The sequence below is a fragment of the Pelobates fuscus genome, chromosome 7, assembly GCF_036172605.1.
Source record: "Pelobates fuscus isolate aPelFus1 chromosome 7, aPelFus1.pri, whole genome shotgun sequence".
NCBI lineage: Eukaryota > Metazoa > Chordata > Amphibia > Anura > Pelobatidae > Pelobates > Pelobates fuscus.
In genome coordinates this window covers 110,083,672-110,155,760 of record NC_086323.1, presented here as the reverse complement: position 1 = coordinate 110,155,760, position 72,089 = coordinate 110,083,672, and the positions used below count along the sequence as shown (strand labels likewise).

The window sequence follows — 72,089 nt, the reverse complement described above, 5'->3', positions numbered from 1 at the left end:
TCCATTGGAACGAGTGACTCTATATTGGTTTGGTTTTAGGGGCGCTAGTTGGCAGAGTTTATGCAGTTTCTTGTTTCAAAAAGTGGTTGGTGGGTCGGTCCCGGATGTGGTGTTGGTCCACGGAGGGGGGAACGACTTAGGTGGGATTCCCCAAAGGGAGTTGGTGAGGAGGATAAAAAGGGATGTGGATCGGCTGAGGGAGCTGGTTCCTGGCGTGGTGGTGGTGTGGTCCGAGATGGTTCCGCGCTTTGCGTGGCGGCACGCCAGGGATCCGGCTGCAATAGCTCGATCAAGGGGTAAGGTTAATAAGATTATGGCAGTGTTTATTAGACGTTCTGGGGGCGTAGTGGTGCGTCACAGAGAGTTGGAGGGCATGTTACCTGGGTATTTTAGGAGGGACGGTGTACACCTGTCAGACGTGGGGAATGATCTGTTGAACCTAGGCTTTCACGAAGGTATAGAACAGGCCCTGTTTAGGTGTGGTGGGGGTCGCACATGCGCTTAAGGAGGTCAAGCTATGTGCTGTGGCGGAACAGGGCGTAGTGAAAATTGGAATTTGGCGTGGAGTTTGAACTGGACAGGCCGAGGTGTAGGCCTGATGGAATTAAGGACTGGTTGGTTCTAGCTCTTCGGTGGCGACGAACCTGGGGGTGTAGGGGTGTCTGAGGTACACCCCTACAGTTAACAGTATGATGTGGGGCCTCTTTGGTAGGCCATGTTTCAAGTGAATTGTTATTTGGTTATTTATTGTTCAATTGGTAGGGTCATTGTCAGGGGGACTGTGTGGGGGGTATAGTAACTTAATGTATAGTTGGACAATGACCCTAAATTATGTTAATTATGTTAATTTATGATAATATAAGGAATAATTTAATTAATAATTTAATTAATAAAAGCTGTGGACTTTATACTCCAACAGAATTAACTGTGTCCGTGTCTTATTTAGTATAAGGTTATAGTACTTGACGAATAACGTCGGTGCAAAGGTTTATATAAGTTTTTAGCACATGCCGAATAACGTCTGTGCAAATGTCATGAAGCCCATGGAACAACGCAGTGGGAGGAGTGGGCCTTGACAGAGCCAGGGAGTGGGCAGGTGCTAGTGTTTGGGGGTTGGGTTAGGGTAATGGTGCTTGGGGGTGGAGACAGGGAATATAAAGAGCAGCCATTTTAGAATAGGGGCCATTTTAACCAGAGCCTCTCTTACCTGTAAATTGTCCCACCCACCCTCCCTAATTTTAGCAGTTCCGTTTAGTCACAGCGGCAGAACAGGGCGTAGTGAAAATTGGAATTTGGCGTGGAGTTTGAACTGGACAGGCCGAGGTGTAGGCCTGATGGAATTAAGGACTGGTTGGTTCTAGCTCTTCGGTGGCGACGAACCTGGGGGTGTAGGGGTGTCTGAGGTACACCCCTACAGTTAACAGTATGATGTGGGGCCTCTTTGGTAGGCCGTGTTTCAAGTGAATTGTTATTTGGTTATTTATTGTTCAATTGGTAGGGTCATTGTCAGGGGGACTGTGTGGGGGGTATAGTAACTTAATGTATAGTTGGACAATGACCCTAAATTATGTTAATTATGTTAATTTATGATAATTTAAGGAATAATTTAATTAATAATTTAATTAATAAAAGCTGTGGACTTTATACTCCAACAGAATTAACTGTGTCCGTGTCTTATTTAGTATAAGGTTATAGTACTTGACGAATAACGTCGGTGCAAAGGTTTATATAAGTTTTTAGCACATGCCGAATAACGTCTGTGCAAATGTCATGTAATTGTAACCAGACATCTGGACGTACAGGAACAGAGAGGTGGAGGCATATGTGCTGACACCGTTTGCAGCGAGGCTGGTCCCGGTTTCTTTATTCTTCCCACCAGTGGGAAAACTGGTCCCGTTTTCTTTATTCCTTTAACTTCGTGTTGATTAGTTTTTGTTGGAGGCTTGGTGGTTTTCTGAAGGCCAAAATGGGTGTTTCAGAGAAAATGTTTTTCAGAGTTTCATCTTTGTTAACATTGGTTGTAGGTCTTTTTACGTATTTCCTCAAGAGCTGGGTTGTAGGTGACCATAAGTGGTACTCATGTAGATATTTTTTTGTTTCTGCACTGTAGCAGGCATATGCATGGAGTTTTTACAGCAGAGTTGATTTGTTTGGTAATAGTCTTTGGTTTATAGCCTTTCTGTCTCATAGATTGGGAGAGTACATTTAGATGGGAATAACGGTCATTAGGATCAGAGCATATGCGATAGTACCTAGTGGCTTGGCTGTAGATGATGCCCTGTATAGTATGGGAGAGGTGGAAGCTGGAGCTGTGAAAGTAACTCTACACAGTATTCATGCTGGCTGCAGGCAAGTGTCATACCATTCAAAAACGGTTTCATATTTAATTGTGGAGCAACACATTATAGTTGTTATGGTGCTTATAGACAACCATTAACCTGTAGTAGTAATTATTTACTTTCAAAACTATTTAATATAATTACTATTCCGCCAAATATGGCTTCTATAGTATGCTGATATTGATTACTGCTAATACTTATCTGAGTTTGAGGGGAAAAATCAGGTGTAAAGGATCAGTTGAAATAATACCATCTCAATAAATAGTTCAACATTTTGTTGTGTTTTAATACAAATTAGGAGAAAATGTAGCCCGTAAATGTATTGTGCCAGGAGAAATTAGAATTGGAAGGAGCACAGACAGTAAATGTGACAAAACCTCTATTCATTTGAAAAAAAATTTAATTAGAGATTTTCAACTCCATTATGTGTAGCAGGAAACAGGTAAGTAAACAGAAAATTATTTATGGACAGCTTTTTATTCTATAATTGACTTTGTTGCATATCATCATTCAAGTTAAGTAAATGAATGAAGTGCAGATAATAAACTTTAATGCATAAATGTGTATGAAATGGATTATAAAAAAAGAATATCACAAACATTATCAAAATAAAATATCATTGTCTTGAAAGATGAGGATAAGCGTTTAAAAATGTACAGCTCTGGAAAAAAGTTAATAGACCACTGCAAAATTATTAGTTCTTCTGGTTTTACTGTTCATCTTATGTGTTTGAGTAAAATGAGCATTTTTGTTTTATTTTATAAACTGCAGAGAATATTTCTCCCATATTCCAAATACAAACATTTTGAGCATTTCTTTGCAGAAATTGACAACTGGTCAAAATAATACAAAGAGATGCAGTGTTTTCAGACATCCAATAATTCAAAGAAAACAAGTCTATATACATGTTCTAAGCACAGTACAGGAGTTTTAACTTGGGAATAGTTTAGAAAGCAATATTTGGTGGAATAACCCTGATTTTCAGTAATGTTTTTTTGTACGTCTTGGCATGTGGCGTGGAAAGATCCACACCTTATGTCCTGACAGAATCCAAATTAGGTTATTCGAGCGCTCAGAGAGACAAAAAATTTACATACACAGCTTGTATGTGAATCAATACGTCTCTGATTTAATGCCAGAACGAAGTAAGCTTATATGCAAAAAGTTATGTGACGTGTGCGACAGGAAAAGGGTGGTTATACAATAGTTACTTCTAGAATTAACTGTGTAGGTGCAAGAAGAAAAATATAAGTTTAAAAGGTCACATATCTATAGAGTTGGGCAGCTGTGTCCTTTTATGATAGGATAGGGAAGACAAAGAGAGGTGAAGTGAATACCATTGTTTATATTATTACAATGGCACCTAGCAAGGGGTTGGAAGAAATAAAAAATGGGCAAGCAAAAAGATCTGAGTAACTTTGGCAAAAGCCAAATAGTGATGGCTAGATGAGTGGGTCAAAGCATCTCCAAAATGGCAAGTCTTGTTGTGTGTTTTCATTATGCAGTGGTTTGTACCTGCCAAATGCGGTGCAAGGAAGGACAACCAGTGAACCGGCATCAGGGTCATGGGTGCCCAAGGCTCATTGTTTCACGTGGGGAGCGAAGGCTAGACCATCTGGTCCGATCACACAGAAAAGCTACTGTAGCCAATTGCTTAAAATTGTAATGCTGACAATAATAGAAAAGAACACACAGTGCATTGCAGTTTGCTGCATATGGGGCTACGGAGCTGCAGACCGGTCATAGTGATGACCGCTATCCACAGCTGAAAGTGCCTTCAATGTGATGTGAGCATCAGAACTGGACCATGGAGCAATGGAAGAAGCTTGCCTGGTCTGATGAACCATGTTTTCTTTTAGATAAGGTGGATGGCCAGCTGCATGTGTGTCATACCTGGGGAAGAGATGGTAGCAGTATGCACTGTGGGAAGAAGGAAGCCCAGCGGAGGCAGTGTAATGCTCTGGGCAGTGTTCTGCTGGGAAACCCTGGGTCTTAGCATTCATGTGGATGTTAATTGGGCCCCTATATCTACCTAGAGATTGTGGCAGACCACAGACTCCCCTTCATGGCAATGGTGTTCCCTGATGGCAGTGGCCTCTTTCAGCAGAATAATTCACCATGTCACACTACAAATATAGTTCAGAAATGGTTTAATGAACATGTTGCCTTGGCCTCCAAATTCCTCAGGTTTCAATCAGATAGAGCATCTGTGGGATGTGCTAGAAACAACAAATCCAATCCATGGAGGCTCCACCTCACAACTTAAAGGACTTAAAGTATCTGCTGCTAATGTCTTGGCCACAGATACCACTGGACATTTTCAAAGGTCTTGTGGAGTCCATGCCTCCATGCATCAGAGCTGTTGTGGCAGCACGAGGGAGACCTACACGATAATAGACAGATGGTTTTAATGTTATGGTTCATTGATATATAGATATTATTATTTTATTATTTATATAGCGCCAGCAAAATTCATAGCGCTGTACAATGGGTATGTAAGATTAAGCAGCACTGTTGGATTTCTCAAAGTTTTTTAATGCTTTATTTGCCACAAAAGTCAATGTTTTAGTTACTACTTTGGAACTGATATCCTGATGAAAGTTCTCCAAACTAGGAACTGAAACATTGACTTTAAGAAGATTGAGAGTATTTATTTCGAATCTTTGCATATGGATATGTCAATACTAAGAACTGGGCAATATATTCATGTTAGATCATGAGTGCAGAGCAATTTTATAATATGTATAGAAATATAGCAATTTATAGTATGAAGAATTTTTTTTCATTGTAACATAGCTGGAAAGAGACATGCATCCATCAAGTTTCTCACATTTGTTTTTGCTGTTGATCCAAAAGAAGGCAAAAAAACTGTCTGCAGTGCTTCCAATTTTGCAACAAATTAGAAAAAAAATCCTTTTTACCCCAGAATGGCAGTCGGATATCTGCTTAGATTTAGAAGCCCACTAATTCAACATTATATCCCTGTATATTATATTTTTGCAAGGATTCATCTAATTGCTATTTAAACATATGTATGGACTCTGATGAAACCTCGTCTTCAGGCAGATAATTCTACATACTTATTGTTCTTACTGTAAAAAACAAACCCTTTCCTTTGCCTTAGACTAAATCTCCTTTTTTCCTGTCTAAATGTGTGACATCATGTCCTTTGTATAGTCCTGTTTATGAATAGATTTCCAGACAATGGTTTGTATTAGCCCTGAATATATTTGTATAATGCTATCATATCCCCTCTGAGATTTTGTTAATTTTTCTTCATAACTAAAATTCTCCATTCCTTTTATTAATTTTGTAGCCTGCCACTGGACATTTTCTAGTGCCATAATATCGTTTAGTAGAACAGGTGCCCAAAATTGCACAGCATATTCAATATGTGGTCTTATATTTTCATCCTGAGAATTAATGCCCCTATTTATACATGACAATACCTTACTGGCCTTAGCAACTGTCGATTGACATTGCACACTGTTAATTAGCTTGTGGTCTATAACAATTCCAAAATCCTTCTCATGTGTTGTTATTCCTAATTCGTTACCATTTAGTTGCTTTTGCATTCTTTGCCCTAAAGTGTATAACTTTTTATTTTTCTACATTAAATCTACATCTGCCATTTGAGTGCCCAATCCCCCAATCTATCTAGATTCCTCTGCAGCAAAGTAATATATTGCTCACATTGTAGTACTACTCGGAGTTTTGTGTCATCTGCAAACACTGAAACATGACTTTCAATGCCTATTTCAGGAATTATTTATAAATATGTTAAATAGAAGTGGTCCCAGAATAAAACCCTGATGGACAGCACTTACCACGTTTGCCCAGATTGAAAATTTAACATTAATGACAACTCTCTGCACCCTATCTTTATGCCAATTTTCTACCCAAGAAAAAACATTTATTTTAAATCTAGACCAATTTATTTTAGTTTGAACACTAACCTATTGTGTGGAACCGTACCAAACGCCTTGGCAAAATTAAAGTAGATCACATCCATGGCAACACCCTGATCTATACTTCTACTTACTTCTTCGTAGAATGCAATTAGGTTAGTTTGACATGACCTATGTTTCATAAAACCCTGGTGATTATTGTTAATTAATTAATTCCTTAAAAGTATGCCTTAATAACCCTGCAAATCATTTTCCAGCTACAGAAGTTAATCTCATAGATATATCATTTCAATGCAAAGATTGTGTACCCTTTCTGAATTTCGAAGCCATATCTGCCTTCCTCCAATTCTCCAGTACAGTTCATGAAAGACAAAGAATCATGAGAGATCAAAACAGAAGTTTACTTATTTCCACACTTAGCTGTTTAAGAACTCGTGGGTGAATACCATCAGGCCCTGGAGCTTTGTTTACATTAACTTTTTCTCTAGTTGCTGCAGCACCTTGTCTTCCAATCACAGTTTTTCTGCAAGGTTTTTGCAGCACTTATTTGCATATCTCTTAGGATCCTCCTTAAAATATACAAAGGAAGGGGCGTGGCCACAGACCGTATGGAAGCAGTCGCATAGTGCAAGAGCTCCGCCGACTTGTGGGCCCTACAGCAAGTTAATCAGCGCAGATCGCAAACACAAACAGCCCAATTTACCACCCGAGACCCCCTGAAGATCATGGCGACTAAATCGGGCAAAAAAATTAAACAAAGAACTATAGATGTACATTTAAGCGCACAACAGATAGCGGGTATACCAGACCAAGATGGCGCCGACAACCCGCGATCTCCCGCATCTGAAAATGAAGTCGGAGACAGCCAGAGCGGATTGCACAGCTTCACTATACTCCCTGCCACAGATGCCTCGGTAAGCAGCATGTTAAATGACTTAAAATCTGCACTACGCACAGACTTCCAAAAAATAGCGGCAGACATAAGAGCTGATATACAGGCCCTAGGAGACAGAACCTCCCACCTTGAAGAGAGGACAGAGGGTATCCTGGAGGCTCACAACGACCTGGCAGATGCACATGCAGCATTAGAAGACAAGGTCAAATATCTGGAAGGGAAGATAGCTGACAATGAAGATAGGGACCGGAGGAACAACATTAGACTTCGAGGAATACCCGAAACTATAGGGCCACGTGATCTAGCCCAATTCGCACAAAAAATGATTTAAAGCCCTACTTCCAACACTGGTAGCAGAAGACCTTCGCTTGGACAGAATTCACAGGCTGCCCAAACCCAGACACCTGCCGGCAGCCACACCTAGAGATGTCATCACCAGAATCCATTATTTTACAGTTAAAGACCAAATAATGCAGGCATCCAGATCCGAAGTTACCCTCCCGGGTGTATATGCAGACATAAAGCTTTTTATTGATCTGTCAGCTGCCACCATGTACAAGAGACGATCATTTGCACCCATTACAACAGCTCTGTGTAACGCCAACATCTTATATAAATGGGGCTTCCCAGCCAAACTGATAATCAACAAAAATGGAGTAAACCGAGCGATCCTTTCACCAAAGGATGGACTAAAAATGCTGAGTGACTGGAACATACCCGTTCCGAAAAATGTCATGCACAGACCAGGCACACCACCGCCACGGAAAATGGCAAAAGAATGGCAACAAGTGTCGTGGAACACGGTGCCCCCGCGGTCCCGCAGAAACTCCCGCACCTGAAGTCCTGCTACGTCCACACCGGGACACGTAACATGTTCATCCACTACTTGTTTTATTGTTACACTCTGTTAAATGTCTTCTATTACCGCATTATTATGATATATGCCTATGCCAAATGCGACTACAGCCAGAGGTCCACAGTCGATAGCGAGTTACTGTTACATCTATTTACTTTAAACCTTGTAAACTGACTATTGTCATCTGATATAAGTCAGAAAGTGCCACTAACCCCCACACGGCTTACAAGTTAAGCCTACGAATACCCGTTTGCAAACTACTGTATTCAGCCCTAGAGGCTAACAGACAAGTGTACATAGCTCATCCCACCCTACCCCTCCCCAACTACCGACACCTGAAGTCAAGGTAACAATTAGAAACGAACGTACCTTTAGCTAGCCACAACCTATACCAATCCCCAACACCCTCTCAACCACTTAGCAGCTAGAATGATGTTAAAAATCTTCTCTCTCAACACCAAGGGATTGAACTCCCCTAATAAACGCAGGCTAGCTCTACAAGAGGCCAAGAGGCAGGGAGCGCAGGTGGCATATTTCCAGGAAACCCACTTTAAGTGGGGATCCAAACCCAAATTCAACTCTCCTTGGTTTCCTGTTGATTACCATACCTGTTATCGTAAAAAGAAGAGAGGAGTGTCAATCCTAATAAACAAAAATTTCGCTTTTGAATTAATCCGAAAGATTGGCGATAGGAAGGGCAGATATCTCATTCTACAATGTCGTTTAAATAATCAACCATATACGCTGATGAATGTTTATAGCCCTAATGAGAACCAAACTATGTTCATTGCTAATGTCTTTTCTCTCTTATCAAAGTATAGCTTTGGGGAGGTAATCATTGGAGGCGACACTAACTTCCACCTAGACGTTTCTATGGACTCATCAGCTGCGGAAACGGTAACCTCTACAACTTTAAAAAAAAGATACACACAGACAAACAACATTTGCCAAACACTAAGAACACATAACTTTGTAGACCCGTGGAGGATATCGCACCCAACAGAAATTGATTACACCTGCTATTCTGCAGCACACAATAGCTACTCCAGGATCGATAGGTTCCTAATTAAATCCACATCTCTAGAAAGAGTGGTGCACACAGACATTGGAGTTATATCCTGGTCTGACCACGCCCCTATCACATTGACAATGACTGAACAATTTCCCTCAAATGGTCACACCTCCTGGAGACTAAACGGACCCCTACTTAATGACCCAGAGGTGATTTCCCAAATCACATCGGATCTACAACACTACTTTGTAGAAAACACTCAATACGACACTTCACCAGCTTACGTCTGGCTAGCTCATAAAGCAGTGATCAGAGGGAATTTCATAAAACATGCAAGTCTAGACAAAAAAAAGCGCCAAGCACAATACCTACAAATAATCGCAGACATAACCTCATTCACTCATGAAAATAAACTCTCACCTTCACCTACTACACGAACCGCTCTACTTCAAGCACAAGCAAAACTAAGAGATTTCGAACTAGCTAAAACAACATATCTACTACAAAAAGCCAAACACAAATTCTTCGCCTATGGTAATAAAGCAGGTGCGAAATTGGCATCGCAACTTAAACAAAGATCGTCCGCCTCCAGGATTGCCTTCCTAAACGACTCCCAAGGTAAAAAAAATCATAGACCCTAAAAACATAGTAAATACATTTGCAGAATACTACCAGAAACTGTATAACCTTAGTGAAGAGGGAGAGGTAAAACTTCCTACCCATGAGGACATAAACAATTACTTAGCAGATGTCAACCTGCCGACCCTATCACCAGATAGAACACAACAACTTAGGCAACCGATATCTCATGAAGAGATAGCAAAAGCCATAGCAGACCTCCCCTCAAACAAATCCCCTGGACCTGATGGCCTGCCTAATAGGTATTACAAAGAGTTCGCCAAGCTACTGATACCCCACCTCCTAAACTTGTACCAACAAAGTTTCGAGAAAGGAACACTACCAACAGAAATGCTTTTAGCACATATCTCCACCTTACCCAAGCCTGGCAAACCCCCAACAACATGCAAAAATTTCAGACCAATTTCACTTCTGAATAGCGATGCCAAACTTAAAATGTAAAATAATTAGCAACCGACTTGCTCCCATGTTGGCCGATTTGGTACATAATGACCAATCCGGGTTCGTCAGGGGCCGTCAGGGCTCAGATAACACCAGAAAAGTCCTTGACATACTGGCCTCGATGGAAGGCGATTCGGTTGAAGGCCTTCTTCTTGCACTCGATGCGGAGAAGGCCTTCAACAGACTAAACTGGTCGTATATGCAACAAGTACTCATAAAATTTGGTCTACACCCAGAGTTTATCACGGGTATTATGGCACTATATGCGGCACCGGCGGCCAAAGTTTCTCACGGAGGGTTCCTCTCCAATTCATTCCCTATAACGAACGGGACTCGGCAGGGCTGCCCCCTTTCCCCTTTGCTGTATATCCTATCACTTGAACCCCTCGCACAGAAAATACGCACGCATCCGGATATACAAGGCATTACAACCATGGGAAAGGAATACAAGTTAGCGTTATTCACCGATGATATTTTAGTGACACTAGGAAACCCGCAAGAATCGGTATCACACCTTATGGGGACACTATCAAAGTTTGGCGACATATCGTATTACCGCCTAAACCAGGACAAAACGCAAGCCTTGCCAATTAACCTCCCTCAGAATGCTAAAACCTCCCTGAAACAAACATACGCCTTTGATTGGAGGGCATCGTTCCTAACATACCTAGGTGTTAAAATCGCACCCTCACTAGCTGAAGTAGCAAAACTCAATCACTACACCCTTCCGCAACAATGCACGAAAGAGAGCCATAAGTGGTCACAGACAAAGATCTCGTGGATGGGGAAAATTAATGCATTTAAAATGATGATGTTACCAAAATTACTGTATGTTTTTACAATGCTTCCCATTCAGATACCAGAAACACTCATAAAATCCCTACAAAATATATGCAGCAAGTTTATTTGGGGTAATCAAAGACCACGCATATCGCGCACAGTGTTACAGCAACACACGAAACAGGGAGGTGTTGGGTTACCAAACATAGGCCTCTATTACAGAGCCTCACTCTTAACAGCAGGGATATTGATGCACGCCCCAGAAGGGATTATCCAATGGGTTGACTTGGAGAAAGCTCAGTTTCGAGAAAACACGGCAATAGACTACATGTGGACCCCCAAAAAATTCAGGCCACCCATAACTGGGGTACTCCCCACTACAAAACTTATGCTCCATATTTGGACAACATTCTTGGAGTCCCTAGGACACAAACACACGTTCCATACCAAAGCCCCAATAACAGCCTTAAAGGCTATATCACCAGACATGCACATCCAGACCTGGCTACAGGCCGGAATTACACACATTCACCAACTACTCCAACCCCAAGGTGTCCTGCCATTCCCTGATCTACAAAAGATATGGAACTTACCTACCAACGCCATATTCACGTATCTACAAATAATGGGCATCCTCACTTCACATGTAAAACGACAAAACTCCAACCCCAACCCAATATCCCTCCCGGCAAACGCAATCATAGAGCGTTGTTGGGGTAATCCCATGAAACCCAAGGCTATATCTCCCTTTGCTATAAAGCGTGGGAAGACACCCTCGCCCCGGTTGCACCACACTGCAAAACACTATGGGAAACTGACTGCTCCATACAACTCACAGATGAGGATTGGATTCACGCACTCAATGACCTATCCAAATGGACACGTTGTTATACACACATAGAATCACACAAGAAACTACTATACAGGTGGTACTTGACTCCACACAAGCTCCACAAAATATACCCGAACACATCCCCACTCTGTTGGAGATGCAACGCAGCAGAAGGAACATTAATACATATATGGTGGAGATGTCCTACCATCCAACCCTTATGGAGGGAAGTACAACACACGCTCCACGCCCTACAGGTGCCTGACATCTCAAAAAACCCAGAGGCTTATCTACTCCTACGATTCCCACAGCTATTTGACAAAGCACACAAACAACTAAGCGTGATCACTATACTAGCAGCCCGCAACCTACTAGCTCTCAATTGGAAATCCAATCTATGCCCAACGAGACCCCAACTGTGGGACAAACTACAACAATTCTACACTTTTGAACGTATGGCCTTATCCAACAATAAAGAGACACAACTATTCCACACAACCTGGTCGCAGTGGGTAAGGTTGAATTCCAATAAACAATAAACCTATGTCCCCGCTAGAGCCATACTCCAGTACCTACATGCCCTTCCCATGCCCATACAAGCTGCCTTACCACATAGAACGAGTAAAGCATTATAGTGGACATGTACCTCCCACACACAACTAAAAAATCCGAGACCTTCGTCTCCTAAACCGAAAACAGAGAAGATTGCTATCCATCGAAAAGTACTCCCACATCCCCCCCCCCCCTTTATTCTTCATCTTCTTTTCTTTTTCTTAACCGATGAGACACCATGGAATGCATTACTGAAGTATATCTCACGGCAGGTCCTGTTACAGATATTATACTATATTGATATTATATTGATATTTTGCAGCATTCTATAGAATGTATTAAACTGTCGGAGACGAATGTTACCGTATGTGTATCACATGTCATGTTACCTTGCTGAACTGCCCATATTGTTGTTTCCCCTTTCTTATGTTAAAATTAATTCTCTTGTCAATGTTAAGATGTTATTGAAAACTCATGACCAATAAAAACTATATTGGAAAAAAAAATATACAAAGGAAAAATAGTTATTCCAAATGTCTGCCTTTTCCTGGTCTTCATTAACTATCACTCCTCTTTCTGTTTTTAGTGTACCTACACTTAAATATTTTTGTTTTAAAGAATTGATGTACCTAAAAACATGTTTTGGGGTTGGTTTTGTTCTCTTTGGCTATCACTTCTCTAGTTTAGCCACTCTAAATGCCTTTTTTGCACCCATTATTGACTTCCTTATATCTCATATAGGATGTCTCTAACCTGTCCTCTTTAATTGCCCCTTTCTTATTTTCAATCTCTTGGTTTACTTTAACAGTAAACCACATTTGTTTTTATTTGTTTCTTTTAAATATATACCGAATGGTACATACTGAGAAATCTACCTTTCTAATATTTGTTTAAAGATATTCTATTTATCTTCTGTGTTTTTTTCACTAAAAAACACCCCCCTCCCCCAGCCCCACCACCTGTCTATTTCACCTCCCAGCCCCTCCATGTGTTTCATTTCCCCCAGCCCCTACTGTACCTCCTTGTAGCGTGGTCAAGCAGCAGACCGCGGTAGAGGAGCTCTTGTTACCCTACCCGGTCTGACAGAAAGTAGTTTGGTGCTCACTAAGAGTGGCACTTCCTGTCACACTGGGCAGAGGAACAGAAGCTTCTTAGTGTTTGATTGCCAGGCAGCAGGTATCATAGTAGGAAGCAAACAGGATATAGACACGAGAACAACTACATTAAAAGATAAAATTGAGATTGAATCCCACAATGCATTAATTAAATTAAAGCAAACGTCTTACCATCAAGGTAATAAATCAGGGAAATTACTATCAAGTAAGTTAAAAACTATTTAAATAAACAAAAGAATAAAGAAGAAGATCATAGAGGGAAACTATATTCACCTCTCCCCTAAAGATATAGGCAAGGCCTTCGCAGATTATTATGAATCACTGTTACATTAGATGAAATTAAAACATCAATCCAGAATCTGCAGATGGGCAAAACACCCGGTCGAGATGGTCATTCAACAATCTTTTTCAAAATTTTTATAGCACAAATTTTTCCCGCCTTAAAAAAATTGTTAACAGAAGTACAAGAGCGAAAAACATTTCCAGAAGAAATGTTAAGAGCATCAATCTCCCCCATCTTAAAACCTGGTAAAGATTCTAACTTTGTTTCTAATTATCGCCCAATCTCTTTGATAAACACAGATGTTAAAAAAAAATTCAAAAACCTTGGCAGAGAGATTAAAGCTAATGATCCCGGACCTGATAGTTCAAGATGAAGTGGGATTTATCCACAATAGGTATGGAAGCGATAATATTAGGATTCTGATAAATATGATTTCTAACATTAATAATAACGATATTCCATCTGCCTTTATCACTTTAGATGCTGCTAAAGCATTTTAACAGGTTAATTGGAATTTTTTTATCACAAGTTCTGGAAAGATTTGGAGTGACTGGTCCGTTTAGAGACTTAATTATCAGCCAAGATTACAGGATATGGAGGAACGTCAGATTGGTTCAAAATAAAAAATGGAACCCGTCAGGGTTGTCCGTTATCCCCACTACTGTATATTATTTCTATCGAACTGTTAGCAGCACTTATTAGAGATTCAAACTAAATTTTAGGAATCCCCATGATGGAGAGGAAAAGTAAACTTTTACTATACGCAGATGACATAATACTCAATCTTAGGGATTTAAAAACACTTTAGACACAACAGGGTGATCACTAAATCGTGGACTTGTATTGCCGGTATTTTTAATAGACTGGTATTGGCTGTGCAGCTAAAATACCGGTTTGGTGGCAACTCTAAGTCTCACCCCTTAGTTAATGACAAAATAAATGCATGTTTTTTTTTAAAAAAATTATTTATTTTTATGCTTTTGGTAGTGTTAGAAGAAAAGCGATGTTTGGTGTAAATAGTTCATTATACTCAGTAACTGACATAACTCATCCTTATTTTGTGACATTATTCCCATCTATCTAATTAACATGTTGTGCTTAAAATGTATTTTCTCCAAACCCAATCCTGGTAAATGTATGCACAACTTTCTTCTTGATCAAAGCATATTAGTGCTTTAAAACATGTTTTTATAAAAATAAAGAAACACTTGTAATGATGGTTTTAAGTAATTAACATTTGGTGGGTTGCCTCCACGTTGACCCGTCAGAGTTCTAAGCAGTAGAGTTAACGCGGTGTTCTATCAAAAAACCCTACCCCGTGAAAATTCCCTACCCCCGTCACTTCCGGTGACGCAGCCGCACCGGAAGTGACCCTCATCCAATGGAGGAGGAGGGTGTGCGCCGCCGCGCAGGCGCACAACAACTAGGCTAGGTAGGGATTGTTCACGGGGTAGGGGAAATTAACGCCACAGTGCGCACGCGCGGCAAAGTACTCCCGTCGGAGGTACAGCGCGCGTGCGCACTAGTGGCAAGGGAGAGAGGCTTTAATCCGACGATCAGAGTTCGCGCGTGCGCAGTATAGGGGTAGGGAATTTTGATGGCTATTAGCCCTGTGAGATCTCCCTACCCCTATACTGCGCATGCGCGAACTCTGATCGTCGGATTAAAGCCTCTCCCTGCTCCCAACACTCTCAGCCATCCAAGATTGAGGGTGAAGTATGGTGGGACGGTGGGTGTTTATGAGCATTATATTGGGGGGGTCTGTGCAGAATTGGGGGGTCTGTGCAGAATTGGGGGTCTGCACAGACCCCCCAATATAATGCACATAAACACCCACCGTCCCACCATAATTCACCCTCAATCTTGGATGGCTGAGAGTGTTGGGAGCAGGGAAAGGCTTTAATCCGACGATCAGAGTTCGCGCATGCGCAGTATAGGGGTAGGGAGATCTCACAGGGCTAATAGCCATCAAATTTCCCTACCCCTATACTGCGCATGCGCGGTTTGTGAAGCGCTCCCTTGCAACTCGTGCGCACGCGCGCTGTTCTTTTTTGATAGAACAGCGGCACTGTAACTCTGTAACCGCTGTTCTCATCGTCTAGGGTGTCTCCAGAACAATGGCTTCGATTACGGAGACAAGTGCTGACGTTTAGAACTCGTTTTAGGTCGCTGCGCAAACCGGAAGTGTGCATTTTTAACCCGGAAGTTGATGCATTGCTGGACTCAGGAACACACGTGAAAGTGTACAGGTCGAGCTTTGAAAGCATGTCCGCATCGCTGCTCAGGAAAGGGCTGGATTTATTGGCTTCAGATACCAGCGGTATGTGTTTTGGGAGACACCCTAGAGGCACTAACCTGCCAGTGGTCGCATGATCAGCAAATGATGCTAAGACTCGGTGTAAAGTGACTGCCATGGGCCCCTGGCAGAGTGTGAGACAGTGCAATAGGGTCAGTGTATTGGAAGCAGGCTGAATGGGAATCCCCTGCTCTTTGATAAGTGCGGCTCAAACAAATACTGTGCCTGCCTTTTGTTAGGTCAGTTATTACAAGTTAACATTATAAATAACTGAGGTAATATGTCACTGTATACTTTCTGTGCACTCTCTACTTGGTGATCAATATGCAGCTCCTTCTGGTTTTAAAACAGCACTGTCACCATTCCACCCCACCCCCACCCCCCCAAAATTTGTATTTAATAAAGATAGAATTCCAAAACAGTCAAGAGATATATTAAGGACTACGTTGTGTCTGTATATTTCTGTCACCATTAATGGCTGCAGGGAATTGGCTCTGTGTATGGAGGATCCTGCATAGACCTCAATGCGGTACTCTCGAGCATGCGCCAGGAGCTGAAGGGGACCTGCCAAAACAATATGGCAGCACCTGCGAGAAGGTTCAGGTAATCTAAATCTCACCTTTGCATGCCCCATTCCTCCTGGCCAAAATGTCACTGTTGGGGATCTTTGCAATTCAGCATAGTCCCCAGGTGGTGACAGTGCTGCATTAAAGGGACACTCCAGGCACCCAGACCACTTCTGCTCATTGGAGTGGTCTGGGTGCCAACTCCCACTACCCTTAACCCTGCAACTGTAACTATTGCAGTTTTTCATAAACTGCAATATTTACATTGCAGGGTTAACTCCACCTCTAGTGGCTGTCTATTAGACAGCCACTAGAGGTCACTTCCTTGTTTCTAGCACAGGTTTCCTGTGCTAGAGCGTCGCTGGACGTCCTCACGCTGTGTGAGGACCTCCAGCGTCGCTCAAAACCCCATAGGAAAGGATTGAAATGATTTTTCAATGCTTTCCTATGGGGAGACGTAATGCGCATGCGCGGCATTTCCGCGCATGCGCGTTAGGTCTCCTCGGCTGGTGAGCGAGATTAGTCTCGCCCACCGGCCGACGTAAGCACTAGGAAGAGCGTCGCGGAGGCGGAGACAGCGGCGAGGGACATCGCCGCTGTCCCAGGTAAGTGACTGAAGGGGTTTTTACCCCTTCAGTAACCGGGGATTGGTGGGTGGGAGGGAGAGGGACCCTCCAGTGCCAGAAAAACGGATCGTTTTTCTGGCACTGGAGTTTCCCTTTAATGGTGTATTGCAGCTTCTTCATAAACACTTTTACTTTCCTATATCCATATGGATTCCAGTGTTTTGCTTGTTGTACTGTTACAATCAGTAAAATTTGATGAGTCAACAATCAACCGTGTATGTAGGTTTGCCATGATATTGTCCTTTTTTCCAGTGCAGTAATATATTCTACACGTCAATTTCAAATGTTGGTACATTTTGTTTACAACATCCTGTTTTAAGCTGATTGCTACTACTCTAGAAATGGTAATTCCTCATTCCCTTACACCAGTAAAGTCTATTAGCATTTGCAAGGGCAAGTAATACAGCACAGGTAAGTCAAAAAACATAATTTGTCTTCGCTGCACTTCAGAGTGATTTTGTGGTCCCATGATGCCTCCAGTATACTCCTATTCCCTCAAGGACTTGCACAGAAATGGCATACTAACATGCACACTCAAGCATTCCTTTAGTTGTGTCATGTGTGAGTGCTTCATAAGTACAAAACTGCAGGGGTTAATATAATATACATATTGTTCCCTGAAGAGCATGTAATTTATTTCTATAAAAAGTTAACATTTTAAAAATTAAACACAGCCCATATCTCACACTTATTTCTATAGTCATGCGAAAATCTCATGTGACAGTACTACTTTAAAGGGGCACTCCAAGCACCAGAATTGCTGTAGCGTAATGTTGTGATTTTGGTGCAGAGGGATTGTCGTTGCAGTCTCTTGATTGTAAACACTGCCTTTTCTGTAAAAAGTCAGTTCTATTTGTTCCTAAGGGCATCTGTAATGGCTGTCACTCAGGCAGCCGCTTTAACTCGCTAAAGCACTTCAGCAAGCTAAAGGAAGTTAGGAGTGCACCTTTTAATATTTTGGACCACAGCACATTTTGTAATTTGTATTTAATCTCTCTTCTTCAATTTGAGCAGCTAAATATTCAGGAAAAAAGAAAGGTTCTACTAGCCATCAGGATGTGCCTCTAAGCAGCCGCAAAACAGGAGTTAGAAAACAGCTGAAACGAATGAGACGGCAAGGCCTCCAACAGAAAGAAAAAGCAACAGCCAAAGACAGAGTTATCAAATCTGCTTTAGGTGAGTATTCTTCCAATTTAATAATTTACAATTACACTATTGAATATGCCATGGTGGAAGTATAGAGAGTTATATATGATTATAAGCCATTGAAGCAATAACGGTGATTACAGAAAAAAGTAGTGTCCAGCCATGGCACATTTTCTTGATTATAAATATGAGACCTAGTAAAACCTTTTTTATTGTAATGAAATAAGGATATTAGCAGTAGGCTTTTTTTTTTTTTTTCCTGAGCACCCAATGTATCAGTATGTGGTTTGCAAGCTGAAGAAAGGTTAGATATAAGTGTAATGAAATCTGTGTTTTTATTGTAGAGGAATTTAAGAAGAAGAGTACAACGGATCATCTGTCAAAGAACATGAAATATTTCCTTGGCTCCCACAATGTAGCCAATAAGGACGTTGTGGAGAAGGTTGGTTGGTATTTTGTTATACACTTTTTCAATTACAGTATTTTTTTCTTTTCTGTTTGATATGTTGAGTTGGACTCTGTAGACTGCTATGTCGTTGTTTTATTGGATATAGTATGTAAAGGTTAATACACTGATACCTAATGAAGAAGAACTTCCACTTGATAAATTTATCAGACGAGGAGGCTGGACTGGAGGTACCCGCGGAACTTAGGTAGGAGTTACACTGAAAATGGTTTGATTACTTACCATGAGATGATATCAGACATTCGTTGCACAGTAGCCACTACAGCTTGCTGTAGTGGCTCTGATGCCCAGACTGACTCTTTAAATATCACAGACATTAAACATTTACTCTGGATTTGTGTAATAGATTTTAATTAATATGAATGCTGTTTCACCATTCTCTAAATAAAAGCTAATTTATGAAACCAGTTAAGCAGAGTTATTGGTAAATCCTGAATTCAAAACAAACTATAAGAAACACTTCTAATTTGTGGATGTCAAATTGTATACTAATTATCTCCACTTTGTTATATCAGTCAAATAATTCAAAGTGTGCGCTTTTTCTCATACATTGACATGTGTTTTAGCCATCCAGGTTATTATTTTAGCAATGCAACTAGAGAGAGTGGGGCTATGTGTGATAGGGAATCTTTGATTCATAACCATTATTATAGACTGTAGTGGTTGTGGAAATTAGAAATCTCCCTTCAGCATAAGTAATGGGGCATAGCATGTACGGTGAACCCAGCAATGCCAAGACAACCAAGCATCCTTCGTGTTTTTTCTTTTTTTGTTTGTACATTTTGCTTTGTTTGGGAGTCTAGGATCAATTCATCAGGGTTATGGTATGCTTTTGATTAATATGATATGGTTTTGCTATGATAAAAAGTCAACATAAATTGTTGGTATAGGGTTAATTAAGCCTGCAAATCCAGCTGTCTTTTTCCTCTGTAAGCACTTTTGGTGCAGGACAACTCACAAAAAAGTGGGGTACTGCTCCTAACTCTACAGTGTCATTTATGTTTTTATTTTTTGTACTCCGTACCTGTTTATTGTTATTTTTATTTTGTTTGTTTTATTTATTTTTCTTCAGTAGAAAAGTCTTGCTTATATTCTAAATTCTCTTTAAATGTTATGACATGCTACTGTAATGTTTCTTTGCAGTGGAATGTCTGTCATATTTATATTGTTCTTTATCCCACATGTAGATTTTGACCCAGAATCGTGGACGCAAATCAAGGGACCAGGTCGTGAAGCAAAAGAAGAAAACACAAAAAGAGAAATCGGTGTTCTCTGAGAAAGACTTCAAGCGCTTTGAAAAGGAATACTTTGGGAAAAAATTAAGCTGAGCTTGAAAATGAGTACTTAACTAGACTTCCTATTTTGACGGTTGATACATTACAATTCTCCATAAAAACCATCAGTGCATTTGATGTGCTACATTCCACTTTGCTGAAAAAAAATCATTCATAGTTTTAAGGCAATAGGTTACTGGTAGAGCCTGTGGAGGATGAAGATTTTTTTTTTTTACAGTTGCCATACAGTTTCCTTGTAAACTACGTGTTGCTAATAAAACGTACCTTGGACTCTTGTATAAAGCTATATATATGGAAGATGCTGTGTAAATAAAAGGTAAATTAAACTAAATGTTTCATATCCTTAAATCAGGCTGAGTGGAAACCCAGCAGACATAGTATTATTTATACATGCACTATAAGCACACACGGATCAAAATTTCCACTACCCGTTGGTGAGTGAAATTTTAGCCATTTCGAGTAGAAATACTACCCTGTCCAGTAACAGAAGAATGAAAACCAAGTTAAATAATAGACAAAATGTTGTCCTCACTATTTGTTTTTTGTTGTTTTATTGACAAGCAGGGAACTCTGAGCACCTTATTTTAAATTTTGCTGGTAAAAGGAAGTAACAAACTGCAGATATCCACACTAGTCCCTATACTGTGGGATTGGGCATTACATGTGAAATATACTCATTAGCTGGTCAGCCCTTGGGTGCCACCAGCCCCTGTTTTCGGTTAAACTGCCGAAAAACTATTTAACGTAGAACTAAAGTATTACATAATCATGTTTTTCTTTTACTGGAGATGTGTGCTTTTAATCTAAGTTTTATCTTTCCAATGAATTATTTGTGATTATATAAAGAATGATGACTGATTAGCAATTCTGTCTTATCGTTTGGATGCTAAAAAAGTGTATCCCTAGATGTTGTAGAACTTCAACTCCCATGATGCTTTGCCTGCTTTTAGAATGACAAAGTATCATGGACTCTGTAGTTTGAAAACTTCTGGGAATCTACCTTTTTTTGGGGCAACTCTGTCCTTTGTATTTACCTTGATATGCAAATAAAAAGGTGATAAAAGTGAAGCATGCATATCTCCATGAACGGATGATGCATGACCAGTCACACCAGATGTGCAGATGGCTGTTTACATCCGACCTGTGTCCTTAAGTATTACTATCATAAACAAAATATGAATACCGCACTCAAAAAAATTGCAATAAACCTAATTGCTAATCCTGTATTTGATTTCATAATATTTATTGTGATAATTTTAGATAAATTCATAAAGATTTCATCATGGTGACACTCATTTCATCCTATGTACACAAGCTATTTACACACACACACATTATATATATATATATATATATTATATATATATAATGTGTGTGTGTGTAAATAGCTTGTGTACATAGGATGAAATGAGTGTCACCATGATGAAATCTTTATGAATTTATCTAAAATTATCACAATAAATATTATGAAATCAAATACAGGATTAGCAATTAGGTTTATTGCAATTTTTTTGAGTGCGGTATTCATATTTTGTTTATGATAGAGATTAGGAGGTTGTTGTGGGGTTATACCTCGAATACCGGCACCTTGCATAATTGAGTGCCAGCACATATTGTTTTGTTTTTTTTTTCTTAAGTATTACTAGTATTGGATAGCAGAGATTAATTTGTTTTCTTCATGATTATTGTGCATTTTACAACTGACTTCAAAACCTAGTAAGTTAAACAGAGATTAGAGGCTGAATTAAATGTAAAAAATAATCCTATCCAATTTCCTTTTCACAGCCTGCATCATTTTTTTTCTGTTCTATAGAAATATGCAGGGGTGTGATTAAAATTGGTCCGCTTTAAAATTAAAATGTGTTTTATTCAAGAATAGTTGTAGCTATGTCATTACTGTATTGTACCACATGATGGCAGTGTTTTTTTTTTTTGTTTTTTTTTTGATTATCACTTTACAGTACTTTCCTGCTTAAAGATTACTGTTATTTATAAAGTGCCAACAAATTCCACAGTGCTGCAAAGATAGGTTAACTGCCTTTATATTGTTGTTTCATGTAGGAATAAAACAAGGCATTTTAATCAATGCGTGTATCCAGCGGTGTATTTACAGCGAGGCTGGCAAGGCATTGGGGGGTGGCAAAACAATATCTCCCTCCCCCTCCCCCCCCCCCCCCCCATTGCCCTGGCAAATGCCTTGCCGGCCTCTTGTCCTGGGGGACCCAGGAGCTGGCCACCTCAGGCCCCCCCCTGCCCGAGACTGGCATATGATGTAGGTGGCGGGCGGCAAGGGAGCACTCTCCCCTGTTCAGCTCCCTCGCGCGCCCTACAGTGGAGCCGGAATATGACATCACTCCGGCACCACTAAGAGGCGCATGAGGGGGCTGAGCAGTGTGATCAGATCTTCCTCGCAGCCTCCGCTATGAGCAAGCCAGCCAGCAGCAGCCCCACTGGACCCCAGGGAAGAATCAACTCCAGCACTCCTAAAGGTAGGGAGGATGGGTGGATTGAATTTTAAAAAAATAAAACTAATTGTGTGTGTTAAGGAGTGTGTGTATGCGTGTTTCAGCATGTATATCCGTGTCTGACACTGTATAGATCTCAGTGTGTGTTTTATATGTGTTTGTCAGTGTGTATCTGTCAATGACTATATGTGTGCCTGACAATGAGCAAGTATGCATGTGTCTGTCGGTGAATGTAAGTGAGTGCGTATGTCTGTTAATGTGTGTTGCCTAAACAGTGTGTGACAATGACTGTAAGTGAGTGTATGTCAGTGCATGCATCAGTGATGGTATGTGTCTATCAGGAAGAGAAATTTGGAAGTGAGGGGGGTTGCTGCCACAAAACCACTGCATATATCTAATGTGTTACATGACATTGTCAATTTTCTTTTTTTGTCTTGGTCAATTTTAATCGAAACAGAACATTGAAATAAATATTTAAAAAATTGCTGAGTATGCGAACGATTGCAATTTGCCTATTTTGGCGTAAAATTGGCAATTCCAGACAGTTTTCTGTTTAGTGAGTAATATTTAGTTTAATTAAAAATAATGCAGCTTATACCCCATTGTCTGGAAACTATATTTAAAATACTCGGATGGCATAAATTGTTTATGGGGTTGGTTTTGGTTATTGTGTGTAATTTAGTTGTTAAAAAAAGAGGAATTCCGAAACTTTTTTTCTTTTTTTTTTCTAGGTACTTAGTTACTCAAGCTGAAAAGAAACTAAACAGATTTACATTTGTTTTTCTTTCTACATAACTAAAATGTTCCATTTCTTTTATTACATTTTGTAGCCTTCCTCTGCAAATTTTGAGTGCTATAATATCCTTCTATAGAACAGATACCCAAAATACAGCATATTGGTTCAATAGTAAATGAGAGCAACTGCAAGCTTAAAGGGACACTATAGACACCCAGACCACTTCAGCTTATTGAAGTGGTCTGGGTTCAAGGGCAAGGTCCCTTGACCCTGCAAAGGTAATTATTGCAGTTTTTAATAAACTGCAATAATTACTTTTGAGGGTTAAATCCACCTTTTGTGACGGTCTACCAGACAAATGGTGGGACTTCTGAGTAGTTAGGCAACATTTGGTCGCCTAACTGACGCTGGGTGTTCTCATGCATGGGGACATCCACCATAACCCAAAACACCGTAGGAAAGCATTATACATATTTTCGTGTAGGGGAAATACTAATGCGAGCGCGGCTATTTCTGCACGTGAGGTCTCCCCCGGCCAGATGATGGCAACAGGGAGGGGTGGAAATGGATTCCGAACCAGCGCTCGGGGATATTGGCGCTAGACTCGGGTAAGTTAAAGAAGGGGTTTTTAACCCCTTTTTGCACCCTGGGGTGGGGGTGGAGGGAATCTTGGCATAGGGAGGCACTATAGGGAGCTTCAGTGCCAGGTAAACAACTTTAAAAAAAAAAGCTGTGTATGTCCCCTTAAAATATATACAGCAAATAAAAGATACAGAATTATTGATGGTGTGCTGCATCCTAGAACTTGCCCACACTGTCCACAAACTAGCATTTTTTTATTATTATTTCTGTTGTGGTTTATTCAGAACACATTTCTTTCCTATTTTGATAGCGGGGGCGCACTTATCAGAAGTTTATTTGGACATTAAAACTACTTGTAACATTCCCATTTTTTTTTATTCTATAGCTCAATTAAGGTACCTAGGGCTTTAACAGAGTGCTTAGACGATATGTCTGACATATTGACAGACAACCCTGTCCTGCAGGTACGTTTTTGTCTTCTTTCTGTATAAAAACTGCTGGTTTTAATGCATTTGTGGGATACAGACTAAAACTGATACATTTGTGGGATACAGACTAAAACTGAACTTTTTATGATAAGCATGTGATATAGCAACATGTAACTCAATGAATGTGTGTGATTGTTTTAGCTGGCTCATTTTCTGTGGTAGGTTTGTAGAAATAGTCATGTGTGTGCAGTTCCTATTGCTGGGATTTCCCCATCGTTCTTCATTGTATTCATTTCCTCAAAATTGTCCTGTGTGAGTCCATTGTTAGGCAAACATTTCACTCACAGAAGGCTCCATTCTATGTTTGGAACAGGTAGACAAGTATAAAAATACACGTTGGGATCACTAGAACCACCAAGGACAATGACTCACAAAATATAATATCAATTCAGCTGAATTGACTTACACTGTGCTATGATTAGGGCGTGTTGCTGGCAGAGATGGAACATACTGGAAGAAGCCATGACACTGGTGTTGGACTCTGGAGAAGCCTTTATATAATCTTATAGACCAGTAATCTTAAATAGTGATGTTGCGAACATAAAATTTTCCGTACGCGAACTTTCGCAAACGGGCGAACCCGGCTAACCGCCATGGACTTCAAAAGGCAGGCGAATTTTAAAACCCACAGGGACTCTTTCTGGCCACAATAGTGATGGGAAAAGTTGTTTCAAGGGGATTAACACCTGGACTGTGGCATGCCGGAGGGGGATCCATGGCAAAACTCCCATGGAAAATTACATAGTTGATGCAGAGTCTGGTTTTAATCCATAAAGGGCACAAATCACCTAACATTCCTAAAAACATCAGGTATGATGTTGTATCGATCAGGTAGTGTAAGGGTTACGCCCGCTTCACAGTGACAGACCAAACTCCCCGTTTAACGCACCGCAAACAGTCCATTTGCACAAGGTTGGATACCAAGCTAGCCATGTCCCGTTCCTTGTCCTCACTGATGTCATTGAAGGTCTCTTCCTCCACCCAGCCACGTCACTGAAAGGTGACAACAAGCCCCCTGTATTTTTTTTTTTTTAAATGTACACTACTGTTACACCAGATATGAGTTGCACTGGTGTGACACTGTGCCCTGGCAGGCCCTGAAACGCACACGTGTGAAGGAAACTGATTGCTATTATATTACAGTCAAAAAAGTTTTTTGTTTTTTTTTTAAATGCAAGCTATTGTGCCCCCAAAACGTTCGTGTGTGGGGGTGCTGGAATGACGTGGGCCAATGGGAGCCTGAATCAACTTTTGGCTCCCACTGCCCCTTTAAGAGTGAGCTTGTGACTCGAGCCGTGCTCCTAGTACCAGGCGGGCCACGTGACCGATCACTGCGGTCAGTGCACGCGGCTAAGTCAGAAGAGGAGATCAAGCCGCATGTGGCTCGTGTGGAGGCAGGAGTGATCCAGCCACGCGCGGCTCAAGCTTAGGAGCCAGGTCGGTCCCATAAGGTAAATACAGCCACAACCACTTATCCCAATCACACACCTTTCCTAACATCCTATCCCATTAAAAGCATATTACCGGGGGCGGAGCCAAGCAGGCAAGCAGCCCAGACGTGCCTGACCGGAGCTCCCACGTCTGGGGAGGAAAAACGGGGTATGCTGCCGGACCATAGCCGCTAGCAGCTACGACACCATCATACCTCTACTCAGGAGGGGCTACCGATTCGAACGGTACCCCTCGCGAGCCCCTGCACAGCCATACCGACGAAACGAGGCTTGCGGCCTACTTGGAACCGAGCCACGGGGAGACGGCCGCTCCCGGAGGCATCAGCGGTAACAGGAGCCGCGGCAAGACATCTACCCCCCCCCCCCGACCGGCGGGGGATATCCCGGTCCCCCTGGCCAGACGGCCAGGCAAGCTGACCAGTCGGACTTACCGGCCACGCTGCACTGCCGAAACACAGCCAAGATGGCGGCCCAGCAGAGGCCCAAATCAAGCACCACGAGCACCCAACCACAACAACCACAGCAGCCTAGGGAGGCTTTTTACCAGCTCTGTATGGGCTTCTGGGCGATACTCCACAAGCGAGGGCTGTCTCATCATCAAGCAGTGAGAGCAGTGGCTTTATGGATCCGCCCAGATGCCAGACGCCGCCACTATGACCCCCTGCCTCAGGCCTCCAGAGCGGCTAGCCGGCTACACAGACGCCAGCGAAACACAAAGAGTGAACGAAGCACCCCCCAGAAGCCAGGAGGCCACCCACCACGACGGCTACCACTCGACCCGCAGCAACAGCTCCCAGCCCCGGCGTGGAGCACAGTCGCAAGGCGGCAATGGAAGGAGGAGCGCCCGGTACTCTCATGCAGAGGAGTGCAGACGGATCACCTTCCCGGGAACGCAATCAAGGCATACAGAATGGGCATAGGTTGATACACACTGAGGGACCCACAGCCCGCGACCCTGTCTACGGAGCAGAGACTCTCTTTCCCTGAGGACAGAGGCAAGAGCACCCCGTATCAGCTTCAACTCCTAGCCGATGGACTTACTCACTCCTGGAACAAGTATTACATAGTCTTGTGACACCAGATTCAGATGATTACCTGCTTAGTTTTAAAAGCTTTGTGTTAGCCTGATCCTAGCTAGTTAACATGCATAATACCATTGCCTTATTTTATAACCCCAGCTATGACCTCACAATTTAACTACAGGCATTGTATTGTACTAAGACACTGCTCTAAAGCATGTTTACATTATACTTACCTTAAAATAAGCGATCTAGCAATGTTAAAAGTTTAATATAAATAATTGTGTATTACTAGAGAAAGCTATAAATAATTATTTACAATCGTTATTGAACTTAGATAGATTCAGAATTTATGTTATAATTTCACTTTATAATAGCGATAACAAGCATGTACCTACTCCTGTTTTTGTAACTTTAAAAAAAAAAGCGACGACATCCAACATACATATTACCTTTAAGCTACTGTACCTAATCGATTGAAATACTCATTATTGCTGACCAGATTGCACCCAACTTGATTTTGCTGATATTATTTTATGTTTCGTTTACTTGTCAACGTTAAACCATAATGTATAAAAAAAAAAGAAAGAAAATGTGCACTGTACATAAAGCCACACTGTTGTTCACTATTGTTTATTGATAAGATTGCACCGGCTATTGTGGCTGTGCAAATCTGTTTGTGAATCCATGCACGACATAAATAAAGAATTTATAAAAAAAAAAAAGCATATTACCGCGTATTTAATAAAACAGATAGACCCCCTACTTCATCCAGGTTACCGATCGATGGTTCGATATTCTGAGCCCTCTCTGATTTACTGTACACGACTATTCGATATTCCCACAAATTTTATATAGCATTTTATGTTTGTTTGAGACCACCTTAAAAATATTGGATATCGCTAAAAATCATGATCACTATATACTTTCTCTACAAACCTCTAAAACGAACCAAACTACTCATCCTTCCGCTATACCACTTTATCCCACCTAGAACTAGTGCCCAGTTAAAATACTTGACTCTTACTTACCCACACTCAGTCATGCCACACACATTTCACCACTACTCTCACTGAATCCCTCTGACTACGGCTAAATTCATCTTCTACATCAGAACACTACTCCTAAGATTGGGTTGTATCCATGTCTCGGGTCTTTCATTTAGAATAGGGCAGCTTCGGTCTCCTTCAACACTGACACTCCAGTGCATATTATTAAAAGATTGGGCAGATGGAAATCCTCAGTCTACAACCGATATATTCCTCATCCCGAGAAAGAAATGAGGAAAGCTTTTAAAAGTTTGGCTTTGTAAATTTGATGCAATAAGTGTGTTTTTCTTTAATACCTTTTCACCCTCTTTGCATGAACCCGATTTACATATATTACTAATATGTTTCTGAACATATATATTATATTATTCACTCACTCACTCTCTGGACCGGCCTAAGACATCATGCTGCCTAGGTCCAACGATAAATGACTATGGGGGATAATGTATAATAAACACAGGTTACTGGCTATGGGGGGGGATAATGTATAATAAACACAGGTTACTGGCTATAAGAGGGATAATGTATAATAAACACAGGTTACTGGCTATGGGAGGATAATGTATAATAAGCACAGGTTACTGGCTATGGGAGGATAATGTATAATAAGCACAGGTTACTGGCTATGGGGGGGATAATGTATAATAAACAGGTTACTGGCTATGGGAGGGATAATGTATAATAAACACAGGTTACTGGCTATGGGGGGGGATAATGTATAATAAACACAGGTTACTGGCTATGGGGGGATAATGTATAATAAACACAGGTTACTGGCTATGGAGGGATAATGTATAATAAACACAGGTTACTGGCTATGGGAGGATAATGTATAATAAGCACAGGTTACTGGCTATGGGGGGATAATGTATAATAAACACAGGTTACTGGCTATGGGGGGATAATGTATAATAAACACAGGTTACTGGCTATGGGAGGGATAATGTATAATAAACACAGGTTACTGGCTATGGGAGGATAATGTATAATACGCACAGGTTACTGGCTATGGGAGGATAATGTATAATAAGCACAGGTTACTGGCTATGGGGGATAATGTATAATAAACACAGGTTACTGGCTATGGGAGGGATAATGTATAATAAACACAGGTTACTGGCTATGGGGGGAGATAATGTATAATAAACACAGGTTACTGGCTATGGGGGAGATACTGTATAATAAGCACAGGTTACTGGCTATGGGGGGGATAATGTATAATAAACACAGGTTACTGGCTATGGGAGGATAATGTATAATAAACACAGGTTACTGGTTGTGGGGGATAATGTATAATAAACACAGGTTACTGGCTATGGGGGAGATAATGTATAATAAGCACAGGTTACTGGCTATGGGGGATAATGTATAATAAACACAGGTTACTGGCTATGGGAGGATAATGTATAATAAACACAGGTTACTGGCTATGGAGGGATAATGTATAATAAACACAGGTTACTGGCTATGGGAGGATAATGTATAATAAGCACAGGTTACTGGCTATGGGGGGATAATGTATAATAAACACAGGTTACTGGCTATGGGGGGATAATGTATAATAAACACAGGTTACTGGCTATGGGAGGGATAATGTATAATAAACACAGGTTACTGGCTATGGAGGATAATGTATAATAAACACAAACACAAAAAAAAAAGAATGCAGCTTCAGAATTATTCTAAATTGTATGCTGTCTAGGAGTTGGTAGGGTCTGGGAGGGAGGGTCTACTGCTGATTGGCTGGAATGTGTCTGCTGACTGTGAGGTACAGGGTCAAAGTTTACTCAATGATGACGAATAGGGGGTGGACCGAACATCGCAGTTCGCCAGGAACTATTCACCAGCGAGCCGTTCGGGACATCACTAATCTTAAATACTGCTTGCCCAACCCCAGATGTTTACGGCCTACAACTCCCATCATTTGGTAATGCAATATATGACGAGAATCATGTGAGTGGTTGTTCCGTAACATCTGGGGTGAATGGAGTGTGAGACGCCTGCTATAGACGTTGCTTTTTTTTTTTTGTAGTTTATAGTAAGTGTACATATTGCACAGTAAGTGAGCAAGCTGCCCTATACAGTCTGCTTAACCCCTTAAGGACCAAACTTCTGGAATAAAAGGGAATCATGACATGTCACACGTCATGTGTCCTTAAGGGGTTAAAGGGTTTATTATAAAAAAATTCACTAGAACTGTTGTCTTACATTGCGCAATCTCTGGCTTAGTTCCTGTTGCTCAATCTGTGTTGTAAAATAAAAATAAAAAAACATCAAACCTTTATCTGATGACAAATACAGACTTGGATGTGCTGGATCAAATAGTTCAGATCACTGATCCAAACATCACTCATCAATATCCCAGATTATTATAACTAGTATTCCCTCTGTGCTAGGACAGTCACTCTTTTCTAAGCAAGTTATCACCTTGCCTCATATTTACACTTACATGTTAGTATAAAAGAAAATATAACTCTGCAACCACTTATTTTATTTTTTATTTTTATTAATAGGGAATGATTTCCTGTCTGCTATTAGGAGGCTCTTCTGAAATAATTTAGGTACCGTATATTCTTTGTTTGAAAACATACATTTTACAATGTCCTAGGTTTATATCTTTGGACATTAGAGAGATATTGGATTATGATTTCTCTGACATTGCCCAAACCATACATCATCTGGCCATCAAACCCTCTAAGAAACAAAAAGCCTGAAATATCTTAGCGATTAGCATGCAGAGTTTAATATTACTGGACCAAATATAATAGTCTCATATCATTCTCCAATGTAATGGAACCCTTTGGTCACATGCCAACACCATCAAAGTTCTGATAGTGCGGGCCATTAGTCAGTTTTAGTAGCGCGTGCTATTTTAGTGCAGGCCTGTGATTGGAGGGCAGCATTCTAGGATAGTACCCGACAGTATAGTTTTATATAAATTGTAGAGGTAATTCTCAGCTCAGCTTACTTTGACAGGATAACTTAAAGTGGCCAGCTCCACATCAAATTGTTGGCTGGTGTTTTTAGCTTTAATTAACATGTCTGGGGCTTTTGAAGAGCTGGTACAGTGCCTCAAAGAGCAATTTTTTTCCAGGATCCCTGGGCTGTCTGCAGATGTTGAAGAGCGACGTGATGAAAAGAGGATATTTCTCACCAGGAATTTCACCAGGAAATATTACTAAAAAACCTTGTCGTCACATATGCAACTGTTACTATCGCTTATCAGAGACTATGAAGTGATACCTCGGCTTTCAATGGACTAACATGCATCATATTTTATTGGACAGTCTGATGTTATGGCCTTGTATGATATTCTATGTACTTTTTGTCTTTAATTGTATGCGACGACAATTTCAAAATAAAGAATTTTAAAAAATTAAAATAAAATGTTGCAATCCTTGCTTGGCTTATTGGCATTCAGTACAAGATGTATCCCTATGGGAAGATTGTTTAGTAGTAACCTAGCATTAGCACTTTCAGGAAAAAAAAATCTCCACGTTGCGATATTCGTGTAAACAAGGAGATGAAAGATGATCTTTGGGTATGGAAATCTTTTTGGAAAGGTTTCAATGGCAGAACGTTGTGGCAGGAAGATTTCAGGTCTAATGAAGAGATGAGTATTTACAGATGCAGCCGGTTCAGCAGGATTTTGTGTGGAAACTGTCATGCCTTAACTACCGGTATTTCCTTGTCTCTTCCGGGTTGACGGAGTTTAGCCACACCCCTTCTCTGACGCGGTCTCCCCACGCTACATAATGCGACCGCGCCAGATACAAGACACTGGATTATTGAACAGCGTTACCGCGATATCAACCCGGCTAAAGATTTTCTCCACAACCTTACTTGTGAACCGAACTGGACTGGAAATCTACTTACCCTCTTTCTCCTCTCCTCGACCACGGCTAGTATCTGGACCTCCCGCATCCTGCTTGACAACTTCCCTCCCCGGAGGAGAACTCCGGGAACCTGATCTTTCTCCATTTAAAGCTAAGTCAATTGCAATATCCGTAATAGGACATTACCTGCTCTCAAGCCCGCTAATCCTTCCTGCTACAGCCTGCTCTCGAGTTCGCTAAGCACTCCTGCTTCAACTTCATTTCTAATTTTGCTCTATTTCCAAGAACTTGCAAACTCCAATGTGCCATACTGCATGTATGCCAGAAGCTGCTTACTCCGTTTAAAACCAACAGCAAAGTAATTAAAGATACAGTACCTGTATTAAGAAACACAACTGCTAACTGTAATAGAAAACAGAAAAGAGAGAGTCAGCCTGTTAGACAAAAGCTCTGAAACTGGAAAGGTATAGGGATTCACCAAAAAACCTAGGAGAGAATATAGACAAATAATGGCTACTATGCAAGATAGTAACCGTTTATCCAGCAGCTTACTTAGTAGTGTGAGTGAAATAAAATAAATGAAAAATAAATATAAAATTAGTCAAATTGAACTGAAGAGTGAGAAAAGTATTGTTCTAAAGTGCAGGTTACGTGACTTCCTTTGATGTACTTAATATGGATTAACCCTTAATCGTCTGATTTAATTATATAATTAGACCCAGTTATGTGGGACCCAGATGGGTAGGGAAGGTATACAAAGAAAATGAGATAAAATGTAACTTCAATACTTAGTTATAGAGAAAAATAAGAATAGGTATCTATTTAGAAGATACAGTAACCAAATGGTTAAAATGTGTCACAAAGTATCCAATATCTTCTATTTAAACAAATGATTTCTTAGAGTGAATAGGCTTAGTATAATAAAACTATTCTGTATTAGGCAATATAAATATATATCGCTAAAGACAACTGTAGGTATAAAAGTATTATTTATTAAAAATATAAAAAAATCCAAATATTCAAAAATAAAGTTAATAGCACATCCACAATATTATTGCCAGTCTATTATGGGTAAAACATGCAAGACCACCTTGTTAAAAAGTATGGATGGATCTGGATGCTGTATGTGATCCTCTTGCCCAGATCCTGGTTGCCGGTGAGGACGGCGTGCGTTCCACAGAGCGTTCCACCTCGAGCCTCACTTCGGGGGAACAGCACTGCTCTCGCGGAGGTGTCAGTAATGCGCCTGGGATCCGGGACAGGTGAGTTATTTTGCAGAAGTACCCTGGCTGGATAGAACTTGTGTGGATGTTCCTTCTTGCTGTTCTAGCTGTTCCTTCTTGCAGTACCTGTATTATCCGTAATTAAAGATACAGTTCCTGTACCATCCACTTGCATCCTAGTCATCAATCTGAGTCCTAAGAGATCTGCAGTTGTGCTCCATTTAAATACATGTAAGCATTACAGAAACAAATTGGGTGCTGAATCCTGGCCTACTCATTACCACTGACAGCGCACATGCTTCTTATGTAGCACATTGAGCATCCTGCCCAGCTAGCCATTCACTCAACCAGCTGCCAATGACTAGGAACTCCAATTGTGACAACATCTAGAGAGAGAGGGGTAAGAACAGTAAGAGAGAGAAACCCAAGGTGAAACAACACAGAAAACTGGCACCATTAAAACACCTGCAGAATGGGGTTTCTTACCCTGCTGATCCAGATGTAATGCCAGTAGTAAAATAGGACAAGCATTCCATTTTCTCCTTTTATATACCCTCCAGTTGGGGAATACTACTCGTATTGAGTAATGACCATGGAAACATAGAAACATAGAATGTGACGGCAGATAAGAACCATTCGGCCCATCTAGTCTGCCCAATTTTCTAAATACTTTCATTAGTCCCTGGCATTATCTTATAGTTAGGATAGCCTTATGCCTATCCCACGCATGCTTAAACTCCTTTACTGTGTTAACCTCTACCACTTCAGCTGGAAGGCTATTCCATGCATCCACTACCCTCTCAGTAAAGCAATACTTCCTGGTATTATTTTTAAACCTTTGCCCCTCTAATTTAAGACTATGTCCTCTTGTTGTGGTAGTTTTTCTCCTTTTAAATATAGTCTCCTCCTTTACTGTGTTGATTCCCTTTATGTATTTAAATGTTTCTATCATATCCCCCCTGTCTCGTCTTTCCTCCAAGCTATACATGTTAAGATCCTTTAACCTTTCCTGGTAAGTTTTATCCAGCAATCCATGAACCAGTTTAGTAGCCCTTCTCTGAACTCTCTCTAAGGTATCAATATCCTTCTGATGGAGAGTCTAGTGATCTATTTTCACTCTGATACATGACATGGTGAAACAGGGACACATGGCATCACCTGGATCAATACTTACCCCTCCACTAAAAACCCTGATATAAGTCATCCTGCAGAAGGGACAAGTACTGCAAAATCAGACCTTGAGGGAGCCTCAAAGGCCAGCAGTCCTGACAATGCTTATATTGCCCTAGGCCTGCGTCATACAGTATTACTCATAGAAACATTGCAAGTGTAGATAGTCAGTGCAGTTGGTGAGTTGTGTGGGTTTTTTTTTACGTATACTTAATAAATAATCAATTAACTAACTCCGCTAACTCTTGAGGAGTTTCTGCTCACGGCGGGCAGCCTTAGCCAGAGGCAATCCAAATCCTACTTCATGGTATGGGTGAAAGGGAGGTGGTCAATCTCCCTGTTGGTATTGCTTTCGGAGCAAGTGGACACAATACCGCACCCGTTGTCCCCCCCCCCCCCGCCACCCCCTTCCCCCGCTGGTAAAGGTTATCTCGACAATAGCTCCTTGGCTTGCTCTACCTACCACTGGAGGGACTGAGACCCACAATGACTAAGCAACATGTGGCCTGAAACACTGCTCACATTAAGATGGCGGGCACCACATACACCTCCACCATACAAGGCCTGAAACCATTGTCAGAGACCAGTTTGGTTTAACTAGATAAAATATTTGATGGCTTCTGACTGAAGTTGATCTATAGACAGAGCCCACTCATGTGGACAAGACGGAGCGGAATCTCACTGTGAAACATATCTTCTGAAGTCCAGCGAACCATGCCTGATTTTGCCCAGAGGTAAGCTTCAGCACTCATCTGCCTTAAGTGGCGTAGGTGGAAGCCCAGGTCAACTGGTTAATGTCCGATTCTAAGGTTGTCCATTGCCCATTTCTGTACTCCTGCACTAAGTGCCCTGGGGGGACTACACGCTGTGCACGACTCACACCCTGGGAAGGTCTATTGTCAATGCCATGTTAGGTGTAAAATAATCTGAGGCAAAGATCATGGAGCCAGGAGCAGCTGGATCAGTGAGAATCACATATGAGCTGTTACTGAGGCCTGGGGAAAGCAGCGCGACATGTTCTGCATTTTCTTATTTTGGTAAAAAATGTTGTCATGCGGCACAGTTAATCATTTAATTACTGGCAAGATAAGAGGTATAACACTATTTATTTATTCTCATGTCATAACTAATGATGATTCAACATTGGCAGCATTTTGCTTCCATAAACAGGAGGATGAAAACATAACAGGTCTTCAGACATGGGCTGTTCCTCAAAGAGCCACTCTAAGCACCAACACCACATCTTAATGTTAAGGTTTTAGTGCATATTATTATTACTGGTATTTATAAAGCGCCAACAGATTCCGCAGCGCTGTACAATTAGTGGACAGCATACAATATACACAGACAAATACAAAAGGCAGAGAGGGCTGCCCTTCTATGTGACAATATAAAACATTGTTGCTTCTGAGAAATGAGTATGTTTACATTTTGCCAAAAACACAACTGTGGCGGAACCAGCCCCGCCACTTGTGCCTGGAGAGGACTGCTTGCCAGCCTCATGCCCTGCGACTATGGCCCTGGGATGCATTGCCCTTCTAGGAACTGATTCGGGCATATTGTATTTTATTATGCTGCTGCTATTACCCATTGTGTTCAGTAATCATATCACAGGCAGAGGGGAGGATTTTGTGTGGGAGTGTCTGTGTGTATTGTACGGATTGATATGTTGTATTTCAAAACCCTGTGGGCGGTACTATGTTTGTGGATTGTGAATAAAAGAGGCTGTATGTGCCAGTACAGTCAGTTCTGCTTGACCTCAAAACGAAGTGTCGTCTCGTTATTGGGGGAATTAGATTGTTTGCTGATTGCCAGGAGTGTAAGCTGATTGTATGCTTTTCCTGTTCAGCTGTTTACAGCATTCATATGCTTGAGAGCATTCATATGCTTCTCCGGTTCGGTGGTTGTGGTGTCTGCTGCAGTGCTTGGAGTCCTCAGGAAGCGCTAGGAGCATCCTTCAACGGAGGTACCCAGTCGGAGTGCCTCTCGATCCGTTACATTGGTGGCAAGCGGTGGGATGGCATCCTAGTGCGAGGTAAAGCAGCTCGGAGACACCGTTCGTGGAGTTACAAATTGAGGGCAGCGCTAGCACACGTGCAGCGCCCCTGGGAGCAGAGGTATCCAGCGACTTGGAGCAGACAAGTATGGAAGGCTCTGTCGATGATTGGCTGGCCGAGGTGAGGCAGCAAGTGCCCAGTATGGTGATAATGTGCCCATGGATATATTCCAGGCCATCTGGAACCAGGTCACAGCCGAGCGAAACGCAAAGATGGACCGAGAATTCCGGCTGGCGAAAGAGAGAGAATATGCCCAGCGGCAGAGTGAGTTACAGAGAGCCAAAGGTGCCGTCCTTCCTCCCCAGTGGCAGAATGAGTTACAAGGAGCCAAAGGTGTCGTCCTTTCTCCCCAACGACAGTGTGTGTTACAGGGAGCCAAAGGTGCCGTCCTTCCTCCCCAGCGGCAGTGTGAGTTACAGGGAGACAAAGGTGCCGTCCTTCCTCCCCAGCGGCAGAGCGAGTTACAGGGAGACAAAGGTTTCGTCCTTCCTCCCCAGTGGCAGAGCGAGTTACAGGGAGCCAAAGGTGTCGTCTTTCCTCCCCAGCGGCAGAGCGAGTTACAGGGAGCCAAAGGTGTCGTCCTTCCTCCCCAGCGGCAGAGCGAGTTACAGGGAGCCAAAGGTTTCGTCCTTCCTCCCCAGCAGCAGTGTGAGTCCAAGGGAGCCGAAGGTGCCATCCTTGCTCCCCAGCAGCAGTGTGAGTTACAGGGAGCCAAAGGTGTCGTCCTTCCTCCCCAGCGGCAGTGTGTGTTACAGGGAGCCAAGGGTGCCGTCCTTCCTCCCCAGCAGCAGTGTGGGTTCCAGGGAGCTGAAGGTGCCGTCCTTCCTCCCCAGCAGCAGTGTGTGTTACAGGGAGCCAAAGGTGCCGTCCTTCCTCCCCAGCGGCAATGTGTGTTACAGGGAGCTGAAGGTGTCGTCCTTCCTCCCCAGCGGCAGTGTGTGTTACAGGGAGCTGAAGGTGCCGTCCTTCCTCCCCAGCGGCAGTGTGAGTTCCAGGGAGCCGAAGGTGCTGTCCTTCCTCCCCAGCGGCAGTGTGTGTTACAGGGAGCGGAAGGTGCCGTCCTTCCTTCTCAGCAGCAGTGTGTGTCACAGGGAGCTGAACGTGCCGTCCTTCCTCCCCAGCGGCAGTGTGTGTTACAGGGAGCTGAAGGTACCGTCCTTCCTCCCCAGCGGCAGAGTGTCCTGCAGGGAGCAGAGACCGTCTGTCTCGCACCCCAGCAGCAGGACAAAATATTGAGAGGGGAGACAGTCGGTCCCCCCCTCCACCAGCAGAGATAGTGTCAGGGAGAGGAACCTGCTACCCCCTCTCCCCAGCGGCTGAAAGTGTTCCAGGGAGAGGAGTCGGTGACCACCTCTCCCCAGCGGCAGCTTGGTTCACAAAGGGGAGACCCTATCCTCCCAGATGGGGCAGAGGAGGCAGTTGGTCTCGCCCCACAGCAGCAGGACAATATATTGAAAGGGGAGACAGTCGGTCCCCCCCTCCACCAGCAGAGAGAGAGTCAGGGAGAGGAGCTTGTCACCCCCTCTCCCCAGCGACAGAAAGTGGGTAAGGGAGAGGAACTTGTTACCCCCTCTCACTAGCGGCAGCCTAGCCCACCAAGGGGAGATGATAAGCCCCACACCAGTACAGATGGGACCGTGGTCTCTGCACATGCCTCACAGGGACTAGGGACGGTCGGTCCTGTCCCCCGGCAGCAGGGATGTTTATCCAAAGGGGAGACAGCCTGTCTTGCCCTCCAGCAGCAGTACCGGGTCCAGAGTAAGGAGCCTACTACGCCATTCCCTCAACTGGGCTCCAACCAGGCTACTCCCGTGGTAGCGCTGGCAGCAGGGCAGAGTACCGCTGGTCTCTGCCCACTCAGCAACCCACCGATCCGGAGCGCTAGTACCCCCCAGAGCCGAGGTGGAGCTCCTGGACATGGACAAGCTACCCACTACCCCAAGTGTAGTAACCAATTCTGGTGGGTGGGTTATACTGCGGATTCTGTTTTGTGGGTGGGTTGCTGGACTAACCAGTGCACTGACTGACAGGAGGTCAGATACCCTGTTAGTCTGGTGGGTAAAGGGGAGAAATGTGGCGGAACCAGCCCCGCCACTTGTGCCTGGAGAGGACTGCTTGCCAGCCTCTTGCCCTGCGACTATGGCCCTGGGATGCAATGTGTGTTACAGGGAGCTGAAGGTGTCGTCCTTCCTCCCCAGCGGCAGTGTGTGTTACAGGGAGCTGAAGGTGCCGTCCTTCCTCCCCAGCGGCAGTGTGAGTTCCAGGGAGCCGAAGGTGCTGTCCTTCCTCCCCAGCGGCAGTGTGTGTTACAGGGAGCGGAAGGTGCCGTCCTTCCTTCTCAGCAGCAGTGTGTGTCACAGGGAGCTGAACGTGCCGTCCTTCCTCCCCAGCGGCAGTGTGTGTTACAGGGAGCTGAAGGTACCGTCCTTCCTCCCCAGCGGCAGAGTGTCCTGCAGGGAGCAGAGACCGTCTGTCTCGCACCCCAGCAGCAGGACAAAATATTGAGAGGGGAGACAGTCGGTCCCCCCCTCCACCAGCAGAGATAGTGTCAGGGAGAGGAACCTGCTACCCCCTCTCCCCAGCGGCTGAAAGTGTTCCAGGGAGAGGAGTCGGTGACCACCTCTCCCCAGCGGCAGCTTGGTTCACAAAGGGGAGACCCTATCCTCCCAGATGGGGCAGAGGAGGCAGTTGGTCTCGCCCCACAGCAGCAGGACAATATATTGAAAGGGGAGACAGTCGGTCCCCCCCTCCACCAGCAGAGAGAGAGTCAGGGAGAGGAGCTTGTCACCCCCTCTCCCCAGCGACAGAAAGTGGGTAAGGGAGAGGAACTTGTTACCCCCTCTCACTAGCGGCAGCCTAGCCCACCAAGGGGAGATGATAAGCCCCACACCAGTACAGATGGGACCGTGGTCTCTGCACATGCCTCACATGGACTAGGGACGGTCGGTCCTGTCCCCCGGCAGCAGGGATGTTTATCCAAAGGGGAGACAGCCTGTCTTGCCCTCCAGCAGCAGTACCGGGTCCAGAGTAAGGAGCCTACTACGCCATTCCCTCAACTGGGCTCCAACCAGGCTACTCCCGTGGTAGCGCTGGCAGCAGGGCAGAGTACCGCTGGTCTCTGCCCACTCAGCAACCCACCGATCCGGAGCGCTAGTACCCCCCAGAGCCGAGGTGGAGCTCCTGGACATGGACAAGCTACCCACTACCCCAAGTGTAGTAACCAATTCTGGTGGGTGGGTTATACTGCGGATTCTGTTTTGTGGGTGGGTTGCTGGACTAACCAGTGCACTGACTGACAGGAGGTCAGATACCCTGTTAGTCTGGTGGGTAAAGGGGAGAAATGTGGCGGAACCAGCCCTGCCACTTGTGCCTGGAGAGGACTGCTTGCCAGCCTCTTGCCCTGCGACTATGGCCCTGGGATGCATTGCCCTTCTAGGAACTGATTTGGGCATATTGTATTTTATTATGCTGCTGCTGGCCCTTTAAGAACTATCTGGGGACATACTGTGGAGTTACTGGGTGGCTACCATTTCATGTATCAGAGTCACATGGTGAGAACAATGGATGGCGGCCATTTTAACTCACAGACACTGTTTGGACTTTTCTACACGGTGCCATCTCGCCGGTATTTGGTGCACAAAGACATTGTGCAGTAGTTTTAAACTATACAACAGGGGACACATTATACAGTAATTATTTTTCATATAGCCTGTATATGTTCTGCGGAATCTACATTAAACTGTATCTTCCAAACTACTGAACGGATCTGGGTGAATTTTGGATATGTGGTTCACCCAGATCCCCCGGTTCTGAGGATTTTTATGGGGTTATTGCATGTTTTGGGGTCCCTATGTTTTATAAAACTGTATTTCTCTGCCTGTGATAATTATTTTACCCATTGTGCTCAGTAATCATATCACAGGCAGAGGGGAGGATTTTGTGTGGGAGTGTGTGTGTGTATTGTACGGATTGATTGGTTGTATTTCAAAACCCTGTGGGCAGTACTATGTTTGTGGATTGTGAATAAAAGATTGTGTATGTGCCAGTACAGTCAGTTCTGCTTGACCTCAAAACGAAGTGTCGTCTCGTTATTGGGGGAATTGGATTGTATGCACGCCCGGACTGGCCATCGGGCACACCGGGCAAATTCCCGGTGGGCCGCGATGGCTGTGGGGCTGAGGCCGGCAGGGGAGATCACAGGATCTCCCCTGCCAGCCCCAGCAGGGCCAGCGCTACCCGAGCGCCGGCCCTGCTGTGTGTCTCCATGGGCCGGTGGGGAGATCAAAGATCTCCCTCACCGGCCCAGAGACACTGACAGGCGGCCGCAGGCTGTGGGGTGTGAGGGAGGCAGCAGAGAGGACCGGCGGAGCTCTATCCAGCAGCTCCGCCGGGTCCTCTCGCGAGGTCTGAGCGTTGCTGCGGTTACCGCGGCAACGCTCAGATCTCGCGAGAGTGAACTCTAGCCGGCAGGTTAGAGTTCACTCTCACCACTGGACCACCAGGGAAGGAAGCATGGTCTCCCCAGGCAGAACGGCTCCTCGCAGGCAGAACGGCTCCCCCCCTCCCATGCTAAAGGTAAGAAGGGAGGGGGGGGGATATAACTTTTTTTTTTTTAATTATTAATAAAAAAAATATTTAAATTAAAAAAAAATCACACTAACAGCCCCCTCACACACACACACACATCACCCCCAGACACACACATCACCCCCAGACACACACAGCCACACAGAGCCCCCCCCCCAGACACACAGAGCCCCCCCCAGACACATACAGCACCCCCAGACACACACAGTACCACCAGACACACACAGCACCCCCAGACACACACAGCACCCCCAGACACACACAGCGCACGCAGACACACAGCGCACGCAGACACACAGCGCACGCAGACACACAGCGCACACAGACACACAGCGCACCCAGACACACAGCACCCTCAGACACACAGCACCCTCAGACACACAGCACACATCACCTTCAGACACACACATCACCTTCAGACACACACATCACCTTCAGACACACACAGCACCCTCAGAGAGACAGCACCCTCAGAGAGACAGCACCCTCAGACAGACAGCACCCTCGCTCACACACATACACATATATAAAATAACCCTCAGTGAGTTAACAGACAAAGAAAATTAGAAACCTAGAATGTGACGGTAGATAAAAACACCCTCACACACAGCACCCCTCTTAAATACACACACACTGCGCCCCTCACACATACAATACGTCCAAATATATATATATATATATATATATATATATATATATATATATAAAATAGATGTATCCCCTGCACTCACGCTTAACAGGCAATCCAATGCCTGGCGCACCACCAGAGCTCCAAGTAATGTAGAAAAAACAGAAGGGAAGGCTGCTCTCCGGACTTTTAAAACATAAAAATTTATTCAGAACAAAGGTTCTGCTGTTCTATTTTTTGACCCTGAGGAAGGTCCCGAATGGGGACCGAAACGTTGGTCGTTTTTAATGATAATTGAATAAATTTTTATGTTTTAAAAGTCCGGAGAGCAGCCTTCCCTTCTGTTTTATATATATATATATATATATATATATATATATATATATATATATATATAAATGGAAAAGAATCTTGCACTCCATATAGTAGAAATACTTGCCCGGTGCTTGTCAAGCAAAATGTAGAAAAGTTGAAAATGATAGCACTCCCAGGACTCCAACTTAAGATTTAACTTTTAATAGTTTACAAAATAAAAAAATCGACGTTTCAGTCTGCTATTTACAGACTTTCATCAGGACTAATACATGCAGGACTGATACACACATATATACAGAAATAAGAACAAGCAATTAACTTACCCACCACCGGAATAAACTCCCACTCCGTGTCTGTCCGGTCCGAAAAACGCGCGGGTTCCGCCGTCGGTCACGTGTGCGTACGTGACGTCATCACGTGGCGTCGGCGTCATTACCGCGTCACGTGATCGGCCGGAATGCAGCTTCATTCATATGTGTGTATCAGTCCTGCATGTATTAGTCCTGATGAAAGTCTGTAAATAGCAGACTGAAACGTTGATTTTTTTATTTTGTAAACTATTAAAAGTTAAATCTTAAGTTGGAGTCCTGGGAGTGCTATCATTTTCAACTTTTCTATATATATATATATATATACATACACACACACACACACACTACAGCACCCCTCACACTGCACCACCACACACATTACGCTCCAGATACACTAGATCCCTTACCCTATATGCACTCTTAATCCTCTATATATATATATACACACACACACACACACACACACACAATCTCCTGTGATGACAAAACACACCCTCTCTGGCCCCGCCCCCTTCTTAGGGGGCCGCTCTGATTGAAAAATGCCTGGGCCTAATTTTTTTCCCAGTCCGACCCTGATTGTATGCTGATTGCCAGGAGTGTAAGCTGATTGTATGCTTTTCCTGTTCAGCTGTTTACAGCATTCATATGCTTGAGAGCATTCTAATGCTTCTCCGGTTCGGTGGTTGTAATGTCTGCTGCAGTGCTTGGAGTCCTCAGGAAGCGCTAGGAGCATCCTTCAACGGAGGTACCCAGTCGGGGTGCCCGTCGATCCGTTACAACAACTAGAGCCACTTCCTCTTTAAGATCCTTTAATTTTCAAAGGTCTTCATAGTCAACGTTAGCACACAGTTTGGTGACACTGGATACAGTAAATGCCTGTCATAGAACCGTTGGAATGGTGGATTGCAGCAATCTTCCTCAATGATCTTCTAATATAATTATCTGATTTAGCAGAGATTATCCCAGATGATGCCCTTACAGGCATTTCAAAGTAGAAATACTTGCCCGGTGCTTGTCAAGCAAAATGTAGAAAAGTTGAAAATGATAGCACTCCCAGGACTCCAACTAAAGATTTAACTTTTAATAGTTTACAAAATAAAAAAATTGACGTTTCAGTCTGCTATTTACAGACTTTCATCAGGACTAATACATGCAGGACTGATACACACACATATATACAGAAATAAGAACAAGCAATTAACTTACCCACCACCGGAATAAACTCCCACTCCCTGTCTGTCCGGTCCGAAAAACGCGCGGGTTCCGCCGTCGGTCACGTGTGCGTACGTGACGTCATCACGTGGCGTCGGCGTCATTACCGCGTCACGTGATCGGCCGGAATGCAGCTTCATTGGGAGATTGTTGCTATGCGGCTAAAGTGTCCATAGCAACTAAAATCACATAAAATATACATAGACACAGCTCGAGGGGCATTTGCATAATATGTATATTGGGTATAACCCAAACAGTCTGCCCAATCTAATGCACTATCCAATATGTGATACACATATAGCCATTAATAGAATATATATATAAAGTACCAAGTGTAAAGGCAGAGCAGGCTTATAAATCAATCTAACGAAAAAGCAAAGCAGGCATGTAAATCAAACCAGAGAGGAACTGGAAGCCAAGAAAAATAAAGTAAAAATACATAATAATATGCATGAGCTCAAGAAGAATGTGTCATGTGCACTGAGTTTAGGCATTGCAGGGTAGTTAATGACACTGGCTATCATAAATCAAAAGCCTATGTGTCTATATCCAAATATATTACAACACATTAATTAAAGAAAGAGCCACTTCAAAGCTAGGGATATATCCCAAGTGGAAATTAGAGCAAGTAAAGTATTGTATTATGGGTGAATGCCTATCCCCCTGGGTGGGCAATACTACCCATACTTTAGACTCGCCATGAAGCAGAATTAACTTAGGTCTGAACAAAATAGCTCCTAGGATTGAGCACCTCAAAAAATGCATGGAACTATTCCGTGTGGACATAAAGTGTATATGATTCCAAACAGGAACTCTATTCTAGAACAGGGAGGATGTCAGTCCCCTAGTTAAAAATATATACAACACAATAATATGTACAAAAGTAACAGGAGAACGAGCAGTACCCTAGTTAGCAGGGAAGTTAGGGTGTATGCCTATCCCCCAGGGTGGGCATCACTTTCCCCATTCTGCCTCCGCAGGGTACATAGGTGCACAAATGAGTAAAGAAAAATAGGTACCATACAAATATACCCAACAATGTAACCAACTGCTAATCTAAGTCCTAAAGCAGTGTATTTGAACTATATCGAGCTCTTAAATATACAGGACAGAGCCATAGTAGGCAACAAAACTAAGGTATCATAATGACCTCAGATAGTACACAACGATGCAACGGGCCTAACAGGTGACCTCTGCACCACAACACGCTGAGCCATAGAGATGGTACCTAAACCCATTGGATGGGTACCAAACTCCCATCACAGCTAATGTCAGGGTAAGCATATCATAGAAAAGCAGACAGTGAATACTTCTCATTCAAGCCATTGGGGTGGACAGTTTGTAATGTCCTGATCCAGTATAGCTCCCTCTGTAAGAGCATCTTTTTACGGTCACCTCCCCTTCTGGGCATGGGAACATGATCGATGGCCATCAATTTCATGGATGGGAGAGTATGTCCTAATTCGAGGAAGTGTTTGGCAACCGGTAGTTCGGATTTATTATCCCTGTATGCCGTCCTGATGCTTGACCTATGATTACGTACTCTTTCTCTCAAGGGTAGATCGGTCTTTCCGATGTAAGTTATCCCACACGGACACACTAATTTGTAGACCACAAAGTCACTCGTGCAAGTTAGACGATGTTGTATTTGATAACTAGTGCCTGTGTGTGGATAGGTGAATGTTTTCCCTGGGATCATGTGTCCACAGGTTACGCAACCCAGGCAACGATAACACCCCAGGTTCTGCGCCGTTTTATCCTTCAAGTAACAGTGTGTAGGGTCCGTCTTTACTAGTAGATCCTTCAGGTTTTTATTTCTTTTGTAACAGATCATTGGTGGTTGTTGGAAAATGGCCGGTAGCGTGACATCGTTTTTTAGTATTCTCCAGTTGTCGTGGATAATGTCCCTGAATTTCAATGATGATGTAGTATATGTAGTAGGAAAAACCAATCTCTTGGGCTGTGCCGTGGATGAAGAAGTATCAATAGTTGTAAGGCATCTGTTGAGAGCTTTATGTAGCACACAGCTACTGTATCCCCGCTCACGGAATTTGTGCCACATACTCTTGAGTTGTTCTTGAGCATTGTTGAAATTAGAATTGTTTCGCAGCACTCGGAGAAATTGAGAATAAGGCAATGAATTTTTTAATGCTGTCGGATGGAAACTATTTGCTTGTAATAGCATGTTGCGATCCGTGGGTTTGGAGTACAGTGTGTAGGCCAGGCTGGAGTCCCCACGTGTTACTCTGACATCCAAAAAGTCCACTGAAGATGCATCCACCACCGCTGTGAGTTCTATGTTAGACGTACATGAGTTGATCTGTGCAATCATCTGTTCCACCTCCATTGCGTCTCCCTTGACTAACATAAAAATGTCGTCGATATAGCGGACGTATAATAGGACGTATGTAGGGTTCCAAGATGTAGTTAGTCTCAAAGTTGAACATGTAACCATTAGCATACATGGGTGCCATAGCAGCACCCATGGATGTTCCTGCAATCTGTCTGTACCATTCAGATTCGAATCTGAAATAGTTTTGAGATAGAACAATGTCCAGTATTTCCAACGTGAATTCTATTGGAGGGCCAGCGTAGTATGTGGACGTAGCTAGAATAGATCTCATTGCCTCAATCCCTTCTTGGTGCGGTATTACTGTATACAAGCTTTTCACATCGCAAGTCACTAGGACTATAGGTTCAGAGGGTAGCAGCATATCGGACAATCGCTTAATGAAGCTTGGAGTATCTTTAATGCACGTTGGGAGATGTTCTATGGTTTCCTTAAATAGATGGTCCAACCATTTTGCCAACGGTTCCAATACGCCCCCTATTGCAGATACAATGGGGCATCCAGGTGGTGTCTCTCTGTTCTTGTGCACTTTGGGCAGTGTATATAACACTGGGGTTCTGGGTGCTGTTGACTGCAAGTATGCAAATAGTTCCATAGAGATGTGATTGGAGTGCAAGCCACGCAGTAAGCAAGTTTCAATCAGACGGATCACTTGTTCCGTAGGGTCATTTGGCAACTTAAGATAAGTCGATTGATCAGAGAGTTGTCCCAAAATTTCGGAGCGGTAATCAGAATAATTTTGAATGTCAATACCGCCACCCTTGTCAGCTGGCCTAATGACGATGGTCTTGTCACTAGCCAGTGACTTGATTATTGCTCGATCTTTTTGTGTGCAATTGGAGTGGTGTGGGGAACTTTCTTTCAGATGGTCAGATGACTCTTTGTGCACTGAACGTAGAAACGTCTTAATAGAAGCCTGATTGGGCATGGGATCAAATGTACTCTTCTTCTTAAATTGAGCAGACCTGGTAGAGTAGTCAGTGGATTTAGACTTGAAGAAATCCTTGAGTCTTAATGAGCGGCCGAATTTGTACAATTCCACCTCCCAGTTTAACGGACTTGGTTTAGAGGTGGGAACGAAGGATAGTCCCTTGCTTAATAAGCTCACTTCATCTGTTGATAAAATTCTTAATGATAGATTAAAGATAGGGGCTATCTCTGCTGACAGGGAGGTCTGCCTCTTCCCCCAAAAGGTCCGCCCTTGCTGACCACGTCTTGTGATGTGTCTACGCCTGACACACCGTGTCTGCTCTGGTACCGTGTCCGTATACCCGTGTCCTCTGATGACGATGTCCCTAAAAAAGGTTGTGATGTGCCAGTCGCACCACCCTGTTGTCGTGTAGACCTTTGTTCACGAGGATATTCTGATTCAGACGTAGATTCACCAGAGGTTTTGTCAATGGTATATTGTCTAGGCTTTCTAATAGGTCTCCGTTTCTTAATGAAGTATGGTTGATCGTTCTTCCCACTCAGCCACCTGTACACTCGATGTTCCTTATAGTCTGCGGTTACTTTGTCTTGTTTTTCTCTTTTAAACCTTACCAGATCTATTTTGTAATTTTTAATGTTTTCATTTAGCTTTAATAGAGTCGGTGCAGATTCCACTGCTGATAACAATACCGCTTGTTTGGTTTCCAATTCAGATATTTTTCTTCTGACCTGTATGAGGTCCTCTTTCACATCTTCAATAATAATGAGCATTAAGTCTAAAGAGCACTTATTCAGAACAGAAATCCATCTCCTGCATACATGTGGTTTTAATCTTCCAATAGTAGGGATATTCCTCACACGAAACCCTCTTGGGATTTGTAGCTTCCTATGATATTCTGATAGAAACAAGCCATGCAAGTCTAAATCGTTTTCTCGTTTTCTCAGGCGTAACAATTCAAAATAAATGTCCCTCAAGGACGTGGTGTTAGGCAATTCTGTAGTAATTTCAGCCCAGCGAATCCTCTCCGCATCATCTTCACTGTATTGCCATGTTTCTGCTTGGTCAGACAAACCCCCAGCAAGTGAGAAAAAATCTTCCATAGATGAAAAAGAAAAAGCATATGCCGTGTACTCCAGTAAATAGTGGTATAGACCAGGAACTGAATAGTATCACAAAAATATTATAGAAAAAATATATATAAGGGACCCAACTCCCTATTCAGGGTGCATAGAAAGTCAGCTCAAGCCACTGAGCTATAGATACAAAAATGGAAAATAATCTTGCACTCCATATAGTAGAAATACTTGCCCGGTGCTTGTCAAGCAAAATGTAGAAAAGTTGAAAATGATAGCACTCCCAGGACTCCAACTTAAGATTTAACTTTTAATAGTTTACAAAATAAAAAAATCGACGTTTCAGTCTGCTATTTACAGACTTTCATCAGGACTAATACATGCAGGACTGATACACACATATATACAGAAATAAGAACAAGCAATTAACTTACCCACCACCGGAATAAACTCCCACTCCCTGTCTGTCCGGTCCGAAAAACGCGCGGGTTCCGCCGTCGGTCACGTGTGCGTACGTGACGTCAAAAAATTAGGCCCGGGCATTTTTCAATCAGAGCGGCCCCCTAAGAAGGGGGCAGGGCCAGAGAGGATGTGTTTTGTCATCACTAATGACAAGCACGCCCCCTCTCAAAGTGAGCATGTTAGTTCAATGCGCAGAGCCCGCTAAAGAGCTTTGGCATTAGAAAAAGGCCCTGAATTTGTTCTGCGCAGCGCAAGCAAATTTAATTTAAAACATGCTTGCGCTGTGTTTGCTTTTAAATTGTCTCTGGTTTCTCCACAAGTGGGATACCAGAGGACAAAAGGGCCAATAAAGTGCATGGTGCATATGTTTGGAGCCTGCTTGAGGGATTGCGTGTGTGTAGAGTGTGGTGTGGTATTGTGTAAATAGGTCAATTTCATTTGTGTTTGTGGTGTAGTATGTGTGGCTAGGGGGCATAGTGTTATAGGGGATGTAGTGAGTGTGTGCATACAGGCTGTAGTGTGTGTGTATAGGTGACGTAGTGTGTGTAGGGGTTGTAGAGAGGGTGTGTTTAGAGAATGTTGTATGTGTTTGCTGACAAGGAATGTAGTGTGTGTATAGGAGATTGTGTGTGTGTGTGTGTGTGTAGAGGATTAAGAGTGCATATAGGGTAAGGGATCTAGCGTTTATCTGGAGCGTAATGTATGTAGTGGTGCAGTGTGAGGGGTGCTGTAGTGTGTGTGTGTGTGTGTGTGTGTGTATATATATATGTGTATATATTTATATTTGGACATATTGTATGTGTGAGGGGCGCAGTGTGTGTGTGTATGTATGTAAGAGAGGAGCAGTGTGTGAGGGTGTTTTTTTCTGCCGTCACATTCTAGGTTTCTAATTTTCTTCGTTAACTCACTGAGGGTTATTTTATATATTATATAAATAAATATATATATATATATATATATATATTATATATATATAAAAATATATATATATATATATATATGTGTGTGTGTGTGCTGTATATGTGTAGGAGTGTGCTGCGAGGATGCTGTCTGTCTGAGGGTGCTGTGTGTGAGTGAGGGTGCTGTGTGTGTCTGAAGGTGCTGTTTTCTGTGTGTCTGAGTGCTGTGTGTGTCTGGGGGTGCGCTGTGTGTGTCTGGGAGTGCTGTGTGTGTCTGGGGGTGCTGTGTGTGTCTGGGAGTGCTGTGTGTGTCTGGGAGTGCTGTGTGTGTCTGGGTGCTGTGTGTTTCTGGGTGCTGTGTGTGTCTGGGGGTGCGGTGTGTGTCTGGGAGTGCTGTGTGTGTCTGGGAGTGCTGTGTGTGTCTGGGTGCTGTGTGTTTCTGGGTGCTGTGTGTTTCTGGGTGCTGTGTGTGTCTGGGGGTGTGGTGTGTGTCTGGGTGCTGTGTGTTTCTGGGTGCTGTGTGTGTCTGGGGGTGCGGTGTGTGTGTCTGGGGGTGCTGTGTGTGTCTGGGGGTGCTGTGTGTGTCTGGGAGTGCTGTGTGTGTGTCTGGGAGTGCTGTGTGTGTGTCTGGGAGTGCTGTGTGTGTGTCTGGGGGTGCTGTGTGTGTGTCTGGGGGGGGCTGTGTGTGTCTGGGGGGGCTGTTAGTGTGAGTGTATTTTGTATTTAAATTTTAATATTTTTTTTTATGAATAATAAAAAAAAAAGTTATATTAATTACCTTCTTCCCCCCCCCCCCTCCTTCTTACCTTTAGGGGCTGGGAAGCCGGGTTTCCATGGGGGGGTGCCTGATCCCTGGTGGTCCTAGTGGAGGTGGGGCAGATTGCTTAATATCCCCCCTCCCTTCTTACATCAGGCCTGGGAGGGGGGATCCTTACTGCAGCTTCTTTCCCTGGTGGTCCTAGTGGTGAGAGTGAACTCTAGCCTGGAGGCTAGAGTTCACTCTCGCGAGATCTGAGCGTTGCCGCGGTAACCGCGGCAACGCTCAGACCTCGCGAGAGGACCCGGCGGAGCTGCTGGCTAGAGCTCCGCCGGTGTTCTCTCCTGCCTCCCTCCCTCCCTCTCCTGCTGGCGGCCGCATCTCAGTGTCTCTGGGCCGGTGAGGGAGATCTTTGATCTCCCTACCGGCCCATGGAGAGACACAGCGGGGCCGGCGCTCGGGTAGCGCTGGCCCTGCAGGGGCTGGCAGGGGAGATCCTGTGATCTCCCCTGCCGGCCTCGGCCCCACGGCCATCGCGGCCCACCGGGCATTTGCCCGGTATGCCCGATGGCCAGTCCGGGCCTGGCGTCGGCGTCATTACCGCGTCACGTGATCGGCCGGAATGCAGCTTCATTCATATGTGTGTATCAGTCCTGCATGTATTAGTCCTGATGAAAGTCTGTAAATAGCAGACTGAAACGATGATTTTTTTATTTTGTAAACTATTAAAAGTTAAATCTTAAGTTGGAGTCCTGGGAGTGCTATCATTTTCAACTTTTCTATATATATATATATATATATATATATATATATACACATACACACACTACAGCACCCCTCACACTGCACCACCACACACATTACGCTCCAGATACACTAGATCCCTTACCCTATATGCACTCTTAATCCTCTCTATATATATATACACACACACACACACACACAATCTCCTGTGATGACAAAACACACCCTCTCTGGCCCCGCCCCCTTCTTAGGGGGCCGCTCTGATTGAAAAATGCCCGGGCCTAATTTTTTTCCCAGTCCGGCCCTGATTGTATGCTGATTGCCAGGAGTGTAAGCTGATTGTATGCTTTTCCTGTTCAGCTGTTTACAGCATTCATATGCTTGAGAGCATTCGTATGCTTCTCCGGTTCGGTGGTTGTAATGTCTGCTGCAGTACTTGGAGTCCTCAGGAAGCGCTAGGAGCATCCTTCAACGGAGGTACCCAGTCGGGGTGCCCGTCGATCCGTTACAACAACTAGAGCCACTTCCTCTTTAAGATCCTTTAATTTTCAAAGGTCTTCATAGTCAACGTTAGCACACAGTTTGGTGACACTGGATACAGTAAATGCCTGTCATAGAACCGTTGGAATGGTGGATTGCAGCAATCTTCCTCAATGATCTTCTAAGATAATTATCTGATTTAGCAGAGATTATCCCAGATGATGCCCTTACAGATCAAACTGCACTCATTAAGCATGCTGCCCTTTCTCTGGATTACAGGTAAGCTTAATTGCTGTTTGATTGTTTGTTTTCATGCTTTTGTTATAAAAGGGGTGTGATGTTGTCTAAGGTTAGTAAGGAACAAAGGAAAACATCTGCTTTTAAAAATATATTTGGATTTTATAGTTAAAGTATTTTATCATTACACGCATAATTACTGTTTTCTGGTGTCCATTATTTAGATATACTACCCTTGCTAGCTTTTAATTCAATGGGATCATTACATCTATAAACATAATTAATGGATATTTTAATCTACTCACTCTTGGTGATGCTACAAAAGTTGTCAATAAAAAGATTGTCTGAGATGATTTGTAGTAGTTCCGTCATGTTATGCAAACAAACTATGCTGGACAGTAAGTGTACCCTATGTGCCCCTTAATTGTGCGCATGAGATCACTGTTATAAAGGATCACATGAGTGAATCCAATCAGCTGAGAATGCCGATGTCAACAAAGAGTTTCTGCTCTCTATTCAAAAACAGAGTTATGTCAGACCTTTCCGTTAGTCTGTGATTGCGTGAGATCACCACACACCCAAACATGTATGTGTCCCTCAATCTTTACAATAATCAAACTAAGTACCGCAGTATTGAACTGTACTAATATTTCCGTGCACTTAGAGTTGCATTATTATTAAGTATGTAAATCTTCTATATATATCCTTGATCACAATCCAGTGCCTGTTTTTGGATGATGTTTTCTCAACTTGTTCTGTTGCTGTAACTAATCAACCAGGGAACATTTAAATGTTTGGTAATGATCCTTCCAAAAACATTATTATCTCATTGTAGGTGTTTGTGGTTTTTGTTGTGCTCGTGCGCAAAACCGCTCAATATTGTGTTATTGCTTACTTTGTTGAAATGTCTTCAGTGGTTTATGAAGCCATTTAGATTCTGTAATTCATTATGAATTATGTCAATAAATCTACTTTGGAGTCATTGTGATTGTTTAAGCTTAACCCAAGATATAAGGCCTAATGTGACTCATCTGCCTAGAGTTGAAGAAGGAAGATGGAGCTGTCGATGAGGGTGAACTTAACCCCTTAAGGACACATGACATGTGTGACATGTCATGATTCCATTTTATTCCAGACGTTTGGTCCTTAAGGGGTTAAAGGGACATTGTAGGCTTCAAAACAACTTTAGCTTAATGAGGCAGTTTTGGTGTACAGATCATGCTGCTGCAGTCTCACTGTTCAATTCTCTGTAATTTAGAAGTTAAATCACTTTGTGTTTGCAGCTCGAGTCACACCTCCCTGCATGTGTCTTGCACAGGCTTCCTTAACACTTCCTGTAAAAAGAGGTCTAATTAAACTTCCTTTATTGCACATTCTGTTTAGAAGTTCTTATCTACTGTTCTGTTAGTAGTCTTTAATACCCTGTAGGATCCTTCTATGTGTGATTAATGTTCAATTTACAGAGCAGGAGATAAAAACTTCTAAAGCAAGTTAACATGTGATTGAAAATGAAACCATTTGTTCATGCAGTCCATGTGAGTACCAGCCAAACAAATATGTTTTAACTCCTAAATGGCAGAGAATTGAGCAGTAATACAGCAGTGGCATTATCTATACACCAAAACTGCTTCATTAAGCTACAGTTGCTTTGATGCCTATATTATCTCTTTAAGTATTAATTTTCACTCTTCACCTCCCTGTCTCTCTCCAAGTGTCACCATCTAGTAGGAATTGTACCAGTAGAGATTTGTAGAGGAATCACCATAGTTTGTCATAATGGTTTTGAACTGTACGGTTTATGATTCCATATGCTTGTGAGCTATGTCTTTCGTATTTGAGTTTCAAGCAAACATTTACTTATATGACAAATAATGAAATGGATCATGTGCCTTCACATTTATTTTGCGTAGGATGTGTGGCTACTGATACACTTACACAAATCAGTCTTGTTACTCCATGCAGCAGCATTTTGGAACTAGAAATATGTATGGTAGACTATAGCAGAGTACTTTCTCTATAGCTGACGTAAAACCCTCCTTTAAGGAGACACTTTAAAAAATCCAATGAGAGCAGATCATTTGGTTAAAGTGATGGGGAATTTGCATCATCATCCCCATAAAGAAAGACTGTCAGTGTAATGAAAATAGTCAAAGACAGAAAGTGGAGGAATTCCGAACCATAATACATAATAAACATCAACAAGTGGATCAAAACATATGTGTATACAACCTGTAAGGTAGAATATTAAACAATATATATATATATATATATATATACCACAGGGGATATCTGAAAACAAATACAAACTATATAGTGTAATACAGTAAGCACTGACAGGAATGGGGAGAAGGGTCTTACTGAAGAAGTCCGGATGGATGAAACGCATTGGATAACATCCATTATTGTAATTATTTTATTGTACTTTTTCCTGCTTTGGTGTCCAGCTTTTTTGCCGATTCGGAGTATACCTGCTTAACTAAGGATACCCTTTCTTCATTTGTGGTGCACATATTTTGTTGCTCCTCTAAGTGCATTATCAATTTATGTACAATATTCCACGATCTTTCCTGTTCTTTCTGTCCTTCATGCATCAAAAATTATTCAGCTACAGAGTGAAGATATACTTCAACTGGAATACCCCTGTGGGGAAGACCAGCCTGGAATTCTTTTGCATCTTGTTAGTGCTCGAACACCCTTCTCCTCCTTCCCAGCAGTGCATAATGTAATGCACTATATAATTTGTGTTTATTTTTAGATATCCCCTGTGGGTCTATATTCCATTTTACATATTTATATACGCTTTGATTACACACTATTGTTAGGTATCCTTCTACTTTCTCATTTGTCTGTTTACTTTTAATATGTGTTTGAACACTTGTGAGGTTTTCCCTATTCGTTTTAACACATTGTAACATATAATGGTTAATTTTGTTGTATATACTAAATTGAGAATTTAAATTGAATTTCAAACTTAAGGCCAATACAAATGAATTGGAATAATTTCACTAAGTCAGCTCTGCTTCCAGTTCAACTACTTTGTCATCCTAGATAAAACCTGGTGTAAAAAATATACCTTTTTTAAAATTTAAAAATCATATTCTAAAGGAAGACATTACATATATTATTATGCATTCTACAGATCCAGAGGGGGGGGGGGGGGAGCGAACGGTCTCATAATCTGTGAACACATACCGATGTAACACCATTGTACAGCACTACAGAATCCGATGGCGCTATATAAATAAAATAATGTGGATCACAGGGGACAGCATGACCTTTATGTTAAAAAAAAATATCTGTTCATGATAACATTTGTGTACAAGCAAATGTCAAATATGTTGACCCAGCTGAAGCTTTTTTCGGAGATTCAGAGCCAAAGCAGCCTCTGCATGATCAAACAGTATTGTTGCCAAACAGGTTCTGTTGAATATTTTGTGATACTCAAGGACATTTGCGCTATGCCAGGAAAAAAACAAACAAACATTAAAGTAAACCAGAAAATTGTACATTAACCCTACTCAAAACCTTTGGCTACTGTCCAAGTAACCTTTAGAAATCTGAGACATGTGTGCCTTAATATAGCAAACACAGTTTATACTAATTTAAATGATTTAAAATATATTTTATTTATTTACATTTGTATTTCAGCACTACTTTGTAGACTTGTTTAAAAATGTTATATTTGATAACATTATTTAATTTTAGTTTGCTGTACAGTTCTTAAAATATACCACGTTACTTTTGGTATATTGTTTGAAATGATTATGCTGCCGTTTCTCTATTTCAGACATTGGCTAACCTGTCCAATGGGGAATCCAAGTTCCTGCACATTATATGAATGAGTGTGCGCGTGTATAACAAGATTGGGGTTGAGTGACACTGGAAAGGTGAGTGTGTGGAAGTCTCCCCACACTGTAATGGCTTTTGTTTTTAGATAAGAATTGCACCCTGCAATATTGCATTTCCATGTAGTCCAATGTGTTCCCGGTGCAGTCGCAGTTGTGTGCTAGAGCAGACCATATTAATTGCTCCAAGCAGTCCAGTGTTATGAGGAAGTCACATCACTGGTAATCCCGGTGGCTGCAATTAGACAGCAGACCACCTGCAAATCATGTTTATTAGGGACCAACATAGCTCCTATATGATTAAATTGAAAGGGATTTAAAAATTAATCTCAAATTTAAGGTCAATATAGCCAAACAATAAAAATTCAGTCATGCTTTCATTTTAGCTACTAGGGCATTCAAATGTGAAATTGACAATGAATTCTCACTTTAGTAATTACCCTGTAGACAAGCAACTCTTTTTAGAATGAGGGGGCAACATGCCCCACAAATACTCAGGAACACATTTTATAGGGGAATGAGGGTCTCATTTAAAGCCCTATTCATCCTTAAGACAGTTTATCATAACCCCACATTGGAAAGAGATCAGTCTTATTTCCAGTGTAGTTCATGCTCCTGTCACAGCTGGGAGAACTATGGGCAAGGTCTGGGTGACCGGGTGTTCATGGCTCAAAAATCTACTTCAGTACCCCATACATGCACCAAACAGGTTAAGTTAGATGTAAATAATTTATGTTCTATGTTTCAGTTTGCACATATCCAAGGTATAAATGCCAAGTTTGCTTTATTTGGGATAAGAACATTAAATGTGAAATTAAAGTTTATAGTCACTGTAAGACTGTCAAATTTGCAGAACTGACAATGACACTGCCACTTGGGGAATTGGTTGCTGGTAAAGGTGAGATTTACTTACTTGAACCTGTCTGTCGCAGGCACAGCCATCTTGTCCTCTTCAGCTCCTGCATTGCCAATACCACTGCTGTACTCTCGTGCGTTGCAAGAGTCCAGTATTGAGGTCTATGGATGATCCTGCAAGATCCTCCATAGACCGAGCAAAATTCCCAGCAGTCGCTAATTACAGCTGTTCGTATTGAAACTAGCTCCAACCAAAAGACCGTCAGGTGGAGGATACATGCAGAAACACAATAGTCCTTACTTTGTGTTTATCCCTTGACTGAATATGAAATTTGGCGAAATTCTGACAGTAAAGATTTGAAATTTGTGAAATACTAATTTTTAAGGGGGAGTGACAGTGTGCTTTTCTAACTCCTATGCCAGGCAAACAGTTCGATGCCAAAAATACACTGGGGGTAGGGAGTAAAGAGCAGTATTGCTGGACCAAGTTCCACTATTTCAATGGGACTTTAAGCTCCACATGTGGCCATTTCTTGGCGACCCCTGCTAAGTTTGTTTTTCAGATGTATGCAGCAGATAGCTGAACATAATATGCGGAAAAACTGTACTACCAGAGTTTTAGGAAACCAACTGTATTGTTTACACATTTTGAACAGACATTGCCACTTTTTGGTAGAAGAAAGAAAAATTTAAAAATGAGGCTGTGTAAACTTTAAGTTATTGAATAATTGTGTAAATTCTGTGTTTACTTTGTAAAACAATTGTTTTAGAATTAGTCAGGGAACTAAATTCCTACTTTGTAAATTGAAAGTTATTAATTTAGGGCAGGTAAAAAAAAAAAAAAAAAAAAAAAAAAAAAGGTTCAGGCAAAATAAAATACCCACCAAAACAAACACCACTTTTTATAAACTTAGTTGAACTTGACATCACAGAAAGTCAGTAATACTTTTAATTCCCCAATAAGGCTGCAAAAAAAACATTCCATTTAACTATAAAATAATTTATTTAGTAGACAGACATTCTCACACAATACTTAACCGAGTTAGCTCTATGTACAACATACACAACGCTCCATCTTTTTTCTACTTAAGAACTTTTTGCTCGTTTGCTTTTGGCCTTACGGACTTCTTCGATGAGATCTTTTAAATATTGGATCTCTTTTTCAATAGAATCTGCTCTCTCTTGTAGAGCATCATTTTTTGCTTCTAGTTCTCTGCACTCTCCAGATATTGCCTCTTGCTCTGCTCTTTTCTTCTGTCTGTAGCGAGTGGCTGCTGTTTTGTTCTGCTCCATTTTCTTCTTTTTCTTGTCTACTCTGGGATGCCCTCCAGCTACTTTCACCTTTGCCAACACTTCTCTATTCTCAGAGGGAAGATCATAGGGTTTGGGTCTCTCAGATATTGGGGATTCAGGAATGGACTGAACACTACTTGGATTATCGGCTGTAAATTCTGGGCTTTGCTGTGGAGATTCAAGATATGGGGGGCTCATGCTGATTCCACTGTCATTATCAGAGGAATCCTCTTTCTCACATTTTATTCCAAGACTGTATACTGCTATGGTGTTTTTATCCTCCCCAGCTACAACTTCTTCAAGTCCTACATCTAAGATAAAGGAATGGTCTGGGCTAGAGACTAGGGACTTTGATAATTCTGGGCTCACTGGAGCCACTTGATCAGACTCCAGTGAGCATTCTGGAATTGAAAGTGGGTCTGGTGATGGTACACATTGGCCAGACACCACTGGGAGAGACGGGTCCTCAAGGAAATCACAAGAGTCTTCCAACGTGGCCATAAGCTCATCTGGTGAGATGGTGGACTCCAGATCATCTATCCCAAACAGGGAATCAAAATCAAATTCCTTCAAATCCATCTTTTCCACCATCCAATCCATGCCAGAGAAGGCATCCCCTACAAAACAAGAGGATATAATTAATAAATGTAGATTAACTATACAGCCTAAAAAAAAAAATACATAAGTCAGGCACTTTTCATGAATAAGATGGATATCCATATTAGTGTCAGGTGTTCCATTACTCAATAAGACTGCAGGGGGCAGCACCACTTTGCAATCACACATTTAGTTGCTTTAGTAACCAGGCCATATTACTAGACTGCTTCAGATTAAGACAGTGACACCATTGTTTGTATTTTAAAAGAGGTTCTTTTTACCTTGAACACTGCCAAAGGATTCCACCAAAGGCAGCAGTTCGGAGACGCCATTCTTAGCCTTGTTGCTGGAGAACCCATGCGAAGAGAGGTACCCGGGCACCTCAATGCAGTCATCCAAGAGACCCAAACTTTCCTCAGCCGCCAAAAACGGCTGGTTGAAGGGGGACAGAAAGTCCCCCAATAGCATCTCGTCGTTTAATAAACTCATCTTTCTCTGATATTAGGGATTTCAGTAGCGAGGTCGATTCTGAGCTCTCTTTCCTGTAGACAGCAATGCTGCTGCTTGATACCTTGAGAAGCCTGCCAAATGATAAAAAATAAAATTTAGACATTTCAGATTGAGTGAACATTTTCACTTGTATATTCCTTTGCCCGAGCTCTGCTTTCAGCTGCGATCAGCTTTTGATATTCTAGACTTCTAAAACTGGTAGTTTCCTTATGACCAAATATGGTCATCTTCCCTCCAGCCACACCCCATGTCTATGATTCAGAGCTGCTCTGCAGCCATTTCACATTTCTACAGTCTAGTTTCTGCTACACTCAGGACAGCACCCGCCATTTTAGTATTAACTACAATTAACCATGTGTATCCAGCTCATCTTCTGTTACAACTCACCTAGTTACATCTTTGCGATCCCACAAACATTAGAATACCTTCATCTAGAGCACATGCATTACATTGTTGCAAGGTGACCCATAACAAAGAACTAGATCATAGCATCACAATACTAAAAATAAGCCTACTACATCCCATCTGCTCCACTGTAAATTGAGAATCTCCAGGGTATGAAGCTGCATTCCCCACAGAGGATTTTAGAGAGCATCTGCTGAACCACAGCTAATTTAGCAGCTGAGAACCCTACTGGGAAGTGCCATCTATATTAAAATGGGAAATAATTGGACATTCCCAAGCCACATGGCAGCCAACAAAACCTTTCACCCAGAGGGGAAACCTGCAGTCTGCCTTACTATTAACCCTAAAGGCAGATTAGTGACACCAAATACTTTAATGTAGCATTTCTTTTATGAGGGCAAAGGCGTTAAGTTTAAAACCGTGGACATGCTCAAAAAAAAAAAAAAGCTCTTAAAATTCATAGCAATAAAAAAAATAAAAAGGACAGCCATGATGAATACATTTTAACAGTCTTCCTTTTTAAAACTATGACCTGTAATTAAGTGGCCGAAAATGGTGTAAACCCCCAGCTTGTACATAACTACAACTCCCATGATGCTTAAACAGTCCAAGACTGGCAGTGCATCATGTGACATTGTATTTCTACAACAGCTGGGGTATATCCCTCCAATCTATGGCCCACAGTATGAGTGGCCAAAGAGGTAGACCACCAGCTGATGCTAAATTACAACTCCCACCAAGCTTTGACAGCCCAGGGCTGACAGGTCCGGGGGAGGAGGGGGTCTACCTTGTGGCCATATATTTCCTGTCCATAATACACCTCCTCCCCCCATCCTATATGAGAAGTTGCTAGACAGTAGAAACCCAGCTGATCATGGACCACAACTCCCATGATGCTTTGCCAGGCTATGGCTGGCCGAGCATCATGGGAGTTTAGATTCCTCTAGGTCTGTTTTATGGCTGCCCTCTCGCTATACACAGCCCCCCAGTCCCCCGTGGGTACTCACGCCATGGCTGGGCCGTTGCCAGATGCTGCCAGCGATGCTGGTGTTGCCGCCTTGCTCTGGCCTGGGAGGGGGGAGCCGGGGACCGCGGCCGCTATTCTGCCATGGCTGCGCACATCCAACCGCGGCAGCGGCAAAGGGAGAGAAACCGAGACAGGAACGGGCAGGGGGCGATGGGGCTTTTTATTCTCTGTGAAAGTGACGTCGTCCGTCGGCGATTGACACTCAGATTACGTTCCTTCTTTCATTCCAGCAGCAGACTGACGTGGCGGGAGAACACCACGTCCTTATATAGAACCGCGTCACCGGTCATATCCATACGCCATACAGCTCTATAGCCGTTCTTCCGCGGACTACTTTACAGCATGTGTGCTAAATAAAAAAAAATAGGACAAGCGATGTCTCATGTCATAATAGTAAGATGAACAAACTGAAATATAGCTAATATAGTGTACAATACAAAGTCACAAGGTTTTTGAAGGCACGTTGAAGTCAAGGCTCAGGGTTGACATTTTGTGTGTGAAATATAGGTCAGATCAAGGTTGTGACATGTTAAAAATACAACAAAATGCACATTAATAAACCAGGGACACAAGTGGTTTGTTTTATATACCTTTGTGAAGGTCAAACATTTGAAATTTTCTGACCTTGAATCTAACTAATAACTACAGACATGTCACATGTGACATCGAACAGGTTACTATGGTAAATGCTAAAATATGGATTTATTAATATGTGTGCAGTCATCTCAAAATGTAACATGTATGCAGTATTCTTAAACAATTCCTTTTACTTAGGATATTGTATGTAAACTACTGTAAGAAGGGCCCTCACTACCTCTAGTTCCTGTAAGTCCAGGGTGAGCAGACGTGATGGTTTTACTTGGATAGTCCTGGTTTTCAGCGATTTGTCCCGGCTTCCCGACTTACCTTCTTGGGACGCACAAATGTCCAGGTTTTTGCTACCATAAAGTGGTACAGGCGCCTGCATTAGAGCGAACTCTCTGCAAATGCGTAGCATTGCTGATCCGCGGTACAAGAGCTACTGGAACCTTATTGAGTCCTTATTGAGTGCTCTGAACTGCTTCCTGTCAGACTGGGTAGAGGTTACAGAAGCTACTCTACTGTAGTCCTCAGCACAGGGGAAGGAGAGAACTCAAAAACAGAATATTCAAGGATATACTTTTTCAATGTAGGGTAATAGCTTCTTGATCCAAGGATTAATCTGACTGCCATTCTGGGGTCAAGAAGGAATTTCCCCCCTAGTTTGTTACAAAATTGGAAGTGCTTCAAACTGGGGGGGGGGGGGAGGGGGGGAAGGGGGGGAGGATTGCCTTCTTTTGGGTCAACAGCAAAAAACAAATGTGAGGAAGGCTGAACTTGATGGACACAATTTTTTTTTCCAGCTATGTAACTATGTAACTCAAAGGGGAGTTGTGGGGCAAAAGAGAGAAAAGAGACAGACAGTGGCTGTGGGGGATAGGCAGACATGGACTTAGGAATACACAAAGAGATACAGAGGGGCTGGGAATGGGAGAAAGAGACAGACAAGGGCTATGGAAGGGGTCGGGGCAGGGGGATACATCCAGAGGGGCTGGGGGAGACAAAGACTCACAGAGGGGCTGAGGGGAGGAAGAGACAAGGTGCTGGGGAGAAGAGAAACACAAAAGGGTTTGGGGGAGAAAGAGATACACAGAGGGGCTGTTGGGACAAAGAGACACAGGCTGTGGGGACAAAGAGACACAGAGGGGCTTGGGATGGGGCAAAAGAGACAGAGGGGCTGGAAAAGCTGAAAAAAAGGCAGAGGGGCTGGGGGGACGATGACAAGGAGACACAAAGGGGCTGGGGGGGGAGAAAGAAATATACAGATGGCCTGGGGGACGATAAAGAGACACAGAGGGGCATGAAATACATGGTCCTAAAAGTACAAAACGCAATGTTGATTGAGGCAGTGTTATGAGGTAGGTAAGTTTAATTAAATGTTCTCATAGTTTGTAATTTATAGTTATCTTAACAGCTGCCAACCTGCCAATATTATACCATTTTTTTTATTTCCAAAATCTGGTCACCCAGTCAGACTCATGAGTTTATATATTTATATTTTAGGAACTTGTTGTACATCAATGAGGAAAATGTAACTTTCTAAATTATAATCATAATAATGTAATCTACCATCCATTCCGTTTTCTATTCTCCTGCAGGTGAGAGAGCAGAAAGGTAAAGCAAAATGGGACATCCAACACTGCAAGGGGTTGTGAATAGAAACCAGACACAGCTTGTGCTTCCCTTTAAACATTAACTAGTTTCATTTTGTTTTAGAGTACCTAAAATGGGCATGGAAGGAAAACTCTTTTGTTTGTAGTAGAACCCATGACTCTGAAGGTATCAGAAAAAAAAATCAAAACAGAACAATGTAAAACAATGTACAAAGTACAAAACGCAATGTTCAGGCATGAAATGATTAATTTCTTAACATTTCATTGAATCTTCATAACAAACTAGTGGCAATATGGCATGGCAACGTTTATTATTATTTGTATCTATTATATATTAGATCAATGCATTTACGTTTATTTAGCACTAAAACTATAGGTTACATGCTCTCTTATTTTGATTGTATGACCATTATACAGAGGATATTGGCAAACATTATGCATATTTTATGGTAAAAAATAAAAAGATATATTTTTTAAAATTATTTGTGGTGTTTTGTTATGAGACACCTATTTTCAAGTTCTGATTATTCACGAAATCATAAATCAGCAATCGCTGGCAATTGCCGAGAATTTGCATATATTATACCAAATAGCCAAGCTGAAAAACAAAAGTCTTTCCTTGAACATTTCTACTTTGACTATTTGAATCCAAAATTCAGAATTCCCATCTCAATTCCTAATACCCTGTTCCCTATATTAGTAAACTCCCGGGTAGGTATTATGTTTTCAAACGTTTACCATGTTCATTGTAAACTAATACAACTAATGAGAGACCCATTCTTCAAATGTCATGTTCTGCCATAATTTATATTTTACATTGTGTCAATAATTCTGTTAATTTAGTACTCCAGGCCAGTCACACTTTAAACAAACACTGGATCCACAATTCTGTACTTTTGGGGGTGGAAAACACAGACTTCATTATGTTATTTATTTAATTTTAATGAAAAAAACGCCTTTTTCTTTTCAGATCATATTTCACTTCTCTCTTTGAATTGTGCCCTGTAGTTTCAGATGAATCATTGAGGAAGAGAGAAATATTTTGCTCAGTATTTTCCCTCCCACACAGTGATGCGCGAAGCATGCCTTTGTTATGTACATACAAAAGCACCATAAAACCACGGAACGCTAGAACGCGGTGAAACCAAGCGAGTAGGCGGGGTTCGAATCCACCCTTTGAAAGCCGGGAAAGAGCCGAGCCTTGCACGAGGGGAGCGCATGAACACTCCCGCCTGATTGGTTGGAAAGACAGCGCCCACAGAAATCGTAACTCCCCATTGGCTGGAAGCTGGTGAGCCTCCAGAATCATACGCTAAGCACGCGGCCTCCATTGCACAACTCGTGCTAGGGGGAGGGAGGGAGGGAGGAATAGCATCTGTTAGGAAATACGCCTGAGGGTAGAGGGAGCTTGCAGTAAGCCAAGCTTGCCGAAGTGTTTCCCAGACATGACCTCTTAACAGAAATATCATAAAAGCCAAGGGGAAGTGACATGCCAAGCTGTGTGCATCTAGGGTTTTACACTATTGTTTAATCCAACTGTGGATGTTTCACTTGATTTATCACATATTTATTATGTAGCAATATCACATATTTATTATGTAGCTATATCACATATTTATTATGTAGCTATATCACATATTTATTATGCAGCTATATCACATATTTACTATGTAGCTATATCACATATTTATTATGTAGCTATATCACATATTTATTATGTAGCTATATCACATATTTATTATGCAGCTATATCACATATTTACTATGTAGCTATATCACATATTTATTATGTAGCTATATCACAGATTTATTATGTAGCTATCTCACATATTTATTATGTAGTTATATCACATATTTACTATGTAGCTATATCACATATATACTATGTAGCTATATCACATATTTATTATGTAGCTATATCACATATTTATTATGTAGCTATATCACATATTTATTATGTAGCTATATCACATATTTATTATGTAGTTATATCACATATTTACTATGTAGCTATATCACATATTTATTTTGTAGCTATATCACATATTTATTATGTAGCTATATCACATATTTACTATGTAGCTATATCACATATTCATTATGTAGCTATATCACATATTCATTATGTAGCTATATCACATATTTACTATGTAGCTATATCACATATTTATTATGTAGCTATATCACATATTTACTATGTAGCTATATCACATATTTATTATGTAGCTATATCACATATATACTATGTAGCTATATCACATATATACTATGTAGCTATATCACATATTTACTATTTAGCTATATCACATATTCATTATGTAGCTATATCACATATTTTGTGTAGCTATATCACATATCTGTTTTGTAGCTATCTCACATATTTATTATGTAGCTATATCACATATTCATTATGTAGCTATATCACATATTTATTATGTAGCTATATCACATATTTATTATGTAGCTATATCACATATTTATTATGTAGCTATCTCACATATTTATTATGTAGTTATATCACATATTTACTATGTAGCTATATCACATATATACTATGTAGCTATATCACATATTTATTATGTAGCTATATCACATATTTATTATGTAGCTATATCACATATTTATTATGTAGCTATATCACATATTTACTATGTAGCTATATCACATATTTATTATGTAGCTATATCACATATTTATTATGTAGCTATATCACATATTTATTATGTAGCTATATCACATATTTATTATGTAGTTATATCACATATTTACTATGTAGCTATATCAGATATTTATTATGTAGCTATATCACATATTTATTTTGTAGCTATATCACATATTTATTATGTAGCTATATCACATATTTACTATGTAGCTATATCACATATTCATTATGTAGCTATATCACATATTCATTATGTAGCTATATCACATATTTACTATGTAGCTATATCACATATTTATTATGTAGCTATATCACATATATACTATGTAGCTATATCACATATTTATTATGTAGCTATATCACATATTTATTATGTAGCTATATCACATATTTATTATGTAGCTATATCACATATTTATTATGTAGCTATATCACATATTTATTATGTAGCTATATCACATATTCATTATGTAGCTATATCACATATTTATTATGTAGCTATATCACATATTTACTATGTAGCTGTATGATTAGCAGAGGTTATGCCTACTAGCTGTACCACTGTCAACCCAGAGAGATTATAAGTAGAAACCCTGGGAAAAAAATTTCAATGGATTACATAGTGTGCTTAATATTAGGTCACTGCTATTACTGTATTTATTATAATTCAGACCAAACGTTGTGACATTATATACTTTAACATTTTTATATAACTCATACATTTGTTGGATATACATTTGTTTTCTTTGTTATTCATATATAAACACGTAAAATAAGTCTTTTTTTAAGTGGGGACTATTTTATCTTATTTGTGGCAAAATAGGGGAAATTGTTGCAAGAGTTAATTAGTGACAAGGCATCTCTGTCAATGCACATGCATTGACTTGTATAAGTAGAACCTGAATGACTACTTGGGCCTGATAGAGCCCTGTTCCCTTCTATTATCACTGCCCCAAAAGAAAGCTCTGCATTCCATGGCTGCATTACTATGAACATTTTTATCCTCGTAAACACTGCAATTATCTATTTTTTTTTTGTCCGTTTTTTATATGAGAACTTTATCTCTTAGCTCTCCTGAACCACCAGACCACTGTGAAAGTGGGCATGTGATGTTACACTGGTTTAGACTTCTCTAACAATGCACATTCCCCCCCACATGACAGTGCAGCCTTAAAAGTACACTATAGGCACCCAGATCACTTTATCTCATTGAAGTGGTCTTGGTACAGTGTACCTGTCCTCTTAAACCTACAGTGTAAACACTACAGCATTTGAGAAACTGAAAAATTTACATTGCAGTGGTAAGACCCCTAGTGGCTGTAAGACCCCCTTATCCGCTGCGCTGACTAAGTAAAACTCAGTCACATGACACAAAAGTCCGATAGCAAAGCACTGATTCAATGCTTATCTATGGGGAAGTTTGAATGCACATGCAGCGCATACCACGCATGGGCATTAGGTCTCCAATGCTTCTCTACAAAGAGCATTGGATTGTACATTGACAGGGAAGTCATTTGGGCAATGGTAGAGAGGTAAGCAAAAGTTGAATTTTTTATTTATTTTTTTTTGCACCAGGGGGAACTGAAAAAGAGTACAAACAGAGACACTATAACGTTAGGAATACCGATTTGTATTTATAACACTATGGCATTCCTTTAACAACAGAAGCAGACTTTGCATAGAAATAAAAAATACGATTTGATAATGCAGTGATATTGCTTGATGTCAGAGAATCTTTTTATTTCTTTATAAACCACTGACAGCAAGTAGATTAAATTTCATTTTTTAGGTGATCAGTTGAAAGCCAACAAACAATTTCCGAGGTGATATGGATAGATCGCGGGGCGGCATGAATAGATTGCGAGCTAGTATGAATATCTTGCTGGGTTGTATGGATATCTCAGCACAATGACAGTTTCCTGTTAAAATCATAAAGTGTTTCTTAACTTATTGTGACAAATAGTGACACAGATTTGAATTGCAGTAAATCTATGCCTTGCCACCCCATGTGTTCCTGACGGTGAGAAGCCAGTGTATTGCCCTAATGTCTATAAAGCGGTGATGCTCACAGCAGACAAACCAGACTAAAACAGTGTGCATCTTATTTACTCATAAGTCATTATTTATTACCATTTAATATTTAAAAAGAAAATAAACATTGACAGACAAATTCAGACACTGTTGAAATAAGTGTGAGCTAGAATTTTGAGTCATAAATCATAAGTTGCTTTTTCGAAAAATATTTTTTTTTTTAATTGACCACATTCACACTGAATTGTAGTGTAGGCCCATCTGGGCTTTTTAATGCCCAAGGCTAATGTCAAGTGTGTCTACAGTCTACTATGTGTAGAGTACAACAGCTGGTGCTGCTAGGTAATCAGAGTATCACATCACAACAGTACAAAAATACATATGAAACATGAAACCTCTACTTTGAACTACAGAATCAACATAAAGCAATTCTTATGGTACTTTTACCCTGGACTGAAAAGCACAGTTTTATGCCAGTGTCAGTTCACCAGTGTGTACTGTTTAAATGTCCGTGCAAAGAGATGAGTCTCTTTTTAAATATTTCTTTTGATGTAGGTTCTTTGTCAGTCCTAGGGAGTGGGTTCCATTCTGGAGCATCGCAGGAAGTTCACGCATTAAATGTTGTTAAATGGACTCTTGTTATCTTCATTTGTCACAGATTTTCTGATCAAAGGGAGGGATTAGGAATAGGAAGTACTGTATAGGGAACTCATTCAAGTAGCTGGGACTCACGTGTGACACTGTAGTGCAGGGGTATTAAAGTGCCCTTCCGCTGGCATTTTGTGACTGCCAAACACTTTTAGAAAAGTATGTCTGAATCCAGGGCACAGCTTTCCATGTCCCAAATTGCTGGTGGCCTGGTCTGTACCAGGAGCATGGTTGGGACTTATTTAATCTGTTTGAAGAAGCCAGCTAAATGGGAAGCAGTGAATGCCCACGTTGTGTACTCTGGTCAGCTTCGTTACTAAAGCTGCTTCATTGTGCAGTCATATGGCAGAACTTCAATGATGGGCTGGCCTGGCTTAGTCACACTACAAATGCTAGGAGGGGGGAAGTGTACATCACGTGTGTGTTTGTATTTGTCTAATGTGGTGGAATACTTAGATAATCACTTCCATTGCTGCTTGATGTACACAAATGTTCAGTACAGTTGTGACACTGTAATTAATACAAGCACCACTTTCTATAACAGTGTGCAGTGAGTAGGATGGTAATACTGCCCCTATTACTATATAACTAGATCCCTTCCAGATTGTATCAACGTGAAAATACAATTGATCGGTACTGGAAATATATCACGCAAAAAGCATTTATTTCCAGGTTTGGTGGAAATGTCCCTCCCAGGGTATATATCTTTCTTATGGAGGGAAGTGACCTCTCTTATCGTAGGAGCCATAACGAAACCCTTTCCACTAGACTCCTGTTGCCCTACTGGTACTGGTATTGAAAACCCTAGAAACCTATGGAAATCTCCACAAATACCCAAACTGTATTCTATCTTTAACAAAATTAAAGAGGCTATAGAAACATAATAATTTATGGCATCAGTGCATGACTTCAAAATCATTTAAAAAAAAAAACCCCAAAACATCTGGGATCCTTGAATACAGGTTCTTCCCATTTTATTCTTACCGGTAATTTAGCCTCGAGGCGGTAACATTCCTCACCTCTCATGCTTTTTTGTTTCGTTCTTGTTTTCTCTTCACTAGGACCTCTATAACTAGACCAGATTTCATTTACTGACAACAAACATTTTCATATTAGGAGGTAACTTGTTGAGACTGGTCTGCACATCGCTTATGACACTAGGTCAATCGGATGTCCAGTTTTCCTTTAACAAAGCCTGAAGATGTTGAGATGTTGAGTTTAACAAATCCTGTTGAATTCCTTCCCCATTCCCTATTTATCCCACGTTAGTAAACATTGGTTTGACTTTTGTTATTCTTCAAAATTCATGAAAACTGAAAAACAAATGTGAACATTTACATACTACTCATTCAGGCCGCAAGTTGGATCAACGCACAAAAATAAGTGGTTGTGATATAAGACAATGGCCTATCACCATCACCTAGAGCAGGGTTGGGGAATCTTTTATCTGCAAGGGCCATTTGGATATTTAAAATATCAATCGCGGGCCATACAAAATCTCACTCCTAATGCCTAATGTGATGGCTGGAACTGCTTCTCTTTTGTGTGATGTTAGCTGATATTGATGATGTTGCTACTCGCAGTGTGTGTGTGTCTGTGTGTGTGTGTGGGGTGCATAGTGTGTGAGGGGTCCAGTGTGTGTGTATATGAGGGATGCATATTGTGAGTGTGAGGGGTGCAGTATGTGAAGGGGTGCAGTGTGTTTGTTTGAGAGGTTCTGTGTGTGTGAGGATACTGTGTGTATGTGTGAGGGATGCTGTTTGTGTGAGGGATAGTGTGTGTATGAGGTTTGCTGTGTGTGTGGGAGGCTGTGTGTGTGTGTTTTTGAGGGATTCTGTATCTGTGTGAGGGATGGTGTGTGTATGTGTGTGTGAGGGGGTATAGTGTTTGTGTGAGAGGTCCAGAGTATGTGTGAGAGGTGTAGTATGTGTGAGGAGGTGCAGTGTGTGTGTAGGGGGTGCAGTGTGTGTGTGAGGGGATGCATTGTGTATGTGTGAGGGGGTGCTGTGTGTGAGGGGGTGCAGTGTGTTTGTGTGAGGAGTTCTGTGAGTGTGTAAGGGGTGCTATGTGTGTGAGGGGGTGCGGTGTTTTTCTTTGAGGGGTTCTGTGTGTGAGGAGGTGTAGTGTATGTGAGAGGTTGTAGTGTGTTTGTGTGAGGGGTGCAGTATGTGTGTGAACTGGTGTTGTGTGTGTCAGGGGTCTATATTGTGGTGGGGGGGGATCAGGGAGAAAATCTATATATGTTTTTTTTACTTAAAAAGAGGGGGGGAATTATGCACCCCTCCTTCCCCCCTCCTTTTTACCTCTGGCCTGGAAGGAAACTACATATCCTTGCAAGCCCTGGTGGTCCAGTGGTTTCGCGTGCACTTTAGCCTGCAGTTCCACCGGCTGCAGGCTGACTTCACTATTCTCTTCCTGCAAGCTGTCAGAGCGTTACCATGGTAACATGTGGCAACGCTCCGACCTGCCTTGCGGGAGTATCACAGCCTCCCGGGTCCTTTTCCTATCCAGCAGGCTGGCTCCCCCCCCCCTCTCCCTTTTTACAAACTGCCCAGAGACTGGTCGAAAATGGTGCGAAAATGGCAGACCAAATGATTTTGCGGGCCTAATACGGCCCCTGGGCCAGATGTTCCCCACCCCTGACCTAGAGCATAACGCATTAAAAACCAATATCAAAAACTGATACTATAGGTGGGTGACATAAACCAGTACAAAAAAATATTATTATTATTATTATTGCCATTTATATAGCGCCAACACATTCCGTAGCGCTTTACAATATTATGAGAGGGGAAGGGCGCAGCGGGGTATTACATCTCCAGCGAGGGGTGTGGAAGCCCTTGTTGGAGTGGGTAGTCGATATATTCCGGCAAAGGTGAGTTTCCTTGCCACCCCGGGGGGAAGTATGGATTGCATGAGACGTCGCACATAGTGAGGTAGATCTTCCCTGGAGACTGATGCAGGGATACCACGTATTTTAATGTTGTTGCTTCTGAGTTTATCTTCTTGGGCTGCCATCTGTGCCTCCAGATTTCTTTGAGTATGTTGCATTTGGGAAAGGGATTCCTGCAGCGAGGTGAGTTCCTTTTGGATCCCCTTTACTTCTCCCTCTGTGTGTAGTACTTTGTCAGTGATTTGTTGCATGCTGGTTTTGAGGGTGGGCAAATCTGCTGCCAGTAGGCTTTGTATTTCTTGCAGCATGTTTTGCATGTGCTGTAGGTCTTGTTTAGTGGCAAGTTCGGTGGTAACCTGCTGGGGTGCGAGGTTTGGCTGTTTAATCCCTTGAGGGCTATGTTCCACTGAGTGAGGCTCTGGAGGGGGAACAGGGCCTTGTGCGGCCGCCATTTTGGCGGGTGTGTGTTTTAGTAGCAGTGTGCTAATATCAGGCTGTGCTGTACCTGGTTGGGGCTTCTGTGATCTGCGCCCCATTCCGAGGGTTCCGTGGTCGGAGTTGAGCTGGGACGTGCCCCACACGTCGTCCAGGAGGTCCCCGTCAAACAAATAATCCAGGCCGTGGTGGGCTGATGGGAGGTAGGCCCGGGCTCTGGTTTTCGGCTTTGCCTGCTTCGGGGTGTACCGGAATGGCATCGGTCAGTTCCGGGGGTTCCCCTCCGTGCGATGGTGTTGTTTGTGCTGGTGGATGGTGCTGCTGTCGGCTGATGTCCGTCGGATTGAGCCCGTGGTTGTCGGAGCTCGCGGCAATGGCGACCGGCCCGTTTCGCTGCCAGGCTCCGCCCCCCCAAGAGTAGAATTATATGTGGAGATGTCCAGTGAAGGACAGGAGAGGGAAGGGATGGACAGCAGTCGGGAATCAATGTCAGCTGACAACTGCTGGAGATCAAGAGAATTAAGGTCCCTCCTGAGTTGAGGGGGGTTAGGCTGAGGTTATTGGGTGAGGGGGTACGCGAGAGCAAATGATAAGAGGTGGTGATCAGAGAGTGGATATGGAGTGTTGCAGATATTAGATACTGTACATGAATAAGTGAAGATTAGGTTAAGGGTATTGCCAGCTACATGGGTGGGAGAATTTGCCCACTGCGATAGCCCGAGGGAGGAAGTAATTGAAAGTAGTTTAGTGGCTGCAGAGGTCAAAGGTGGGTTTATAGGAATATTGAAGTCCCCGAGAATTAGGGATGGAATGTTAGAAGAGAGGAAATAGGGTAGCCAAGCAGCAAAGTGGTCAAGGAAGAGAAGAGGGGAACCAGGGGGATGGTAAATAACAGCAATGTTAGCAGAGAAGGGTTTGAAAAGGCGAATTGAATGTATTTCAAATGATGGGAAAGAGATGGAAGGGGGGGTGGGAAGAGGTTTAAAGGAGCAGTGAGGGGAGAGGAGAAACCCAACACCACCACCTTTACATTCAGAGTACAGCAAGTTGTATAAACAAAATGTATCACAACCATAATATACATAAACAAACTAAAATAACTATGGACATAAACCACTCTAAAGTAAAAAAAAGTATTCAATACCTTGCAATCCATTTGTTCGCTTTATTATCTAATGAAAAGTATGTAAACTTATTAGAACAGTGAATAATATTGCAGGCTAGCTCTAAAGCCTATCATTACACTCTCAAACAATGCACCTTGTCACTAAAGAAGCAAGATAAATCAATTACGGGCAGTTCAAAGAGATGCTTTGAAACGGTATCTTCTTTATCCTTATCAGTGGTTAAACATTTATTACAAGTCTGATGGGTGTGGAGCTATACATTCACATATCTCTTAGATTTGCCACCTGCTATTTTATATATTCCATGGATTATAATTATTATAAGTGCATCCATAACAGATTAGAATTTCCAGGTCTATTCTTTGCCTAACCTGGTTATTCATTTGGCATAATTACGCTTTTATTGCAAAAAATGTAAAAAGTCCCTGCATTTGTAACCACATTGAGTTTAAACAATCAG

The 72,089-nt window shown here is 42.1% G+C and overlaps 2 protein-coding genes across 2 annotated transcripts; one reads left to right on the top strand and one right to left on the bottom strand.

Annotated features, from left to right (window-relative positions):
* The first annotated feature begins 15,862 nt into the window (after positions 1-15,862).
* Positions 15,863-20,324, top strand: RPS19BP1 (ribosomal protein S19 binding protein 1). Its single transcript, XM_063427427.1, has 4 exons — positions 15,863-15,972; positions 18,155-18,316; positions 18,631-18,728; positions 19,940-20,324. The coding sequence occupies exons 1-4, from the start codon at positions 15,918-15,920 to the stop codon at positions 20,078-20,080; spliced, it is 456 nt and encodes a 151-aa protein (XP_063283497.1). The 5' UTR covers positions 15,863-15,917; the 3' UTR covers positions 20,081-20,324.
* A 36,464-nt stretch (positions 20,325-56,788) lies between these two features.
* ATF4 (activating transcription factor 4) lies at positions 56,789-59,893 on the bottom strand. The gene is made up of 3 exons (XM_063426398.1): positions 59,622-59,893; positions 57,981-58,280; positions 56,789-57,719 (listed from the first exon to the last, which is right to left on the bottom strand). Exons 2-3 carry the CDS (start codon positions 58,186-58,188, stop codon positions 56,896-56,898), a joined length of 1,032 nt encoding a protein of 343 aa, XP_063282468.1. The 5' UTR covers positions 58,189-58,280; positions 59,622-59,893; the 3' UTR covers positions 56,789-56,895.
* Positions 59,894-72,089: the final 12,196 nt, after the last annotated feature.

Coding starts and splice junctions, on each gene's coding strand:
- RPS19BP1 (XM_063427427.1), top strand. CDS start 15,918: ATGTCCGCATCGCTGCTCAGGAAAGGGCTGGATTTATTGGCTTCAGAT. Junction 15,973..18,154: donor ATTGGCTTCAGATACCAGCG/GTATGTGTTTTG, acceptor CAATTTGAGCAG/CTAAATATTCAGGAAAAAAG. Junction 18,317..18,630: donor AGTTATCAAATCTGCTTTAG/GTGAGTATTCTT, acceptor TTTTTATTGTAG/AGGAATTTAAGAAGAAGAGT.
- ATF4 (XM_063426398.1), bottom strand. CDS start 58,188: ATGAGTTTATTAAACGACGAGATGCTATTGGGGGACTTTCTGTCCCCC. Junction 57,720..57,980: donor ATCCTTTGGCAGTGTTCAAG/GTAAAAAGAACC, acceptor CTTGTTTTGTAG/GGGATGCCTTCTCTGGCATG.